The 72089-nt window shown below is 34.1% G+C and overlaps 2 protein-coding genes across 2 annotated transcripts; one reads left to right on the forward strand and one right to left on the reverse strand.

Moving 5' to 3' along the window:
- Positions 1-21815: 21815 nt before the first annotated feature.
- Positions 21816-22784, reverse strand: LOC106693976 (uncharacterized). The gene has a single exon (XM_014443668.2). The coding sequence runs from the start codon at positions 22782-22784 to the stop codon at positions 21816-21818; it is 969 nt and encodes a 322-aa protein (XP_014299154.1).
- Positions 22785-33590: 10806 nt separating this feature from the next.
- LOC106693975 (ABC transporter H family member 2) lies at positions 33591-54054 on the forward strand. The gene is made up of 5 exons (XM_053741700.1): positions 33591-33705; positions 39336-39515; positions 39603-39913; positions 40199-40266; positions 54006-54054. The coding sequence occupies exons 1-5, from the start codon at positions 33591-33593 to the stop codon at positions 54052-54054; spliced, it is 723 nt and encodes a 240-aa protein (XP_053597675.1).
- Positions 54055-72089: the final 18035 nt, after the last annotated feature.

Raw genomic sequence — 72089 nt, forward strand, 5'->3', positions numbered from 1 at the left:
ATTATAATTTTTACCTTGAGGAAAGTTGCAACAGTTGCCTCCAGAACTTTGCTGACGTCTGGCTGTCTCTCCTGGTTACCACAATTGTTCAATCTTGTTCTCTTCCGCGTTAGGTTGTTTTATTGAAATCTGTCAAGGAACAGTACGCATTGATATTTTGTAGTTAATTATTAGTTACAGTAATTATCGGCCTAAAAGCCTAATAACTAATCGAACAGTTAATTACTAATTAATTAATCGCCTCGTTCCACGTGAAGCGTGAACGGACATATATAATTACCTGGTGATGTTTATTTTTCGTCCGGTGTTCTCGCCGTCTGGACAACTCTGACTATTTTTCGTTCCGCAGCTTATTATGTCGTTTCACTTCTCCGGAAACCTATTCCCACTATCTTAGACTAAGGAAATGACGAACGGACGGGCCTTAGTGATCCATGCGACACTCGGTGACTAGTCGCATCACTACTCGTAACTTACGATGTCGTTGGCCGGTTATTGGCGGGAACGAAATTCAAATTCAAATTAATTAATTATTTATGTTCATTAAAATTTACCCTGTTACAAGCAGAATAACAATAATAATCCAGAATTGGTTACTTCTAATGAAAGTAGTCCTGATGAGTAAGTTGTTGAGAGACAATGGATGATTATCTATCAAATAATGAAGAGAAAATAAATAAATTGGACCTTAAAATACAGAAATTACGACAATGGGCAGTACATCATAGAATTGCACAAGTTCATCTTGACTCTCTCTTAAAAATTCTTCGAGGAAGATTGCTTCCGTGGATACGAGCGACACCAAAACGTCGGCCGCTTTGTTCACGAAAGCGTCGACATCTTAATAAAAAACGACGATGGTTTAAAATATAGATAAATTAGCTAAAGATAATGAAGAATGTAGGTGTACTGATTATATAGATTTTTTTTGAGACGAGGAGAGGTATAGAGTTTATATATAAATGGGTTAAGAGTAAATTAAAAAAAAAAGAACGATTAAACGAAATGAGTCGGACGTACATTATACTGAGCGTGTAATATGTAGGATCGCATGACCGCTGACAAAGCCAATAGCGATAATATCGACACATAAGGGTACGACGATAAAGTCAGAGATGGCGCAAGAACTACGGAATTTCAGTGAAGAAAATAAATATTAATTTAACATGATGTGCAGAGCTGTTGATCGATTGCGAGGAAAAAAGCGTCGGCGTTTTATTGTGGGCGTCGAAAATAACGACAAGCATGAAATATACGAATTTTTTTTTCTGTAAAAATTTTGTTTTGTTTTTTTTTTTTACTTTTCCTCGCCAATAAATGTGCAATCTGGTTTCGAAATAATGCTTTCGAAAATTTTATCGCAAGCGAGAAAAAAAACGTCGGCTTGACATTGTACTAATTTTTCATCTGATTAATTTATGTTTTATTACTTTTTTTTTCTCTCGCTAATAAATAGGCGATATGCATTCAAAATACCTGCAATTGTCGGCACTACGGATGTCATTACCTTGCGAAAATTCTAAAATGAAAATTGTGTCGCAAGCTAAAAAAAAAAAACGTCGTCGCTTTATCGTAAGCGTCGGAAAAACGTCGGCTGAAAATTTTACTAATTTTACATCTATTTAATTTTTGATTTGTTACGTTTTTATGCTCGCTAATATACATGCGATCTGCTTCTAAATTCTTGCAATTTTTGGCACAACGAATATTATTATCTTGCCTCAATTGCGAAACCAAATCGTATCGAGAGCGTGAAAAAAACGTCGTCGTTTTATTGTAAGCGGTCAAAAAAACATCGGCTGAAAATTTTACTAGTTTTTCCTTCGTTTAATTTTTGTTTCATTACTGTTTTTTGCCTGCCAATAAATATGCAATCTACCTTCGAAATACCTGCAATTTTTGGCACTATGAATGTTATTATCTTGCCGGAATAGCGAACTCAAATTGTGTCGAGGGCGAGAAAAAAACGTCGTCGTTTTATTGTAAGCGGTCAAACAAACATCGGCTGAAAATTTTACTAGTTTTTCCTTCGTTTAATTTTTGTTTCATTACTGTTTTTTGCCCGCAAATAAGTATGCATTACGCCTTTGAAATTCTTGCAATTTTTGACACTACGAATATTATTATCTTGCCGGAATAGCGAACTCAAATTGTGTCGAGGGCGAGAAAAAAACGTCGCCGTTTTATTGTAAGCGGTCAAAAAAACATCTGCTGAAAATTTTACTAGTTTTTCCTTCGTTTAATTTTTGTTTCATTACTGTTTTTTGCCTGACAATAAATATGCAATCTACCTTCGAAATACCTGCAATTTTTGGCACTATGAATGTTATTATCTTGCCGGAATAGCGAACTCAAATTGTGTCGAGGGCAAGAAAAAAACGTCGGCGTTTTATTGTAAGCGTCGAAAAAAAAGTGAGCTGACAATTTTACTAGTTTTTCCTTCGTTTAATTTTTGTTTCATTACTGTTTTTTTCCCGCAAATAAGTATGCAATACGCCTTTGAAATACTTGCGATTTTCGGTACTACTGATGTTATAATCATTCGGGAATGGCAAAATCAAATTGCATCCAGAGCGAGAAAGTAAACGCCGTCGTTCTATTGTAAGCGTCGAAAAAAACGTTGGCTTGACATTTTACTAATTTTTCATCTGTTTAATTTTTGTTTTTTTATTTTTTTTTATCTCGCTAATAAATATGCGATATGCATTCAAAATACCTGCAATTGTCGGCACTACAGATGTCATTATCTTGCGAAAATTACTACGGCCCGCCAATAAATCTGCAATACTCTTTAAAGTACTTGCAATTTTAGGCAATACAAATGTTATTATTGTGTGGGAATCGAGAAATCAAATTGCATCCAAAGCAAGAGAAGAAACGTCGTTGTTTTATTGTAAGCGCCGGAAGAAACGTCGGCTGAAAATTTTACCAGTTCTTCATCTGTTCAATTTTTGTTGTATTACGTTTTTTTCCTCGCCAATAGATACGCAATCTGCTTTCTAAGTACGCGGAATTTTCGGTATCATGGACTGCCGTATACAATAACAATGTATGGTTAAATGATATAAAGTCATATCGAGGGTTTTCTGACGCAACCTCGTATCTCAAAAACTACTACTTTTCTGGAGAGACAAAAAAACGTTTCATAATGAACTTCTCGCTTTTTTTTATTAATTATTTTTACAAATCTAAAAACTATATATTATATCGTTTTTATATGTGTTTGCAACAAAAAAACAATGCTATAAATTATATTCCAGACTCGTATTTTTCCCTGATTTGCCTGAAGTACTATAAGGACTTTTTTATGTTAATATAACGTTTGCCTTATTAAACCACACGTGACGAGTTTCTGATCAGGACCTCGTCAGGATATATCCTTAATAAAAAAAAAAACTCATTTGCCTTCGGGTCGACCGGACAAGTTTCTTGTTAGGACTTTTTCAGGATGTCCTTATTTTAAATAATCGGTCTGTCAGTTGAACACGCAGGCCAGCCCCAAATCTTCCTACTGTTTTCGAGCTCCTTAAGCTCGAAATTATTGTGAAGACTACATTTTCGAGCTCTTCGAGCTCAAAAATACTTTTGTATGCCTTTGTTTTTGAAAAATAACGTTTTTTACCATTTCTTCTATAACGATATCTCTTGAACGAATGAACCGATTTTGATAGTTGAGGTGACATTCGACGCGGCTTACAAAATTTTGGACGATGTTTAAAGCTGATTAAATTTTCGAATCAATCCATTGAGAGAATTAAAAGTTATTCAGAAAAAACATTTTAAACAAAATTTTATTTTTGAAATATCTTCGAACGTACCCTACCGACTTAGTTCAAATTTTCAGTGTTTATAGTATTTAACAAGTCGCGTCGAATGACACACCGACGATCAAAATCGCTTCATTCGTTCAAGAGTTACCGAATATTTATATACATACGTACATACATACATACTTACACTCAGACTTTATCTTGGACTTAGCCAGAATAGCTTCCTAGAACCTCAAAACGTCGACATCTGTTGGAATTTTGATTCTCGCAAATCGGGACGAAAACAATAACGTCCCGAAATTTTTGAAAATCATCGATCTTCTTAGCGGGCCCCCGAGTCAGAATTAAAACAGTAGTTTGAGCCTCCAAAGCCTCAGTTCTTTTGATGTTAGACTAGCCGCTGAATGTAATGTTATTCAAGTCCTCGATGTCCTAAGAGTAGCGTATGGTGGAGTAAATCACCGTTTTAAAATGGTATTTCAACCCTCTATGGCCCATCATATATTTTAAATGCCATTCAAGTCCTCGATACCCTAAACAAAGCGCATAGAGGACATAATCACCTTTTTGAAAAGATGTTTTAACCCTCCAAGGCTTACCATACTTTTAATCTGTAACTTCGAATGAGCTTAATTCTTTAGCATGACATTATTGTTATAACAATCGCTGTATTCAAGGTAGATAAAGATATTTTCAACTGATCGGGAGCGTCCGAGTAGCAGTGCGGCAGTGGTTATGCTTCATATTCGGTAGGTCTTGGTTTCGAATCCCGACAGCAGCAGATTATTTTTCAGCAGTTTTATTCAATTTTTTTGGCAGTTTTCGTTATTCAATACATTATTCGTATTTATTGTTCATATAAAATAATTATTTAATCATATACTAATAAGTCAAAGGCTCTAATTATTCAATTCAAATTTCGAATGACAGTACTAGTGAATTCGAACACTTACTTGTATAACTTTAGCTACTGTTACGTTCCCGTAATATTTTATTGATTAAATAAAATTAATAATTTTTAATTATTTAATTTTATCCAGGTTTGGCCTCGTTAGAGTGTCTATAGACCCCTGGTGGGCCGTGGTCGTCGATTATTTTATTAATTATTAATTTTATTTGATTTTCGCGATTTTCAAATATGTTCTCGATCTGGTCTCCATATTATTTATGAGGATGCAGGATTTGAGGAATTCTGGACAGCCGGTGGCAGCGTCCAGGACTGGATAAATTATTGGGCAGCCGGTAGCAGCGCCCAAAATAACCATGGAGTCGTAGGGTATTGGGCTGCCTAATGGCAGCCCAAAATAAGGTTGGATTAATTTAAGATTAATTGTAATTTATTAAGGCTAGAGGGCAGAGGTTCGAGCTCCATGAGCTCTCTCGAAGGACTGACTATTTCGTCGTTATAAAAATATAATAAAGCCAACAGAGTTGACAAAATGTTGACGCTGCATCTCAGGTTCCCTGTGAGAGAATCGTCGTGTCCCGGGTCTCATGCATCGTCATCTGTTTCACCTACCCGCGAGCTACGGCGACTCTCTTATCATAACTGATTTCCGTTTCATTGTATAAAATTATTTAATTAAAAATAATTAATTTTATTTAATCAATAAAATATTACGGGAACGAAACACTACTGTTGTTAATATTTTAAATTTTATTATTTTTTAACTCACAACAAAACATTTATTACTGATACATTATTTTTTGAATTTTTAAATTCCAAATTTTTTTCAATCATGGTAGCGATTTATAATTAGTGGCCCCCTTCTGTTTCTTTACCAATTGTACGCGACCCGATGAGAGTCTTTCTCGATCTATAAATTTAGGCTCTGGAGGCTTATTTAACCTTTTTAAAGAGATGATTTGAACCTAAACTTGGTAAAAGCAGAGAAAGTTACCACGTTTAGGTTAAAATCACCTTTTAATGCATGGATCTTCATATTTTAAAACGATGATTTAAACCTCCTTACCCTCATGTAGGATTTTGAGGTTCAAATCACCTTTTTAATTTTTACTCGGGGGAAGTTAAAAAAGTTACTCAATCCCTTCAAATATTTTATTTACAGGCTAAACTTTAAACAAAGTACAATCGAATATTATATAAAAATCACAGCATCCATTGCAGCACGGATTTTTTACTTTTCCATCAGTTATTCTTTACCATCATAATGAACATAATACTTACACTTACAAGATCACATATTTATGTCAGCGCTGTGGGTAGCATCAAGGACTTTGAATCGGAAGGACGCAGATTTGAGCCTAGAACTCATTTGTGATTTTTTCATCAATAAAAAATATGTTTTCTTCATCTAATTAATCCTCTTAATACAATATCGATCGAATTAAAATTCTCTTTTTTTCTTTCGCAATTTAATATGTTTTTTAAATAATTACTAATAAGACAACCCTGATAAGGATTTAATCAGGATATCCTGGTAAGGGCCCGATTACTTATACAGACGCGTATATGATGAATGTTATATTTTTTAATATAAAAAATAATATATTAAAAATTATAGTTAAATTGGCCTATGACAGGGATAATTAAAAATGAATTAATTTTATTTGTAAATTGTAATTAAATTTGAATTTGATTCGACTGCGCTCTCGGCTCACGCATTTACGTTGTCCCCACGCCGTCGACGATCGATAATATGGGACTCTATTAATTCATTGGTACGCTTGGCCGTGCAACGAATGGGTATTCTACGGGGCCCTGAGTCCTGCTGTTTCCAAAAATTCAAATTCGAAAAAGATCTGGATGGTACGAGCCTGACATAAGATTGAGAGTGGGGAGCTGCCGGCTTCGCGGCGCGCCGAGAGGCACAGGAGACTTACTCACTGCCGAGAGCTGCGAATCACCAGTCGTCATAGTAGTCCGCTATTTCTCTCTCTCTACAGAAAACCTATAAAACTAAATTACAATTTATGGTGAGTCGTGAGACCCCGTGAAAAATAAATAAATTGCTGTCACAAGTGAGTTTTCGCATTTTTTTAAAAAGTCATCATACAACGAAGGTTCACGGCGAGTCGAAAAGACCCGGTGATTTGGTACGTCTCCAGTAACCGGTGAGTCTAAGTTTAACCTCAGACGCCATTTTAAAATCCGCGTTGTGGTTTTTGAAAAGTTTCGTTGAGAAATTTTTACTAATTGCGCTGAGTTTGGCTACCGCGTAATTGATTAAAAATATTAACTGATTAACAGCAGGAGAAAACAAGCGGAAGCCGACAGCACCCCGCGTCAGTCTAAAAGAGCGGCGTCCTCCTCCCACCTTATGGCGTCGTCATATTCACCGGCAACTACTTCGGTAAATTTGGAAGCCACTTTGTTTAATTAATTCTTTTAGACTTTTCTTGATTAAATTTAATGAGACAACGTAAATTTGTAATATATATATAAAATTTTATACGATAAAATTTATCGGTTTTCGCTGCGTGGGTTTAAGAGTGTTCGGTCGCCATTTGGTGTAGGGGTCTGGGCTTGTCATTATCAGGTAGCGTAACATTAGAAAATTTTTCAGTTCAGTCTAGCGACCACTGATTAATTAGTTAATAATTAAAAATCGTAATATATAAATTTAATTAAATTCAGCCGGTATTCTTTTGGAGATACTGTGTCCCACTGACCGTTCTCTAGAAGGTGCTAGAACTTTGGTTTTGAAAGTGACCTTGGTACTGAGTCTCACCGACCGCATCACTGGGAACTTTGTGGAAAAAATTAATTAGGATAAAATTTAAATAAAATAAAATCCAGGAAATAAGGACCGTCCAGAACTTCAGGCGTTATTTAGATTTTATAATTGCAGACAGTGTGTATGCGAGCGTGAACTGAAATAATTTTTTTCCTCGCCAGCAAATTGTATATTAAGGAGATAATAATTGTTATAATAATTGAAGAAATTGTACACTAAATTTAAAACTAAGTCAAATTTCAAAATACGTAAATATTGTCGGAAATGAAAACTTTATATTAAACTAGAAAGTATATCCGTTGCCACAGAAATATTATAAATAAACTTTGGATTTTTTATTAAAATTATACTTACTAAAATAATTGATCTCAATCGATTAATGACGCTGAGTCTTATCGACCGCTCATTAAGTGATTGATTTTGTAATAATCAGAACCTAACTCTGCAGCTGTGTGGTCCAGCCACGATAAGGAAATTTTCGAACTCGTCGTTAAGATTTTCATTTCTCTCTGCTTTGTTTTGCCTTGCACACGATACTGAGAGATCGTGCAACATACTCTCAGTGGCGCCCTTAAAACTTTTGAGTTCAAAAGGTGTCCAAATTGTGACCTCGTAAGCCTCGTCGTCAAGACCACGGAAGTCGAGGGGTACCCGGTTATAGGCCATATATATTTTCTGATATTTATCATATATTTGACCATACATGTTATTTTTATACGGGCTCAATTATTTCGGGAAAATTGCTAAATTAAATTGTATTAAGAGCGAGACAAAAAAACGCTGTTGTTTTATTGTAAACGTCGTAATAATTGTCGGCTAAAAATTATACTGGATTATCGTCTGTTCAATTTTTGTTTTTTTACTTTTTCTTCTCTCGCCAATAAATATACAATCTATTTTCGAACTACCCAGAATTTTTGGCACCTCGGACATTATTAATTGGAAAAAACTGCGAAATCAAATTGTGTCGAGAGGGTGACTGAAAAACGTCATCTTCTAGTAGACTAATAAAAAAGAACATGAGAAATTATGCGAATTTTCTATTTGTACAATTCGTATTTTTTCACTTTAGCTTCTCCGTACCTATAAATTTACTCACCAAGCTTCAGAGAAAGCGGTGAAGTTTTGTTGTAATCGTCAAAAAAAAAGCCGAGTAAAAATTATACGAATTTCTATCTGGTAAATTTGGTTTTTCTTTTTTTTTTACTTTTTTATGTCCTCGTTTATTTCTATGCACTCAATCTTACAAATACGAAGAATTTCCTGTATCACGAAAGTAAATGAATTGAAAAATAACTAAACCTTACAAACATAAATTTTCAAAAACATTTCCGAAGAAATGTATGGAGTTTGTTACAAAAAGCGGTGAGGTTTTGTCGTAAGCGACTGAAGAAACGTTGGCTAATATTTATACAAATAGTTTATCTATTAAATTTTCTTATGTCTTCGCACATTTCAACATTTAATAAGATTTAGAAATACGCAAAATTTTGATATTATGGATGTAAACTAATCGAAGGGTTGCAAAATTTCACTGTATTAGGAATAAGATAAAGCAAGGTGACGTTTTAAGTTAAGCGTCGAAAAAAAACTCCGGTAACCATTATACACTGTGAAAAATTCCCAATAATTTTTACTATGGGTGCATAGTAACACCGGACTATAAGTATGCGCATAGTAAATGTATACGCAGACTACACGATTATGGCCTATTTGCATACGTTTACTATGGGGCACTTGTAAATTCCGTATCAGTTTTTTTTATAGTCCGGTGTTACTATACCCATATTAAAATTTCTCGGGAATTTTTCACAGTGAACTAATATTTTATCTATTAATTTTTTTTTTTATTTTTTCCTGTCCTCGTAAATAAACAAAGACCCGAATTCCGAAATGCGTTTAACTTTTAGGTATTACAGAAATTTAGCTATCGAATAATCTAATAAGGTACAGAATAGACATGTATTGAGCGTGCACAGTAAAAAACGAATCGTCAAAGTGTAAAAAAAGCGTGTGTTATAATTCTGAGTGTCGAATTTTTAACACTTTTGGGTGGTTTACTAATGCAATTTACATTTATTGCCATTCTAACTGAGGAAAATAGGGCTTGCTTGCGCATATATCTTATTCTATTTATTGCACTTCTCGGACCTGTTTATACTGATCAATATATTAGATGAATCTATTCATCATTAATTGTTTTTTTTTTTTATCACAAGAAAGTAAAGAAAACACAGCGAATTTATCAAGTCTAGTTGAGATTTATTTAATTAGCTTACAATGTATCCATTAAATATGACAGTTTTTTAATTTAACAAATTTTATTGGTTACGACCGTTTGCATATAAGTTATGCATAATACATTTTTTTTTTTAATTACAATTTTCAGAATTTATTTTACTAACAATATTTTTTATTTTAACAAAATGAAATATTAACCATAGCCGAAAAGAATTTGATCACCTTTCAGTCACTTTCCCAGGCGTTTGGCAATTTTATGATATATTTAGAATCTACATTATTATTTACAACGATGGAAGGACCCACTATTTCATGACTTGGAACAAATTTTAATTCAGACGTAGCTTCGACTTGATGGATATAATTAGTGTGCAAAACAGTTTTAATTGTTTTCCATCTCTTCACCACTATACCATTGATTTTTTTATCATTTAATTGTACCTCAATAATTTTTTCAATTTCGCCATAGCCTATTTTTGGACAGTATACGAAAGTATTATAAAATTTAGTATTTTCGTTTTTACCGGATGTCCGGTATGAAATATTATTAATTTTTGCTTCATCGAAAGAAATAACGGATTCTCCAATGTATTGTTCAGGAATTTCCGAATCAGGACAAACCGTTGATTTCCCCTTGCCGATACATTTTTTTGTTTCATTATTAACATTAAAATTATATGATGGAAATAACTCATGTAGGAATTATTTTGTCTCTTCATTTATCGAATCATCATACAATGAGTTTGAAATAACCTTCATTATGCAAAAACGTGTTGCTGCTTGAATAACTCTATCTCTCGGACTTTGAATACTTTCTACTATTCTGCGATTCCAAGACTCGAATGGAAATGCAGTGTTGACCCATAAAGCTCCCCAGTTTCTTACTGTATCGGGTAAGTGTTTTAACACATGAATATTGTATGTCATTTTCTCTACTCCAAATAATTCTTCGTATTGGTTAACATTATAACGGTGGGCCCTAGCTACTTCGTGTCCAGTAGCCACGAACCACAGTTAAATTATTTTCCGGAATAAATTAATTAATTAGTAATAAATTATTAAATATAAATGTAAATTATAATTATTTTGTTGCTGGTTCTTAACGGGAAATAGTTCTCAGGTTGCAGGTCGACTCGTTCTTACCGGACACGCGGCTGAAGTAACTTATTCTAGAGGACGCTGGTGATAAAAGAAATTTATTTTAGAGACTCAATTACCGTATATATATATTATAAATTTATTTAACCAAGTCCCCAAATATGTACAAAGATTTTCCCTCTTTTATAAATAAATAAATTACATTTAAGATAAGTATGCGTCCGGCGACCATGAATAAATTCACTGGCAGCGCACAGAGATCATTGGACGCGGGAAACAAATTTAATATTAGATTATATCGCGTTGAAGAGAAAGAATATTGTCGTACATGAAATATATATATATATATATATATATATATTCACACACATATATATATATATATATATATATATATATATATATATATATATATATATATATGTGTGAATATAAATTGGCAAAATCTTATCTGGTTTAATTAATACGCCATACTGGTGGAATAAGCCTTCGGTTCATCCTCGTACCCTGGGCTCGATGCTGGATTGCCTCCCGTAGGTTTGTCCAAGTTCCCTGGGCCGCTACTCGAAGAACACTCCTCCCAGAACGCACTTAATTATTTAACTAATGGTTTTTCAAACCAAATTTCAAAAGAACCAGAATATTCACAAAGTAATTTATCACAAAAGAAAGTACTTCAATTCAATTTAACGTATATAATAAGTAGGCAAGATACAGTTAACTAGCTCAGCGCGTGGATATTCGATCGATCGCTTGAACTTAAGTGTCTTCTTTGATCTAGTCGTCTTATGCCCCAACCTCAGTTAACCCCTACCTGATTATGCGCACATGACCGATTTACGGTCACCTGCTGCGTGGAATCATCCCTTATGGTCTAACGAGACCAAAAGCTCAGCCAAACTCGGCAGTCAGGCTGCGATGAGAGAGATAGAGAAAGACCAAATCAAGACAGAGACAGCGAGAGAGCCGCATACTCACGTCGTAAACTAACGCTGCCCGTTTACAACACATTGAATTATTAAAGTTTCCGCTGTATTGATTTCGTCAATTGTTATTGACTCTTGATTCAAATAATATATTGCTTGGGCCAGTAATGCGAAATGTTTCAGATAACTTACATTTATTAATCCATCAAAACAAACAAGAAAATAACATAACAACCAATTACGGAATTCAGATGCTTTAAAGTTTGCAAATTCGTTAATGTTCCGCGGTACTCGTGAAATCCTAGTGGGAGGTCTAATTTGTGTTACCCTACTGTTAATTAAATCATAAAATCGTGGTTCAATTGAATTCTTCAATAATTCGATATGTTGTTTCACAGCTTCTAGATATACACTATGCATGCTCTCTACTACTGGTCCTTTGGCCAGATTAAATTTTGGATAGGCTATCAAGCAAGATACTTCAATAATCCCACGAACTTTTTTTTTTTTGTTACAAATGCCTCCCGCATGTCTGCTCGAATTTCTTTGTCAGTACGATCATGTGCATTTTCCAATGATGAGTAATATCTCACAAGCAGATTGCCAGAATATTGAGTACCACTTGCATAGCAAAAAGTACAACCACATTCTCCGTTAAATTGAGTCATCCGTAGAAGAGCGTACCTTGCTACTGAATCAACGCTGCATGTTAGTAATATAAATTTACCTACTACTTCTATGTTCTGCGAATTTTTCCATTTTATCCCATTAATATATAAATCTTTTAATTCCGTTATAGAAGAACCGACAATTGTATTAAGGATCGGTTTCTCGAAGTCATAGTATATTCCGGCAAGTAACATATGTCTTTTGCGAATATGAGGTGGTAATAGTGGAAAAGTAAATTCATCATTTTGTTTTGTACTAAGAAATAGTTTTACAGCGATGTCGGTTGATTCTTCTTCAACTAACTCAGTTTCATCGATAACGTTACCCTCAGTTATAACATCATCCTTTGGGTTGTCAATATTCACTTGGCTTATTTCAGCAACTTATTGATGCACTTCTTCCTCTTGATCCATAGTAATAACGTCACTGATTCCACTAAAACTACAACTTCTGGAATCAGCGGTGTCGGATATATTTTCATCAATTGGTAGTGATTGATTATAAGCTGATGCATTAGATGAAGATTAGGTTTCTCTCTAAAAAAAGTAAGTAAGAAGTTATGATTTCCATCTAAAAGTTTGACTCATGATATAATTAAAAAGTTTTTTTGCAGGATAATAATCTAGAATCTACAATGATTTCCGGACATTTTTCATTGATAGATCTTTTTACCTAAAATCAATTGTCTACGAATTCCAGATCCATAAAAAAAAATCGGTCTGTCGGTTGACCCTGCGGGACAGCCCCAAAACTTCCCGCTGTTTTCGACCACAAAGAGCTCGAAAACATTAGTGTAGATATATTTTCGAGCTCTTCGAAAATGCTATCACATGCAATTGTTTTTTTATGATCTTTTCAAGCTCTAACAAGTTACTTGTTATGCTGAAGTTTGAAAATTTAAGAATCGAAAATCATCAATGAAGCGGTTTTTAAAATTTAGTTCCTGATTATGTTCAGTAAAATAAGTGTATTGAGGCAGAAATCAATGTCGGGGATCAAAATCAAGATTTAAATAAATTTTGACTCATGTAAGAAACAATAAAATATGAAATATCCGATAAAAATATTAAAAACTACGTTTTATCGATTTTTTTTTGTTGATAATATGATTTAAACTAAAAACCAAGTTCGATGACATTATATGATCAAAAGAAACCATAAAAAAGATGAGTTGGTATGATATCAGGCACATTTTGTTACGTTATATTATGATTTATCCGGAAAAAATAACATAAAATGTTATTTTTTTGACATTTCAACGCCGATATCTTTTGAACTAATCAATCGATTTTGATAGTTGACGTGGCAATCGGCGCGTTTTATTGAATTCTAGAGTTGATTAAAATTTGAAATCGATCGCGTCAGTCGTTTCGAAAATATTTAGAAAAAACCGCTTTTCACCATTTCTTTCTCCCGCGATAACTCTCGAACGAATTATCCGATTTTAATGTTTGAGGTGGCAATCGACGCGTTTTATTGAGTACTAGAGCTGATTAGATTTTGAAGTCGATCGTATGAGTCGTTTTTGAGAAATCAATAAAAAACTAAAAAAAAATTTTTTTTTTTTTGTAATTCGCCAATATTTTCGAGTCTATTCAATCAAATAATCTGAAATTTTCAGGAAAGTTGAAGGCCAACAAGCTCTTTCGATTGCCACCTCAACCATCCAAATCGATTCATTAGTTCAAAAGTTACAAAGAGTTTACATACATACATACATACACATACACACACACACACACACACACACACACACACACACACACACACACACATACATACATACACACACTCGGACATCATTCTGAAAATAGTCGGAATAGCTTCCTAGGACCTCAAAACGTCGACATCTGATGAAAACTCGATTTTCGAAAATCGGGGTGAAAACAATAACTTCCCGAAATTTTTGAAAATCGTCGATTTTCTTAGCGGGAAGTTAAAAATATCGTGCTTATTCAAGTAAATCATTGATCTACATTATTTTTTATTTTTTTTTTTTTTTTTTTTTGGCTATGAAATATTTCGATCAATGTCATTCCATACATATATTGGAAACGATAAAAAAATAATATCGACTCTGGGTAAAAAAAATTACATGAAATTATATGATTACATATGAAAAAAGGCACAACATAATTACACATAATTATATGTAATATACAATTACTTATGTTTACATTTTACACAATTTTCAGAGATTGTAAATAATGTTTGCGTATTTTACAGTGACGTGTGTAAATTTATTGATCGATTTTGTAATAGAAAAATTATTTTCTGTAAAACCAAGAGAATTATATGCAATAAAAATATACATAATTCTTTAGTAATTATGTATGAAAAATCATTATATATATATATATATATATATAAATAATATTTATATATATATATATATATATATATATATATATATATATATTTATATATTATATTATATATATATATTATATTATATATATATATTATATATTATATATATATATATAAATATATATATATATATATATATATATATATATATATATATATATATATATATATATATATATAAATATTTGGGTGGTCGTTAAAAGTTAAATTTTCTTTTAGTTTCTACATTCGTAATTCTTTAAATGCTCAATCGATAAGATCTAAAAAAAGATTTTTTTAAGTATCTTCGTAAATACATATTTTATAATAACAATGAACGTGACCTTTTTTGTGAAGAATCTGATTTCCTACAAAATAGTTTTTACGATTTTTTTCCTTAATCTGCGTATTTCATTAGATATTTAACAAAAACCGCGATTATATCGAAAAATGAACATTAATCGTCCTACGGCACGTGTTTATTTTACTTAAAAAGAAAAAACCAAATTCCTCATGTATCCCTGCTATATAAAAGAGATAAAAAATATGTGAAACCAAACTGTTCGTAACGTGATTGGTTGAAAGCAAAAGAAATATATGCAAACGTCCCGAAAATATACATTAAAATAAATATACGAAAAACGACACGCGCGCACTTGCGCGCGGACGTAAACTAGTCTCTTCACTACAAAAAAAAGCTTTTTTTGGGGCGCCTGAGAAAATATAATTTTTAACGACCACCCTAATATATATATATATATATAAATATATATATATATATATATATATATATATATATATATATATATATATCTATATATATATTCTAACGTAATTCTTTTTAGCTTACCACTTAGATAACTCGATTAAACGTATGGAAAATTTACACGTAACTTATACTCAATAAATTTTCTTCGATATTCAAACTCAAAATACACAAATCGGGCTACGTTACACTTCGCCCACCGATCACTCCTCTCATTTCCTCCAGATCCTGACGGGCGCCAGCCGACTTTTATTTCCCCGGTATCGGCAACCGGTCTAAACGTACACGTAAATTAAAATCTATTATCTAAATCCTTCGGAGATGAGAGAAATGAACGGTGGTAGCGGCAGGTCCTGGTGCGCTCAGTATGCTAGGTTGTGGAGAGAGGGTCGCGGTTCTTTTTACGCGGAAGAAGCCGAGTAATTAAAATTAAATTAAACAAAATAAAGTAAAGAAGACTACATAAAATATCGTAAAGAGGACGCGAGAGCGACGCGAAGGGCCCAATCGGCTCGCGGTCGAGTACTCTCGGTCCCTCAGACAAATAAATACCTGGGTATGACATCGGGAACCTCTCGTGGACGACGAATCACAAAACTCAACACTATTCTAGATAATAATGAAATTAAAATAAATAATGCGGTAACTCAAGACGGCAAAATCACGGCAAACGGCTCCAAAACTCAACAAATAGAGCCACAAGCTCCAACGACATCAGCCAAGGGTGTGGTCGAGGCCTACCTTTGGGGCTCTCCGACTCACAACCACTCGCTACAAGACTCCAAACTCGACTACTGGGTCGACTCATACTCGAGCGTCTCCAAAGTCCAACTCTCGGACACCATGGTCAGTTCTCCACTCCCGTGCTCTCATCCCCTACTCCAATCATGTCTACTCTCTACTACTCCCAGTCACTCTCACATTCACGCTTCTCCATCTATTCTTCCCTCACCACATACAAGCCGTGGACTCGCGGGTCTTCCCGCAGTGTCACTCCCCGTGATATCCGGAGTTAGCGAATCTTTGGCTTCCTCGAGCATCGCAAACGAGGCCTGCCATTCCCAAATAAACGTAAACGTACCCCAGCTAACTCCGGGTACCAACTCGCAGGGGCGGCGACATCTCAGTCGCTCCTCCGCGATCACCACGTCAACCCCGAGAGCTAGGCCTAGGCCTGGTCGTCATCACTGGTCGGGAGGCACGGTATTTTGGCCACTATCCGCAACACGGCTAGACATCCCTCGTTAAATCCACGCTCAACCACACAGACGCTCCAACACCGACAACATAACGTACCCATACTCGTACTCTCCACACACTTACTTCCCCGCACACGTACTCCATACTCTCTACTCACTATTTCCTACACTCAACTCAACACACGTACTAACTCTATCACTTTCTAACACACAGACTCACGCTTACTCCCCTTCTACTCCATCTCCTCGGCAATGTAACGTCACAATATATATATATATATATATATATATATATATATATGTAAAATTTTGACTGGAACGCCACTAAGACTGGAGTGGCATAAACCGTAAAAAATTTTAATTTTCTAAAGTATTATACTATTAGTCGATAAACCAAAACATCGTTAAGCTTTCAAATTTCCCGCAAATTCTCAACCGATGGTATAATTCTCTTTGTATTTTAACAAAATATAAACCGGAAATCGATCTTGATGAATTTAACGATAGTAAATAACTCGTTCAGCGGCCATTTTCTATTTCTTGTTGCGTTTTTTGTGATATTCATTGGTTGATGGCGATATATTAATTAATTATTAATAAAACAGTAAATTAATAATGCCACCCAAAAAAGATAAAACTAAAGAATTTGCATATGCACTAATATGGTTTATTAGTACACATGAACGATATGTATTGGAAACATCTAAACTGCCAAAGACTCAGCGGAAGAAAGACAGCGTGGTCAAAATTTTGTGGAATGACGCAAATACTCAGATCAGTAAACAATATAAAGTAAAAATTATCGAACTAAGTAGTAAGTATGAATATATCAAATTAAAAACTAGTGCAAAATTGAAAATTAATATTCTCATGAGGTTATGTTTAGCTTTATTTTAATTCTTATACGTTTATTTAGAAACATATAATAACGATGAAAGACATATGTTTTAACTTAATTGTAGTTGAGTTTATGCAGTTTTAATTGAAATATTAATCATTTTATCATATTAATCAAGAAGACCATTAATTGAACCCTGTATTAAAAACATTGATAGCCAGCGACCTAGCACTTCCACAAAAAATAATATTCTACAACATCAACCGAGTGTTAATGAGGATAATCATTATCAAACACTTCCATTACAGACCAGCCCTGAGTTAAATGAAGATCAGCAATCAAACACTTATAAGACTAATATGTCACAACAATGTCAAGCCAATATGAATAATATTGAAAGTAATAAAGACCGACAACTTCGATTCATTATTGATTCTAATAATTATAACCAGCCATCCAGTGCTTCTGGACTTGATAAATTTATAAAACATCAAGTGGATATAAAAGAAAATGATAAAAGTAATATTAAAGTTCCAGAAGTACTTATAACCAATAAAACCAATGATGTTGGAGTAATGCACACATTCTTGCCAATAAAAGGTACACAGAGGGAAAAAAAACAGTTACCATTAATGTACGAAACAGTAATCCAGTCGATAAAATAAAATAAATGATTGTAAAATATGATTTCAATATCATCAATCTAGTGCTCAAACACCATCATTAACTGGATTATAATTTACTGCAGTGATGGTTTGTATTCAGATTCTTCGTGTCTTCATGGTTATATAAAATATAAATTTACAAAACCTTCGCGTATTTTAGCGGTAAAAATATTTCAAAATGTTAATCAAAATCTTCGCATTTATCGCGGTAAAATAATCTTTGATTTTTCACGTTTCTCGTGGTATATTTCAATATAAAAATAGTAAAAAAAATGAATGATATTAGATGGGTTAAAATAATATGAAGATAATCAACGCTACCAGTGCTTCCGATTCATATTAGTTCACGACTTACAACGATGAAGGTCCGGTTCGTATGCCCAGCTACCGTTGACCGAATGGTGAAATTAATATCACGTCAATTATTCTTCTGCGACTAGTAGCAAATGATATACCGATCATTCGAGTGCTTACGACGATCGAGGTCCGGTTCGTACGCCCAGCTACCGTTAACCGAATGCTCAATCGAGATATCAATCCTCTAGCCACGAACACCGTCAAGTGTCCGGAGTTCAGTAAGGTTCAGAGTTTGATTCCCAAAAGAACTGATGAGCTAAACTCCATGGTCTTTTTATATGATCCTTACATATGAAAAGTGGTGGTAACCAGTTTCCCATATGAAAGGACGCTGACTCGCCTGAAAGTTCTAGGCCCATGCACACGTGTGATCCCTGGGAAAAAGATTTTGACTATTAAGTAGGCTGGCGCCACTCTGTCGCTGAGCATGCTTGTGTAGGAAACCATAAATTTGGATGTTTCCATTAGCTTTCTCTAATTTCCAAGAATCACATGCAGGTGCGCATGAGTTGGGTGGTCTATAATTTTAAGATGAAAAATCAAAGAAGACTACCGCTCTATGCTTAGATTAGTTAAATGGGAACGGATACATAAATTTTAAAAGTACGTTAAGTAAAAATCATGAAATTTCCAGAAAGAGAAATATGTAATACGCGTGGTCCATTAGTACAATACGACTTAATTGTAAAGCGTTGACAACTCTCAAGTAGGAATATTTGTCCGGTACGACTTCTGGCGTCAGTAAGTCGGCGTCATAAAAAAAAGGTCTATGTGCATAAGGTTTTTTGATCCTCACGTATTGGGTGGAACGTTATGCGATCTACACTACTGATGTTCACTCTGTTAATTATTATATATAAAAAAAAACAGGACTGAAGGTCAATTCGGAACGCATCGTTTTGTATTGCCGCCTGTGTCTCACTGTTTCTGACTATGTCGCCATAGTTCTTGAGAAAAATAGTTTTCCCATGTACTTTTTCTTCTCAAGAGAGAAAAATATATATATATACATAAAAAAAAAATTCTTTTACATTTTTACGACTTGTAAGGATACGAGTAGAACGTATCAGCCGTGACAATTTATATTAAAATAAAATGTAATACTTTATGTAGCTATTTCGTTTATTTTTTTTTCTTATTTGATAATAATTATATTGTTTTATTTATTTTTTTAGTTACTCCGATATTTTTTTTTATTTTGAATAATTGTTTATCTGAATATTAACTGGTTTACTTTCATTTTGTAATTCTAATTTCATATAATTAGCAGTCAGCTGTTTCAACTACTCGACAAAATTGACATCATAATTAAAAGTAATAATTTTAAAAAATAATAGTTCATTTTCATTTTAAAGCTTACACGGTCCTAATCAAAAGTAAATGTTCACATTATGAGTTGTCAACTTTCAATTTCAATTTTTTACACTCGTTTTTGTTATTTTATTAGAATAGGTGTCGTCAAGATCAACTGAAAAAATTCCAAGTCTCGATTACACGCATAAGATTACTAACATTATAAAAAATGAACGGGCCTCGAAATTATCGACCAATAACTCAATAGATACAAGTATTGATACATTTATCAATTTATAAATTTAGATCTTCGATATATATCATATTCTTGAGAAAAATAATTTGATTAATTATTATTTATTCTTCATCAGTTTCCAACCTGGATTTACAGTTTTTTAAAGATATCATTACCGCTGCTGAGAAAGAAAATACATGGCATCAAAACTCTGACTACCGTTTAAGCTTAACGACTTCGGTAAAATGAAATTTTATTTTTTTTTTTCATTAATATTCCTATAATGTATAAGAATTTTTCGATTAACTAATTTTCAATATTTACTTTCAGGCTTCTGATCAAGATTTTTTAGAACCTGGACCAAGCAAAGTGAAAATTTATTTTATATTTTATAATTTTTTATTACCTATCATAGTAGTTGAGCTGGGGGAGTTTAACCCCCCCCCCATAAAACAGATTGTGGGTTCTAGTCCGTGCTAAGTTACCGACGGAGGGTAACCTGTTGGCGGTCGGTTGACATACTGATGGTCGGTAAGGCCTGTTTTATCGGCTGACCTTAGATTGGCAATCGGTAAACTTTGATTTGGCAGTAGGCAATCTTGTATTAGCAGTCGGTAAGCTCTATTTTACCCACTGTGTATCATTCTTGAGCTCTTTGACAGGCACTGTTTGAGCTTTATGGAGGCCATTTTGAGCTCATTATATAGCTCTGCCGGTGAAATTGAGCTCGTTTTCGACTAGATGTCGCTTAAAGTCTGTACTGAGCGGGAAATTTCGAAACAAGAAAGACTTCGTGATGGCGATCAAGGCTGACGATTTCCAGTCTATCAGCTTTGAGCGTCATCACAAAGTACATTTACACACCCATCCAGTTTTATATATTGAAATTGGGGTGTGTAAGGGTACGTGCGAGAAGCTTGCGAAGTGCACGCCATCTATTGGTTCAGTTCCCCCTCCCCCTTCTCCACTCTTCTCTTGAAAATTGTACCATCTACCAGGCCTAGACTCGTTTTTTCTTTGTTTATGACGTCATCCAACAGGCTTGAACTCGTTTTCCTTTGTTTGTGACGTCATTCGACAAGTTTGAACTTGTTTTATGGTTTGGGGTGGGGGATCCTGGTCTGAGCGCTGAGCTCGAGAGCTCGCATCCAGTCAGTCTACGCTGAGAAGAGTTGCAGTGAACAGTTTGCGTGCCAGACCGTGTATTTACGGCTGAATTAACTAAAAGTGAAAATATTTTTTTTCGTAATAATTACCCTTTTGCAGAAAGTTTTAAAGATCTCATTGAAGGGTTTTTTAGCGACGTGCCTCCTCCTGAGTCTATCGGTAAATTTATTGACGATATAATTGCAGTCGCGAAAAACACGGAAATAATTCACAGTGTTCGATTAGAAGCGTCGTGTATAAGCTGCCACGATAGGAGAATTTTGTCCAGAAGATTAATAAAAACTACGGAAAAGTTGGTGAAACTAGAAAAGCGTATGGCAAATAAATAATCACGATGAGTCGTTCGTCAAGGTATGTAGTAATCATTTTTTTTCATAACCTGCTTTATAGCCGTTTAATTATAATAACTAATTAATTAAACTTCTTTTTTAGACCCCATGTGTGTACGGATGTATGTTTCCATGATGCGCAGATCGACTTCGAGGATGTAATGGACGACGACAACGTCAATGATTTTGATTGTCATAACGAAGAACGAGAAAAATTAAAAAAATTGGCTGAACAAAATGTTATCCTTATGTAGTACATAAGGATAACTCTGAGAGTTTAAAAATAATTTTATATCTCTGATGTTGCAATGATCAAATACGCTGGAATTTTTAGTTTCGTCATTTTTTCTTGCTGTTTGAAATCCAAGTATCACAAAACGTGATTTCTCAAGATGCGTAGAAGTTTTTACTGCCCAAATGTGCTTCGAAGTATTTAGCAATAGAGGATACTCGTACAGCTCCCAAGCACGAAAACTGATTGAGATAGCTGGATCACTTGTGATATAATTCAAAGCTTCAATTTTTTGTTTATCAACCATAGTCACATATGGTACAATCCACTCGATTTTTTGCAGCGTAATTTTAACAGCTTCAGTATGAACTCCAGCAGCAGGTGTGGCCACAACGTAGACATTCAAATCAGCATTTGATCTTATTATGATTAATTCATGCTTTTCATTGATGACAACTTTGTGGTAATCTTCAGCAAATCCAAGCAAAAGACTCAGTGGTATAGATACATCAAAGTAGCTATTGTCATTGTGTAATTTGTTTACAGCTTCATCTACAATCCAGCCTGAGTTCTCGAGTGTATTTTGTTGAGCAGGATACAGTGATGTGTATCCTTTCATGAGACTTGTGATACCGACATTTTTATTACGATCAATCTCAACACCATTGAGCTCGTAGCATATTTCTTCAAACATATGACAGACTGACATGTTGACCATGTGAGTAGTTGCACTTACAGCTGTACCATCAGACTTTGTGAATTTTCCGTACATATGTAGTGTACTCTTACGTGGAAGTAGACACAAATCTTGATGTTGAACGGCAATTCTTATTTCATCGCTGTTGTTGAGTGTTGATGAAGCATACGGGAGATGAGCATGCGCTTCATAGTGCGCAATTGACGCATCAAAAATAATTTGTCGTTGAATACTTAAGATTGCCACCGCCGCCATGGTCGTGTACACGTCAATCAACAAAAATAAATTTTTATTTTCTTAATTTTCCACGTAATTTTAGTCCTAGGCTCTGTAGAAACTGAGCGTTCTGATGTGTTAACACCTTGTGAGGTACTCGGCGACTGATGTTGCTCGACCATGTTGCTATCTTTTTATATCCAGCACCACTTTTTGTCTCATACATGATACCCATTATTTTATAGACTTTATATGCAGTCTTATGGTTATCGTCTCACCTCTGAAATTAGCCAGTTTTCCGTCTTGATCGACAATTCTCAGTCTGAGATTTTGTATTGCTTGTACGGCGATTGGACGATAAATGACGTGAGATGGCAATTCAACAATCTTATATCCTGGTGGTACACTTGGAAAAAATTCATGAATTGTGTGAACTCTGTGCTCATTTATGTAAGCACCTGATGTAATGTTGCACTCAACTCTCAGAGCATTGAGTTTTAATATTTTCACTGGTAAATCTGATGAGTGAGTTTTATGTGGTGTCAGCTTTCGGTTTGTAAATCCCAGTAGTGTACCAATAGAATCTTGGGGTGTAAAATTTACAAATTGATCACATTTAATTTCACTTCTCAATTCATTATTATTGGCTTTGTTGCTGCTGCTAAGTCTTTGTAATTTCTTTTGAATGTATTTTTTAATGTGAGTGATTTCGTAACTCCCTGTTGGTATTGTCAAGACTCTTTCTTCAACAGTTTCATATTTTCCAGCTTCTATATTTTCACTCATTGTATTATATTCAGTTACTGAGACATTATTATCAAACTTTGTAATTATTGCTACATTTCTTTTAGCTCTTTTTTTCTTGACTATTTTTTTCTCATCAACATTATTTTTATCATTTGTATCAATTTTTTCGATATCAATATTATCCACAGGATAAGAGACATAGAATTTATTAGCACCATCATCAATATTAGGTATTGAATTAAATGTTAATAACTCTATAAGTCCCAGGACATAATTTTTATTTGGTGATAATTCAATTGGAGGGAAGTAGTTGGCCTCCAACACGGATGTAGATCCCGTTAACGTTAATGTCAATGACTCAGCCATGATTGATGTGCTCTACACAAAGTCACATCAATTTATAGTTGTCCTGTGAGAAATTTCCGACATAAGTGTCCGCATATAATTGTATCAAAATCCTGATATCTTCTGTGATTATATTTCATGCTACCAACATCGAGATACTCCATAAGATCTTGCGGTGGTTGTAAATTACCAAAACTATCAAAATAAATAACTTTATCATTGTTTTTTTTTGTATTCAACCCAATGAGTACCAGGTCCGAATTTATCATCAAGATTAATAATAGCTGATTCGTTTTTTCTCGGACCAGTTTTAGGTAAATCATTACTCATAAAAACACCGCGAAAGTTTGGAATTTTTAGAGCTTTAGCGTATTTCAGTAAGTCAATGTTTGTAAGTAGTCGATGTGGTAGCTCTACTTGTTTTTTGACTTGCATCCTCTACCTACTGGATATGGTCTCAAAAATAAACCCATACCACGTCTGTAAGGTCTTAAGTATAAACCTTTACCCATAGATATTTGCTCCATTTTCAAATTATGACGTTTGCTCTCTCTCAATCGTTTTCTAGCAGCACTTGCATCATTTACAGCTTTCGCTATACCAGCAGCACCCCCATTCAAAGATCCTGTTGCACTCAGGCCGGCAAAAAGTGGTATTAAAAATGGTAGTACACTACCAACTTTGGATGGAACCGGTAGAATTCGTGGCAGCCGAATATTTTTTTTCCCACCAGATTTTTTAACAGCCTGACGAGCTCCTTTCAACGCCGTTTTAATTGGATCACTTCCAGGAGTCATGGAATTTTTGGCAGCTGTGTCAACTTGTCTTAGTGCTACTTGTTTCTTTACACTAGTCTTTTTCTTGCTAGTCTTCCTCTTGCTAGTCTTTCTCTTGCCAGTTTTTTTCTTAGTAGGCTTTCTCTTTACTAGGCTTTTTTTCTTGCCAGCTGATCTCTTCAAACCCATTCCGAATCATTTTTTCATCTTCATGATTTTATTTACACTCCACGCAACAGCTTTTTCACCAATACCAGCGTTCTTTGCTTGATAACGTTGCCACGCATTCTCAGCAAGTATTTGATCAGCCTCGTGACGTGCCGCCAAATTTTCGCGATTATACGAGTATGCGATATCGTGTTCTTTACACGCAACGTCCAGAGGATTAATTCCGGGATTTCCACGAGCTAATCTTTTGGCTAGCTTTGTACCTGGTCCACAGTACTGGTATCAAGGTATGTGTAGTTCGACTGGTAGCTTATAAATTAGACTGTTTATAAAACCTTTACCACTGGTCTTTACACATGTGCTCTCCATAGTAGCAGCATCATGACTGACTTGAAAAAATATAAAACCTGGTACTTATAGCTCGCTGAGTCAGTTGTTGTTGTGATCGCCAACTGGCAACATGGAGTTTAAAAGTCAAGCGGCCAAGTTACCAGTAATAAATTTTGATCAATTGTTCAAGGTACCGAAATGAAAAAAGTTAAGAGACACGACGCTTTATTGCTAAACAGTGTACACGCTATATTTTGTGGTCCATCAAATTGCGGAAAAACAAATGCTCTACTCTCACTCATCATACACCCCAATGGCTTAAGATTTGATAATCTTTATCTCTACTCAAAATCTCTGAACCAACCGAAATATAAATTTTTAGAATCACTACTTAAACCAATTGAAGGTATTGCATTTTTTACATTCAACGAGCACGAAGAAGTTCTAAAACCTGAAGATGCAAAACCAAACTCATTGATGATATTTGATGATGTCGCTTGTGAAGAACAAGATCATAACAGAGCATACTTTTGTATGGGTCGACATAAAGATGTTGACAGTTATTATCTCTGTCAGACTTATACACGTATTCCTAAGCATTTGATACGCGACAATGCATGTTTTATAGTTCTCTTTCGTCAAGATGAAATGAACTTGAAGCATGTGTATGATGATCATGTAAATACTGACATGTCATACAATTTATTTAAAGACTTGTGTTCAGCATGTTGGAATGATGTTGATGGTAAATATGGTTTTGTAGTAATTGACAAAGACAGTGAGCTAAATAGTGGAAGATATAGAAAAGGATTTGACTGTTTTATAAGTATAAATTAAGTTGTACTTGATAAATAGCCATCAGAGATTAAGTGAACTTTAACCCATCAACATGAAGACCTAGGAGCTTTCAAAGCAGAGAGATGTCTTACATCAGATATCTCAGGCTAGTGATGCTATCCGACGAAAGCAAAGAATGTTCAAGTTGGGTAAAGACACAGCTGAGAAGGCAATTGGTGAAATGTTTAAGCCTATTGTTACCCCTCTGCAGAGTCTAGTTGAGTCGTCTAAGCATAAAATCAAACAAGAAATCAAGCAAGAAGTCAAAAAAGAATTTAAAGATGATAATTCAACGGTGAATAATGAAATAGAATTTGATGATGCCAGTAATTATGATAGTATTATCTCTGAAGATAAAAGTGGGACTCTGGAACAAACACAAGTATTTCCTGCTGCATCGAGTACCCCCGCTAAGCCAGTGAGCGGTGAAATAAAATTATATTTAACTAAAGTGTACAGAAGAAGTAAAGATATTGATATGATATGAGATATGGTATTCGTCGACGTTTTAATAATTTTTATATTGGTGATTCTGAAATAACTTTTGACGATAATGAGATCAGAATAAAAAATAAAAAATAAAAATTACTCTGTTACTTCTAGTTTATTGGAACTATTATTTAAAAAATCGCCGGATGATTCAAAAGTCACGCAGAATGATAAAAATAAATATCTCGAAATTATAAAAATGACAAATACTCATAGAAAAAATTATAAACCAGATGGTAGTTTTTATGAAGACTCGACAATCAAGTATAATAATTGTATTGTCGATTTTCTCGATAATAATGCAAACTTATCAAGAGGTAAAGGATTACCAAATTTTATGATTGCGAAAAAGAAAAAATCACGTATGGATTATGTCTACTGGGATGATCCAAATGAAATAGTTGACCGTCTGCGTTTACTTATGGCATCTCAAGCAGCTGGAAATCCAAGTCACACCAATGAAATCATATCAATTAACGAAGAGCTACGAGAAGCGGGGATTATTTATTTGCATCTACTGTGTCAAATCTATGCCACTTATTTGCTGACTGTTGAAGTGAAAAAAACAAAAAATAAGTAACGATATATTTGGACGTTCACTACCAACTGGTGTTGTAATTAGTGGACCGCCAGGTCCACCTGGACAAGGATTTCAAGTAACTGTTGACAGACAGTATGATGTTGAGAGCAAGAGACTGTGTCATGTTAGCAAACCTGCTGAAGATAGCGATACAGCAACTGTAAAATTTACACGTGATCTTGTATATCACGAGCTGTCTTTAATGTATGATAGTATAAGGAATGATCAGTCTGAGAACATTTTACATTTACACTCTCAAGTGGTAACACTCGACTCTGCTGTGAAGCTATTAAAAAAAGAAAATCAAGAACTAAAAGTTAAAATAAAACGTATAAAGTTACAAAAAGACTTAATCAGTAGAAATACACAGCGAATAAAAGAATTGGAAGCTAGAATTTTTGTTAACAATGGAGGACAAGAAATCAGTAATAGCGTATGAGTTCACAGACCAGCACGCAGAAATTATCAACGTCGTCATGTTGACATACGAGCACTTGATGAAACTTGGCAAGCTGACTTAGTTAAAATGATTCCTTATGCAACAGTAAACAAAGGAAACAAATATCTGCTAACTGTTATAGATATTTTTTCAAAGTATGTTTGGGCTGTACCGATTAAGAGTAAAAGTGGCAGCGATGTCACCAGTGCAATGAAATCTATATTTCAACTAGGTCGTGTTCCAAAAAATCTGCACGTTGACCAAGGCAAAGAATTTTATAATAAAGAATTTCAAGAACTCATGCAACGTAAAAACATCAATATGTACTCGACATTCAGCGACTTGAAGGCGTCCATATGTGAACGATTTAATAGGACACTTAAAAATAAAATGTGGCGTGAATTCTCTGCACGTGGTACCTATAAACGGATTGAAATACTAGAAGACTTATTGGATACTTACAATAATACCAAACATTGGACAATTAAAATGAAACCTGCTGATGTTACTGCTGCTAATGAAAAAGAACTGCTGGAAAGAATATACAAACCTCTTCAAGCTCAGCAACAAGCACGAAAAAATAAATTCAAAGTCGGAGACAAAGTCCGAAACAGCAAGTACAAACATGTGTTTGAGAAAGGTTACACACCTAACTGGACAACGGAAATTTTTACAATTAATACAGTGCAGAAAACAAATCCAACAACGTATAAGCTTGTAGACTATCAGGATAAGCCAATTGAAGGTGGATATTATGCAGAAGAACTCAGCAAAGTCAAATATCCAAATGTATATCTAGTGGAGAAAATTATAAAAAACCGTGGAAATAAATTGTACGTAAAGTGGCTCGGCTTCGATAGCTCCCACAACAGCTGGATTGAAAAATCTGATCTGTAAATAAACTTATAAAGTACACTTATATCTATAAAATAAAAAAACGATTTTTTTCATTTGTATATAAATGTTTTATTCATTTTTATTTACACACACACATATCCTTAAAACTAATTTTTACATACTTAAAAAACTAATTTTTTAAAATATTTTTCATTTTTTTCTACAAAAGTTTTCTTTTTTTCATAGATATAACATTTTCATCATCTTTATCATCATCATCATCATCATCATCATCATCATCATCATCATCATCATTATTTGATGTAAATCCCCATGGCAATGTGTCGGTTGAATTGTCCAAAAGTTGTCGTTTGTCATCTGTCCAGCTTAAGGCTATTTTGTGCTGTGCTACTGTCGTCACGTCATGTTTTGAACTTTTAATTAAGTACTGTTTTTTCGTCAAGTTAATATGATCGTGAAGACATCTCTCGAAATCATCAAACGTGATAGTTCGCAACGTCGGACCTTTGATCCTCTTTGCTCGTTTTTTAGTGTTGCTATCATTTATACTTTTGTATGCATATAGTTTGACCCTAAGTCCGGTGAAATGAGTCATAATTTTCCCATTATTCTCATCTTTCATCAGACCTGAGACCTTTTTGTTTGCTATTGGCATATTGTACGAATTTTGAGGGGGGTAGTCCGACGTATCCAATTTTGAAATATCACGTTTCATGATTTCGTAGATGTCGGGTACTGTAAAGTGGTAAATTAAACTGTCAGTGTCCGTGTACATCAACTTAGATTGTTGGTTTGTGAAGTTCTGTTTGACATAGTTATAGTGGAAATCATAGATAAATATTTTTGATAAATCTAAAATCGCAAACCCAGTGTAAATAGGTTTGTCAAAATATACCTGGGTTGTTTTCATTTCCACTATAACCATGTTTTTGTCAAAGATAGTAAGACTATGGAAGTTAGGTTTACAAATAAGGTCTGATGCACCATATCGACCAGACCATCTTGTAACCAATTGAACATCTTTGTGTTTCCTAACATTCTCCATAGTCTTACCGAAGACTGGGTTGGAAGAAATTATTTTCAAACTCATTTTGGGCAGCCTTCCTACAGTCTGTATTCTTGTCGATGTATCTCTTTAGCCATGGAGATTGCTCAAATTTAAGTACGCGATGAATTTTTTTCAACTGCATTCCTAAACCTAAACATTGTTTTAAATTTTCACAATGAATTATATATTTATTTTTATCATATAGTGTTGTACATAATTTAGTAGACTTGCTACCCGGTGGTAAAAAGTGCTCAGGGCACAATGGTAAATCTTTGTGTAGCTCATGTAGCTCCTGAGGATAGTGCAAGTCTACTTCTACAATATATCCTACATTGTCATTGGCATTTACAGAGTTATTTACATTATTTAAATCATGTTCATCTACCCACTCAAATGAGCCTTTGGGTAGTGGCATACTCATTGCCGCGCCATACAAATTATTGACGTCAAAATACATCAAGTATGACTCGGGTTTGTTAACATCAAATTCATTACCTATGTACCGATTGTTGGCCTTCGCATACCTACTAGTACACTAAGACACTCCACCTCGTATACCTTTCTCAATGAAAAGTACCATTTCGGGGTCAGTCAACAGTTCCAGTTCCACATTAGTGTACTTCAGCATTGCATCAAAAGCTAATTCAGGCGCTGTGTAACAGTGCAGCGGGTCTAAGTTATAATTATTTAAACAATTTTGTCTGAAATTTTCGAATACATCGGCCAAGAGTAGTACATCAGTCTTAAGATATAGATCAGATTACTCGCCTAATGTACTGATGTTAAATTTATTCCAGACAAGTTGAGCAAATGCATAATTATCGTCAGTTATACCATTATTAGATAATTTTGAAAAAAATTAGTTTTGATCGGGCAACTGTTTGTCATTAAGCTTATCAATGTCTGTAATGTATTCATACGGGAATACACCCTTGCGAGTAACTAATTGGAATTTTTCTGGATCTGGGTAATGAAGTTTTGTGATTTGTTTATTGTCATCATCAAGATAGGATGCTAATTTTTCTAAACTTGATGCCATGAATCTAAATGAATCTATAAAACGTAAAGACACAGATATATCATCAATAGATTTTGTAAATGAGATATATCGCTCTTTATTAATTGGCAATAATGTGACTTTACCTTCAAAAACAGTTGCTAATGATTTAATTAACAAATGAAAATCATACCCAGATAAATTGTGAAAAACTACCGGTATTACATGAGATTTTGGGTAATTTAAATTGCATGAGATGTGTGCAGGTCCGCGATAGTTACCCGTAAAATGGCAATGATCATAGCACTTCTCTTTATCAGAGACTATTGTTTTTTCGCAAATATGACAAACAGTTGACCGATCATGACTCTTTTGTTGCTGCTTGTCAAGTGGTTTCATAGGTATAGGATTTTTTAAATACTGCTCAACTTCAAATGCGAAATTTTCAAGTTTAATGACAAACCACTTTACGCAATCAGATGAACGAATAATTTCAAATTTTGACAAATTATTGTCATAATTACAGTGACGATAAAATGCAATGCTGTGTGGAACGTGATTTTGAATATCATTATCCCCCTGAGGCTCTAGTGTACACTCTAATTCTGCGTAGACAACAAACGGTACCGAGTCTTTATTACGATAGTTTTTAAATTTTAATATTTTGCTTTCATTAGTGGGAAATTTCATACGGACTTTATTTAATTTGAAACAGTCATCATTGTGGTTATTGATAGATGTTTCTGTTTTAAAGTGACTTAAACATCGATCACAGAAATATAATTTACAATGTGCCTTAGAAATTTGATTTTTTACTAATCGCGATAGATTTTTAATTAAGGCAAAATGATAAACAGGCTTATAATTTTTATAATCATTCTCATTAGACATATTTAAATTTACGTTCGCCTGCACCATTAAAAGATGAATTTTTATTACATCAGACTTACAATTTTTACTTAAATACAATGGTATAATGATACTTTTTTCATCCCCGAAACCGTTAAATTCTGACTCAATCCCGTATACATTGATTGAAAAATTATTTAACGTTTCAAATTTTGGAATATCTTTCGGGGTAATTGGAAAATCAATACCTTCATACTGAAGTACGCTGCTGTAATGAGAGTACGATGTTGTCCTCTTCGGATGTCCAGTGTGAGCTTGGTGTGTTGCTGCCACAACACACAAGAGGAAGCAGTACTCGTCGTGATTCTCGATGTTTAAGACAGCACGTTTCATCTGGATATCTTTGGGCAGTCTAACAAAAGTTGATGCTCCAGCTTGTAGAGAAACATATCTGGACATTGTGATGACCAAGCTGTGGATCTCAAGTAATCTCCACCCCGAGTCCTTTTGATTGAACTCTTCAACCTTTTTTAATAAGTTCTCATTGACATGGTCAGCATACCAATCAGCGAGAGATGTTGTGGGTGTAATTTCCCGACTTGTAGTGTTGAAAGATTTAGTTTCATCAACGACATCATTAATTTTTTCATTTCTAAATTTACATACAAGTTCGACGTTGATTTTCACCCCAGCAACATCACCCAACATTTCTTTGATTTTTTCAAAAACCAAGTCTCGAGAATCATTTAAGAATTCTCTCAAATCTGTGTGAGCAAGATTTGTGACACATCCAGTTTGAATGTTGTTCGAGAAAGCGTTATCGAGATCTTGCCACTTGATGAGTCGATGACGTGTTCTCAAATCACCACCTGTAGCCAGGCCGCTGAGTTGAGCAAATTGATCGCCATACCAGCACAAAAGCACTGTACTTGCTTGAACGCTTCTCTGAATTTGAACACTCGATTGTGGATCTGCCAAAATAGTCTTAAAATAATCAATTGTCTCAACACACACCTGATAGCACCTCTGACAATATTCTTCATTCACTGACTCTAACTGTAAATCATTGGATGATTGTGCAACAGAATTCACCAAACCGTGAAGTGCATCAACTAATCGCGCCATTTTTCAAATAATGTTTTTACCAATTGTTCACAGAAAAAAAATGTGTCTTTTGCACTAAAAACTATTAATGAGTGTCAGTTGCACAAAAATTGAAAACTAATAAGTGTCTGTTGCACAAAAAATTGGAAACTAATAAGTGTCAGTTGCACAAAAAAATTAAAAACTAATAAGTGTCAGTTGCACAAAAATTAAAACTAATAAGTGTCAGTTGCACAAAAATTAAAACTAATAAGTGTCAGTTGCACTAAAAATAATATCTATGCACTTCACTTAAACTAAAAATTGTTTATAATTTTTTGTAAAAAAAATGATTTAAAAAAACCGTAGAGAACTTCACAGAGAACTTCACAAAAACTTTAACACAGTAAACGTCAGAGTATATTTGAGCAGAGATTCGTAGTTCATTCAGAGACTCGTACTTCTTTTTTGTGGAGTATGGTCTCACGCGCCTCTTTTATAAGTGGGAAACGGTTCATCAACTGCGCAGTAGAAAGTTCCAGAACAACCTGTGACGTCATAAATGACGCCGTAAAAAATAGATGTCGCCCCAAAAGTGCCAACATCACCAAACAAAAAGTAGTGAAATCCCCTAGAATAACGTGTCAACATAACCTAAAACGCTAGATGGCGCAACAAATAGTATGACGTCACCTACTACGCAGTTTGAAAATCAAACAAAGAAAACGAGTTTATTCCTGCACAGGCATGAGTCATCAGTCTAAAAATAGATCTTCTCGAACTTTCTACTGCGCAGTTATAAAATCAAACAAAGAAAACAAGTTTTTTCCTTCACATGGATGAGTCATCAATCTAAAAATAGATCTTCTCGAACTTTTTACTGCGCAGTTATGAAATCAATTAAAGAAAACAAGTTTATTCCTGCAGATAAATGAGTCATCAGTCTAAAAATAGATCTTCTGGAAATTTCTACTGCGCAGTTATAAAATTAAACAAAGAAAACAAATTTATTCCTGCAGATAAATGAGTCATCAGTCTAAAAATAGATCTTCTGGAAATTTCTACTGCGCAGTTATAAAATTAAACAAAGAAAACAAGTTTATTCCTGCAGATGAATGAGTCATCAGTCTAAAAATAAATTTTCTGGAACTTTCTACTGCGCAGTTTTAAAATTAAATAATGAAATTAAAATATAATTAATTTAAAAAAAGTGTGGTGGGGGATAATAACAAATAGCTGTGCTGAATTTTTCAATTATTCAGTGATTCATTGTCTGTTGTCGAGATATGAGCTATCAAAATGGAAATGATAATAGATGTGCAAGGATTTAAAGGCTCACACAATCAGTTTATTGTAGAAGAACTTGTGTCAATTACAGTCCAACATAAAATTGATGGTGTTGAAGAAATGTCATGTACGTTATTCAAACCACCTTGTGATTGGACATTATTATCAAATCAGTGTCAACGCTTAAATACCTGGGTAACATATAATCATCATGGAATTACCTGGGATGCTGGAAAAACGCAATATTTAAAGCTAAAAGAAACAATTGAACATGTCACTTATAATTACAAATATATTTATGTGAAAGGTTTTGAGAAAAAATCATGGATCCAAGTTTCAATCGGAAGCGAAAAAATTGTAATTGATTCAGATAATTTTAAAGTTCCCGCGTTGGGAAATATAAAATTATTGAACAATAATTTTTGTGAATATCACTGTAAATTGAAAAACAATCATTACTTGTGTGCTCTGGAAAATGTAATAATTTTAAAAAATTGGATTTTTATGTAATTAATAAAATTAAACTTGATGTACTTCTGCTTTTTCTCTATTTTTTTCCCTTTTCTTTATATTTTGTCATCAACCTAATGCTCCCACCATGTTGAATGTAATAAGTTGATGACAATTTAACAACTTACGGTCAAGTTTCAGTCATTTATGCCAACTTGCTGACTACCAGAGTATATTTTTTACGAATTTTGATTGTACCACAACTAATGATTAGATACATTGATTATTACTTTAGTGTTTTATCTTTTAAAAAACATGTAATTATAATTTATATTTTTAATTTATTTAAATGAATATCGATGTATTTAAATGAATATCTATGAATTTAAAACGGCTGGGATTTTATAGCCGATAATTTGAATACAATCTTGGTTACATTTTTTACTTATAGATAACGTTATTTTATTTGTCTAAACTTACGTGCGCAAATTTTTTTCTAAAATAAAATTTATTCATTTTCAATTAATTTATAAATAAAAAAATAATGGTTACGATCATACACTATGATTTGAAATTGATATTTTAATATTATTTTTGTAAAACATCGTTTAAATCCATTTCTTCAAAAATGTAAACAAACTAGCGTGGGTTTGTTACCCACGTGCTCATAGTGACCAACAATAAAAAATATGCAAATTTCTGTGATTGGTCAAGAAAAAATCAATGTTTTACCGATTGACACTTTAATTTTTTTTTTTTTGTATTCGTTATAAGATTTTAGAAAAGTGGTGGGGTAGTTTCTTGTAAGAACCTGTCACCACAGACAAAGGGGGTGCGAAAAGAAAAAACAAGTGCGCAGATAAAATAACGTGAAAAGTTATTAATCTATTGGGATCGTTAAGCATTTTTAAAAACTGTAAGTAATTAAAAAATTATCTCTCACATTAATAATTAATAATTTTTTTCCAATTATTGAAAAATCTTTCGTTGAATAATTAATTATATCGAGACATTAAAATAATTGGAAGGAAAATTAATTTTTACAAACTTATTTTGTGTTAATAATTAAATACATGATAAATAAGTCTGTTTTTTGTTGTTTCAAATTTTGTTATGTCTACATAATTAAATTTTTATTAACATAATTAATTGTATATCAAAAATTTATTAATAAAGTATTTAATTATTAGCATAAAATATTGTAAGAAATTAGTTTTCCTTATAATAATGTTTAAATTTTTTTTAAATATCAAAAATCCAGCAATTATAAGTGAAAAAGTTTTAAGGAAAGTAATTTCCTTTCGATTATTTTTTAGACATCTAATAAAATTTGCAAGAAAATAATTTTTCAACACGCATTGAAAAACTTATTTTATGAAATAAGTCTTCAAAAGTTAATTTTCTTATCATTTTTTTATTGAAAATAATTAGTTAAAGGAAAATCAATTATTTTCTAAATTTCTGTTAATAACTAAAATTATGAAATATATTTTTTTTTTAATTTGCTATTGAAAAAAAAAAATAATTTCGAAAAATTGTTTTTTATGGTATTAATTCAAAACTTTGTGACTAAAGAAATTAAAATAATTATAAAGAAATGCACATGATAAAAAAACTTTAACAATTTCTTTTTTAATTGCAGGAAAAAAAGAAATAGACCGAGAATTAATTCTCGAATTTAATTTTATTGAGAGATGCCTCCATTATTTGATTGTCGTACCCTTAACAATATACTTGTCATACAATGAAGATACATATCTTTTGGCTGGTGATGTGCTGAGGCAACTGTCGCGGTTATTGGTTGGGGGGGAATAAGTTACTGATGGACACATACTTGTGATGGCCGATACATCGGTGGTATTAATTGTAGATGAATCCTGGCAAGAATGGATACTACAATTTCCAAATTCGAACCGGGAGTTAAGGGTTCTGTTAGATACGGCCGTAGAGTCGATTTTTAGTTGGTTCGGTGATGACATCGTCAATCATCAGCAACAAATCGATGCCAAATTCCAAAACTTACAACAACAACAACAACAACAACAACAACAACAACAACAACAACAACAACAACAACAACAACAACAACAACAACAACAACAACAACAACAACAACAACAACAACAAAATAATTATTACGGTCAGCAAAATGATCGTTATTTTTTTAATAATCATCATCAATATAATTATAATGATGTTGAGTTTAACTTTGTGCATAATAATTTTATTAATATGTATCCCGATGATGACGAGGATAATATGAATAACTTTTTGTAATAATATTTTAATGGATATCACTATAGAGAAAAATATTTTTAAGTTTGAAAAAGTTCTGAAGGTATAATTTTTGTATTTTATAGTAATCGTGAGTTTATTTTTCTTTTTAGTTAAACAAAAAAAAATGCATGTAGAATCAATTTTCAATGGGTAGTGCTATAGTGATATATATCTTAAGCATTTTCAATTCTTTGTCTAGGTATGCTTTTTTATATGTGTTATAGTTATTGTAAGTTTATGTTTTTATAATTATTATAATTATTTTGTATTGCAAAAATGTAAGTATTTCTATGCATTAAGATTAAAAATAAAAAAATTCATACTTTGATTACTATTGTTTTTATTTAATTTTTTATGCATACATTTTCGTAAATTACATTAAGATTTTTTGAATAAATATAATAGTAATATTTATATATGATTGCAACATTGCTATTAGATTTAATTGTTTCAAATCGGCTATAAAAATTACTGTTAACTATTTAATTTATATAATATTTAGAAATAATGATAATACTGCTAATTTACTTATCACGATAAGACATCTCAAAATCGTTGTATTCGCCACCATGGTAAGTAAGGTATAGCTTATAATATGGAATAGGGTTCAGCAAATCTTCGAAGTAAGTAGGATTCTTCATTACTAGTCCTGACGTTTTTTTTTGTAAAAATATATTGAATTCGTCATTGATTGTCGCAACCACTCGCAATCCGAACTTTGTATGCACATTTTTAAAAGCAGTTATTTGATAATTCCCATCTCCTTTCAATCCATTTAGCTTTTTAGTAGGTAAAAATATTGGTAATTAAATAATCTCATTAACTTTGGAAGGATCCATTATTCCCTAAACAATTATTTCAATAATTAGTTTTCTATGTTTTTTAAATGTTGAATATTTTAATAGTATTAAAAAGCCTTACCCGATTAAAATAAATTGCTAGTATGGTGCTCAGAGAATGAATCTCGAAACAACTATCCGGACTATGACAAAACTTAAGTTTCTATAATGGTGATCCACATTTAAAAAGCTCTTTGTGGGGATTCTCACAGAAAAATTGTTTGAGGATATAAAATAAAAAATGATTGGCCCAAAACCGGTTCAATCAATGGTTAAACCCCCTTCTTCTCATAAAATAAACAATATTCTCGGAAAAACTTTCGAATTTTTGTTCATAAACCGCCCCCATACAGCTGTTAAAAGGTCTAGAACGATCCAGAATGAAAAAAATATATCCCCACCAATTTATGGGTAGAAAATTCGAGATAATTCTCGAATGTTCGTTCCCATCCAATCTTACGTGAAACAGTAAAAATTCAAAATTATATATACTAAAAAGTTCTTGAATATCCACTAAGTTCCAAAAATCTGCTTTTATCGATCGGCGAAAAAAGGTCCCAACGAAATCTTCATTACCATTGTCGGGTTCCGATTAAATCTGCGTTACAATGATTAGGCTTCAACCAAGCCTGCAATATCATGAGCAAGTTCCAACAAATCTACATTATCATCAATGAGAAAAAGGCCCAAAATATCGTTAAAATAAATCTGCATTGCCGACAGCACGATAAAAGCAAATCTACATTACCAACGATCGTCACTTATCATGGGTCAGTAAGGTAGGGTGCTGTTTTGATTTCGGGGCCAAAACCCTTTTATTCAACTACTCTCATTCTGTCTTAAATGAAAATAGTATGTGTCAAAACGATTGATTTGTGAAAATACATATATGCTTTTACGTTGTGAATTATTAAAAGTGAGGTGATTGTTTAATTTCATTCTCCGTTTTTTAAATGGTTTAACTTTAAATTTTTTCTCAATTATACGTGAAACTAAGATGATCCTGACGTTAGCTGACACTCACCATTGAAAACAAAGAAATGAAATTCAAATTTTAAAGAATTTTTCGTGTAGATTTTTTAATTTTCTAGACGACTATTTTTTTAAAAAGATCAAATAATAAAAATTTAAGGTATAATTTGCAATTTAATTCTAAGATTATTTATTTTTTATTATAAAATGTTTACAAACCTTATTACATTTTGATTTTTATATACAATTTTTCAAAATCTATACGAGTATCTTTTCAAAATTCAAAGATTTTTTTTCTTAAATAACAAGATGTTTTATTTGAAAATAGTGCGTGACGGTTAATTTTTGGATTAAAAATTCGAAAAGTAAAAAATAAAAAAATTCTCGTGTAGATTTTGAAAAATTGTATGTAGACATCAAAAAGTGATGAGGTTTTTAACATTTTTAAATAAAAAATAAGTAATCTCAAAATTTAATTTCAAGTTATATCTTGAATTTTTATTTTTTGATCTTTAAAAAAAAATAGTAGTCTAGAAAATTGAAAAATCTACACGAGCATTTTTTCATATTTGATATTTTTTTTTTCTAAAGTTATAAAATTTTTTACTTTAAAAATAGCAGATGTCGGCTAACTTTAGAGTCATGATACTTAGAAGTATATGCATATCATCATCGTTGTTAATATATCATTAGTTACTTGTAGTCAACATAACCTCCCATGAATTCATATCGATATTGACTTGATTCCTGTATACAAATAAACATAAGAGTAATGCTAAATGCTATTTGTTAATTTTTATCATGGATGTTTGCAGAAAAAATGACATTTCTTTTTCAAATAGAAATTTTTTCTCACTTACGAATATAATTATCTTATGAGTTGAATTTTTCGTTAACATTCTATAAAACCATCACTTAAGTATTTGTATAAGGCTATAGTTGAATTTTAATTATTGCTCATTTTAATTATATATATAAATAATTAGCTCAAATTTTCACACTAAAATCAAAATATATTTCCTCAAACATTTAAGAAGACTTGCACTTGATGCGGGTGTTGTTTTTGTTCTATCCAATTTGTTTTTCAGTATCAAATTATATGAGAGATTTAGTCGAGCACTGAATATTTTTTGTTAATATGCTTTCGTATTAATTTGAGCTTTTATTATCAATTCTATGCTAATTTAAAAATTAAAACATGGCAATTTATAATGTCGAGCTACTGATAACGATCAACCACTCGTAAAAAAACGCAAATTACGGAGCAAATTTGGTTTTCAAATAAATATAGAAGAGGCTGATCGAATAGCAGGGTCTATTGACTCAAATAGTGAAAGAGTAGTAAGACAATTCAGTCAACTAGCATTGGAAGCTTCTTTTTCTATAATTAATCAATCAGGTAAGTAGCAATGATGTTATTCAATTTCTTTTCTTACTCATAGATGTATCAATGTTTTTTAATAAACTTTGCAATCAAATCTATTAGGTATTGATATAAACAATGAAATAAACACTGAAATAAATATCAGTATTAGAAACGATGCCAATAATTTTGAAGATAATGATAATTGCACAGACGAAAGCAAGTTTGATACAAATCAAAATAATGATAGTGAGACTAGTGATAAAGATAACGAGATCACTGAAAGAGGCAGCCATACCATTGTTTTGAATAATAATGATAGAAATCAGGAGAATACGCAAGAAAGACGAATAATTTTGAATAAAATAAGAAATGTACCGATTTTCAGTGATAAATATTGTATAGTTGATGTAACACAATCAAATGGAAAAAACGTAATTGCAAAATGTAATTTTTGTCATCCTGAAAAGATTATCCGAGGTTCAGTAAGGACAACTTCGAAATTTACATCTCATTTCAAGGTAAAATACAATGACTTTAGTTTTGTTAATACCCGTATAGTATCACGTACATTTTCACTCAATATCTGTGTTAAAGAAGTCTGTTGAAAAAAAATCTAGGAAATATTTATCCCAATAAATTTTTCAACTTAAATCTTTAAGCTAGATTTTTTTGAACTTTTGAAAAATTTGATCTTCATATTTTATTTATTTGTTTAGAGAAAACGCTTTGAGAATTTTCAACAGTACCTAGAGTACGAAAAAGAATACAATCAATTGAAAAAAAGGTACACACTGATAGAACACTCTGGTCATGTGTATTTGATCAGGAATTATTCGAACAAAATATTACTAATTTCATTTTAAAATCTTTGTTACCATTCAGTGCTGTAGAAGATCCGTTTTTTCGAAAAATTTTTCATGATGTGTGAAGTATTAGTAGATATTAAATTATTACGATGCTACTGACAACTTTTTAATTTTTGATAATAAAAATAGCAGACATCAATTATATCAATTCCGTATTCATCATAAAAAATTATTTATTATTTCGATCGCACCATTCAATCTTTAGATCGATTTGCAATGTCCAATTAATTTTTTTTTATTGATTTATTTTTTAAATAAATTTACGAAACTCCTCTTTACAAAAGCACGCGAAAACGCAGCGTCAGTTTTACCATCATTTATGCTTATGAAAGTAGCACGACGATTTTTGCAATAACGATTGACGAATAAATCAAAACTTGTCGTCATTTTCCACCAATAACAACAATTTAATTACTCCCATCCAACATCAATCAAAAGTTTTGAAATAGCCTGAGCACCATGGCTCAGGGCCTTAGTTGTTGATCAAATTTTCAGATCTCGAGTCCTACGATCCGCGTAATACGGGTTCGTGGTTGTTGATCAGATCTTTAAATTTCGAGTCCTATGGTTTGCGTAAACGGCGTCGATAGCCCGTAAACTTATTGCAAAAATCTGTCCTAGAGAAAGCAATAAGTAACCGTCCTTAATAAAAGGTACTAGGCCGATATCATATCGTGTAGCGGTATTATTTTGTTAACAGCGGTTTATCTTACATTTAAATTCAGTTAAGTTGTAAATTGATAAAGGTACTAAGCCGATATTTTCATATCGTGTAACGATATTATTTTGTTATTTACAATTATAATAAAATTCAGTCCGGCTCGATCGAATAGTGACAGAAAAAGCAAGTGTAATAATTTTCCGATCTCGGGTCGAGATAATCTGCGCATAGAAAGCCATAAGGCTAAATAAAGACACATTTATTAAAAATAATTAAAAATAATAATAATCAATTAAATGGTTTTACATCTTTTATAAGTGAAATCCATTGTAACAATTATAGTGTATAAGTGCTGTAATTGAAAAGTTGAATAAAAAGACAAAAGATCACAATCTTAACCTAGTGAGTTCATTTGAAAATAGCACATAACACTTTATCCTACAACCCCATCCGCGTCCATTCAACCAAATCCATCCGGAGGAGGCCGAGTGAGCTGCGAAGTTCTGGAGGGATAAAAGCCTGCCGTGTTAGAAGAAAGAATCAGCTAAAGGTAAGTTAGAGACAATATTAATATCTTTGCTCTCTGTTGATCGAGTAATAAATGCAACGTAACCAAGCTCGAAGGCGTTTGGGTTCACACTTTTCGAAAAACCCACATTGAATAATAAATATAGTAAGTTAAAATCTTCCTCGTATTCTTTATTGTTGTCCGCAACCTCCATATCGCTCGTTAAATTTTTCTATCGCTACCAAAGGTAGAAATCCCGGATAATTAATTTAAATCAAAGCGGCGAACATAACAGCAATAACAAACACACAGACGCGCGTGCATAATATATATATATATTAGGGTGATTCGTTTTGAACAAACATTTTTGTTTTTCGCTCCCACAGCAAAATATCATTGTACACATAAAAAACAAAAATTCCCTGAAAGTTTCAGCCTTTAATCTTACGCCTAAGTACTTTTATTTTGATTTTAAAGTTTTCCCATTGATAATACATAGGAATATTAGGTTTTTTTTTTAATTCCCTATAACTTTGCACTTTAAATGTGCTCACAACAATTTTATTGCAACTCGTATATTTCAGTTTTTATGCGAGATAGAAGTCATATTTTAGAAAAAATACTATATATTTGCACGTAAAGGCTAAACGGTTAGAGTTACGAAAAAAAAGTGAATAAAAATTTTGTAGGAAATTAAATTCTCTACAAAAAAGGTCCCCCAATTCATGAAATCCATAAAATCCATAGGTTAAAAGATATAAAACATTTAAGAATTTTTTTTATTAAATATTAAGAGAATAATAAATATCATGTGGTTTAAACTAAAAAATTATACATTTTTTTTGATTATTTTCTCATTTGATTACCGTATATTTCTGGCTGTAGAATAAAATATGCTTATACATTAATTAGTTAAGAGGTCTGTGACATATAATTTTTTTTTTACATGATGGATATTTTTTGCTGTGGTCTTGGACTACTTGTAAAATTAGTTGCCTTTGTTCTTCGTCTTGTGTGAAACAATGATTGTATTTTTCAATCAATTCCACCTCTCGTTCCGCTATATCATTCACAACTTTTAGCTGCTTAAATATTTCTAGGCATTTTTTATAATCGTCATTAAATTCCCATAACTCAGGATCGATTTAAAAAAAACCAGTGGACAACTTAAACTGTTTAAAAGTGATAAGATATTTCTGACTAACAAAATCACTTATCTCTTTCGTAGCTAATGAATCAAATTTATTTTTGTTTAGAATGAGATGTTTTTCCTTCATAGCATGTGTTTCTTTATTTTTAATCAAATTTACCATTTTTACTTTTTCTTCATATGATACGGCTGGATCAAACAGTGCTAAACAAGCAAGTTGTTCGTTCAGGTACCAAAGATGACGGGATAATTTTGCTAGAGCAGCTTCAGCAATTTTCGAATGCGTGTTCTTGTAAATCAATAAATTCTGAAATAATTTCAAATCACCACCCGGAGCTTTTGTCGCATCCATAGAAGTAAACCAGCTCTCAAGGTAAAATAAAATAAAAAAAACACGTATTTCTCGGAGAGCATCAACATCTGCTTTTTTTTATTGAAAATTGTTTTCTAAACAAATAAATTTTCAAACAATACAATGCTTTGGATGACCACCTCGCGTGGTGCATTGCGCCAGGAGCTCTAAATTTTACGCCATTTTTGGGAACACCTCCCAACAAAATATAAATAAACATCAAAAACTCACGATAATCATCTCTTGGTAAATGATCCTAATGAAAAAAATTGTAAATAATATGGAATACCAATTGATATTAATTCTTTTATAGTATTTATCATTTAATTACTATAAACTGATGAAATTAATTATTAATAACTGTAAACTGACTATTATTAAAATATTTAAAATGGTAACCGGCCACAATATCCGAGATAATAAAATCTTGGCACATTCATCCGTACAAAAATATCCTAAATAAACAACCCTGATCAACCAGGATAAATCCTGAAAATATCTATATTTGTCTCAGATTTTTTCGTTCGGAATATTTTTGTCCTGGATTTTTATGTTGAGGATAATAATCATAGGACATGATGATCGGAAACCATTTAAAATAAATCAAATAATTTTATTTAAACTAGTATTTTATATGTTGCATTATCTAACTGATATTTTAATTTTTATAACTAATACCTTAAGTTGAGTTTCTATAAAACGAAGTTTATCTTCTATTGTTTCACTAAAAATTTTTTTTATTGCTAAGCCATCAATTCCAATATCATATTGAGATGGATCAATATTTTCCCAAAAATCTTGGAATCTCTTGAAAATAGGCACATTTTAGCCTGTTGTAATTGGCCAAGCAACTTTTACTACATTGCGTAAAATTATTTCAAAAATGTGGTGACGACATGCGAGATACAATAAATCTCTTCATTATTTTTGGGCTAATAATGTGCATGTTCCGTTCTGAAGACCTACATTAAGATTAATATAAAAATTAAAAAAAATGTTTTGAAGTGGTATCATATCTTTATGAAACAACATTAATTTACAAATTTACAAACAAGTAATTCTATATCGAAAATAAAAGAATATAAACAATTCATAGAAAAAAGCAAAAAATGATATTTTTCGTCAATAATTAATAAATCCCGAAGATTAATACGTAATAGTTAGAAGCGGAATTTATCATCACTAATTAGTATTTTCATATATTCTATGCAAATTAGTTTATTCATTTTTGTGAATTTAAAATTACTACTATGAATTATCTTAAAAAATAAATAAAAATATTTGATTTTAGATATCAATAGTATATGACATACATCAATCAAATAAGTCATATTTATTAAATTAACTGTAGCAAATCATGAAGTTTGTTTTCTTATATGTTTTAAATTTTAATAAAAAGAAAATTCTGCCATTTATTCAATTATGGCCTTGTTTCAAAATTATTTGTATATAAATATGAATTCAAAGTAAAAAATATGTTGCCAACTGATAAATTTTCGAGCCTTCTTTTGTCCTGTTCATATAATTAAATAATTTACCAGTGTTAACGCTGGGAGTGTCGAAACACATTGCTTTTACTCTATCAACACTATTCCACTTGTTCAACACCTCAAAAATAACTTCAAATTGATTAAATCCTGTTGCATTGTCAAGTTTTGAAACGCCAAGTTGTTGTTCAGTACCAACTCTGGAGACTACAATCGGAAGTCGTTCCACTTTTTTTTTTTTTTTGCTTAAAACAGTGGGAAGTGATTTTCCATCCCAATGGATGACAAGACACTTAGCAATACTATGATCATGTTTTAATGCCTTCACAATATCTATTCTGAATTTATTATGAGCATTAAAAATGGTTGAATAGCTTAGATTAAAATCATCGATATCTAATCCAAAACTGCCGAGTACCGAAGCGATTATGTACATTGCCTGCCTATTGCTGGTTTGTGTACGAGCTAATGTGGAAACAATGTACAGTGTCATGATGTTTATTTTTTTAGTCTTAGCTGGAGGACTCTCGTCCTCATAAGCAAAATGAGCACGCTTAAAATCACTACATTTTGACGATTGACTACTGGCAATATCTGATATCGAAGCCTGTGATAATTTTTGACTCAACTCTATGGATGAATCTTCCGGTAACTTATTTTCAATTGGTGCAGATTTATAACTCCCATTGTTTTTACGACATTCTGTTAGATATTCACGCAAATGATCTGGCAAAATTTCAGTTTCATTGCGTTTAGCAATATCGAATTATTGATCCAATTTTTGATTGAAACTTTTGATTATTTTTTGTTTAGTTGGTGATTTTTTTTTCTTTTGTTGCGATTAACTTTTAATTCTTTATATTAGTTATAAAATTGTTCAAATTTTTTCATGTGATGTTGTATACAACCGATCGCAATACAAAATTTGTTCCATATACCGTGTACATCATTAATTACTTTAGTTGAGCTTTGTCAAATCGTAAAATTCAAATAACGATGTTTGTACATAAAAACATTTATAATATCAAGATAAGTCGGTAATTTATTTTCATGTAGTTTAGTCGACTCGAATCTAATTAAATAATTGTGTACTTTATTAATACTAATGTTTCCGTCATAATTTATGTATTTTTTTAACTGTATGAATGAATTATTTTAAAATATTACGTAAACAAATAATGTTGTTGATTTTTTAATTATTTATCTAGGGAAAATATTTATCTGCACGCACAGCAATTAACAGCAAAAAGTAACCTCAAAAACTGAATAACGTAATTGACGATATAGTCAATATAGTAAGGACCTTCAAGAAGAAATTTAATTTATTGAAAGCTCAAGGGCATAGCGATGAATCAAAAGTGCCTCTATTGTGAATAATTATAAAAAAGTTCAAGGTTAAACAGCAGTGCGCTTACAGTGCTTTCTTTCTGCAAGATTTCGATTTAGAATTTCATATCTTCTTAGACGAAAAAGGAGTTGACTTGCCAATCTCTGCACTAGCTATTATATGCAGAATTTTCATTGCCAAATATATATATACATATATATATATATATATATATATATATATATATATATATATATATATATATATATATATGGGAAGGGGGTAGGGTAGGCAAAAACGGGGTACCCTAAAATTTGGTGAAAAAAAAAATATTTTTCTTTGTCTAATTACTGTATATTCAATATAATTCGCACATTTTGAACCCTCTGCATGACACCTGGGGCAAAATGGACCAGCCGAAAAATCGAAAAAATGATTCGTTCACATTTTTATCGTCAAATTAAAAAAAATTTCATATATTTCCGCATTTTTAGCCCTACCCATAACACTTGGGGCAAAATGGACCAGTTGTAAGTTCTGAAAAGTGAGTCTTTTATATTTTTTTCGTCAAATTAAAAAAAAATTAATATGTTAGTTCATTTTTCGGCTAATTTTATGTTGTTGGGACAAATTTGGCCACTAAAAATATTCGAAAATATTATTTTATTTTTTAATTGATAACAATTCAAAAAAAAAAATTATCATTTTTTGAAAGGGGCCTCTTTGCCCCACAAAAAAATTTTTCTCTGCCTTCGTATCCATCAATAATGTGAAATGTAATTTTTCATTATATATTTTAATTAAAAAAAAAATTTAGTTTAATGAAATTTGATCAACTTTCAGAAATTTTTTCTTTTCAACTTCTTTAAAGGGTATCCCATATTGCCCGCCAGAAATAAAAATTTTACATTTTAACAGCAGCTAAAAATTTTGTCTATTTACTTTGAATACCATTAAAACCGAAAAGATTTGGCGTATTTTAGTCATCGAAAATTTAATATTTCCATATGTACCCCTTTTGCCCCCCCCCCCTCCCTCACCTTCCCTACATATATACCACGATTTTGAGATTTGATTTTCTAAAAACCCAGTAAAGACGATAGAATAAGATGCTTCATATCTATAAATACCATGGTCTTTTAATAAAGAAATTTTCATTGTTCATTTTATTATTTTATAGATTTACGAATCAAGAAAACAAGTTGTTTTCTTAAACATATGACTCGATATTCTTTAGAAAATCGTGTAAATAAAATTTACCATGATACGATTACTAAAATTCGTTCTGAAATACCAATATGAATGAAAGATGCTGGATTTGTCTGTACCACAGCAGATGTGTGGATTGGGGATTCCCGCCGTTTTTTAGGCGTCACTGCTCATTGAGTAATAAGTTTAGTGCTTTGAATGTTCTTTGAACACATTTACTTATTAACACATGTGACTATCAAAGATGAGTCGAATAAGACTATTTTACATAAATATATATTAATATGGAGCATCCTTGACTAGATTTTCTATGAACTGGACTCAACTTTTCATCCATATTATTTTTGTTTAGATCGATAGGACAACATTGGAAATGAAATCGGCAGCACTCGCTTGTGAACGGTTTTCGGCTACGCATTCTTCTGATGTAATTGCTACTTTACTATTAAGTATCCATTTGTCATTTGCATTAACACCCAATATGATTCGTGCGACAGTGACAGACAACGGAAACAATTTCAATAGCTTTTAAAGTATTAGGTGTTCAGAATACAAGTGTATTAGGCTATAACGTATACTATGTTGAAATTTCGCGACGGAGACGCGAAATAGCCCAATATAGCGTATGAGGTCGCCCACGCGTGATAATAATAATGATGATAAATAATAATAAACGATATTAAATGACAATAAATATCGAGATCGAATTAAAATAAAATAATAAAATTTAAAAAAAGTGATTAAATTATAAATAATAAATTTTTGTCGTGCCTGGACCAGCTCCTCAGGCTGGGTTAGTGCACGCAGGCGCCAGACCGTTTATTTAAAACGGACAAAACTTTATTCAGGGGGAAAATTTACGAGGGAAAGATCCGAGCAAGTGATTCGCGACAAATCGGATAAACAACACAAGAACATAGGGTAAATAATAAAAAGAAAACTAGTGACACAACAGAAATGAAATAAATAATAGAAAAATTTTGCAAATAAATAATAAATAATTACGTATAAGTAATAATAAGACCAGGAAAAATGAAGGTAAGCTGTAGGAAAAGATCCAGGGGAAAAAAAATATTAAATTTTCCCCGACAGCTGTTGGTTTCCGAGTTTTAATTCATACAAACAATATAAAATTCAATAATATTTCACAATACTTAGTTTTGTGTAAATTTATAATAATAATAACACTCGGTGATTACCAAAAATACTATTAAAGTCGTTATAGATTTCAACCACTGGTGGTAGTTTTTATCGCACAATTATTACAGTACCAAAACAAATTATATAAACTCAATAAACCCAAAATAAATATAATTTAATTTAATTAATAATATTGATTTTAATATTGAATAAAAGAAACAATTATTTCACTTAAATATTCCCAAAATAATAAATAATAATAATATCTTCATTTCATTTACTCTCTCAGCACTTGTGAGAGGGAGAAAGTTATGGGATTTATCCTCACTCACACTCAAAATAATAAATTTTTCGGTATTAAACCAATTTATAATTTTTAAAACAAAAAGTTAAATTATAATTTTAGACCGCTAGGGCAAGTAAATAAATTAAAATGAAAAAAAAAAATAAAATTGCTCAATTATTTTAAATAATAATGAATATAAATAATAATAAATACCTATAATAATGCTTAATATTTTTTTTTCTTCAAATATTCCGAGTGAGAATTTTTCACTCAAGTGGTGATGTCAGTACTTGAGGAATTTACTCAAGTACTGTATGCGCTATATAGATATATATACTATAAGGATAAATATATGTATACCGGCAACGTTTCACTACGTTGTACTTAAATTATATATACATATATACATAGATAGAAATATCTGAATAATTTTTACCAGTAATAAAGAATAATAATAATTAACGACAGTTATTTATAATAGGAATCATGTATCATCCAGTGTCAATTATTAATAAATTAATTCCCCTCGCCTCGGCGACCAACAACTACCGGGGCAGGTTATCACGTGAAAAATGTATGCCGTGAAAGAAATTGAAAGTACTTACTCAAAATTAACAATCTTCAAGACTCAATAGATGAAATTATTAATGACCAAATTCAACCGGTGAATGCTATGTTATCACAATACTTTTTATTTTTCTTTTCCCAAAATAAACAATGAATATACAGTTGTACGAAATAAAAATAGCGGCTATGCACAATGCTAGTCCGTATCTTTCTAAATTAATTACCCTTTTCTCTACCTGTTGGTCGTCGCGCACGTGGCACCACCGTCGCCCTTAATTACTATTATAATTATTTTTATCAGCCCTGGGCCTAGTTTCAAATTAAAATATAAATTATAAAAACACTTTCTGAACATCTGAATGATACATGAGTAAGTAATTAAATATATGAACTATTTATTTATAACTTATTCCTATTTTTATTTTACCCGGTAACTGAAATAATAATTATTTAAAGTTTATCCAATTGACGTCGGAATTTTAGCTGAGGTATCGATTTACCGTTACCGGCGGTCAATATTTTCAACTAAACTAACATCCTTAGTCGGATGACAAGTTTAAATAAAATAAGACATTAGACAATCGTTGGGGAATAATGTTACGCTGGATTATGCATCCCAACTGTCTCGAAATCATAAACAAAAACTTAAAAGTAATATAAACCAATTCTTTGTAGTTTTAAATTACAAATTAAAATTAATTTGCACACGTGCTCTCTCATACTCAGCGCGCATGCGCTAGCACCGTGCACGGACCGCTGTCTCCATCGGCGAAATGGCGGAATGCCCGCGTAACGACTCAAATTCAAATGTATAATTAAAATAATTAACTTACAACTAACTAAGATTAAATAATTTGAATCGTTACGTGACAAGGCATTCAAGAACCGGATACCATTACTATAGATATATGAATTAAGTAGAATCTGTGGGTCAGAATATTTGTATACATCTGTTCTTGATATCTGTGGAATGAATTTATCAATGGACATCGTCTTTTATTCGTTCAACAGACATCAATAAACAACGTTTCCATAGTCGGATTTGAATATTTTTCTTTTTTCATTTTACTGTTAATTGTTTTCTTTTAATTGTTATATTAATCACTGATTGTGATTCCTGCCTGAAAACATGAATTTTAATGAGCGTAATCACGAACAAAAACTAAGAAATACTTTTATAGGAAATATTTTTCATTTCTCGAATTACCAGAATTTGATATGAAATGTGACTTTTTGTGTACCTACGAGTATGTTTAAATAATTTATGGTCAACCTTGAAAAGCTCGAAAAAATTAATAATAATGTTTTCGAGCTCAAAGAAATCAAACATGTATCGATGATAATGTTTTTAGGATTCTTGTTTTTGTTGAGTTAAGAGTAAATAATATAAGCAAGTGATTACTCAACAAAGGACAAGAGGAATTTGAATCTTATTATTTACTTTCAAAAAAATTACTGATTCTCCAGCTTTTCGAAAGAAATTTAATTGTGATTCACTGAAAAAAATTTTTAACCGATTATAGTATATAAGTACTATAGATTTTGTTTGTAAAAGTAGTTAAATACCGGCTAACACGAAGTTGCATTAATAGTCTTCTGGACTTACGCTTCATTTATTAATTTTACAATATTCCTTTACACTTTACTCTGGTTACACCAAATACTATTTTTCTTTTCTACAGATGAAAACGGAGAAGAAGAATATTGTGATTCCGAAGATGAAATTGCTGAAACGGAAGAAGAATTTTGTTCTGTATGTGGAAAAATTCTACCAGTACACTATAGATGTGCGAGTCATACGTTGAACTTAATTGCCTCTAGTGATATTTTAAAAGTTATTAACAATGATGTTCAACTGGAACGGAAACATGAAAGCGTTATGACAAAATGTACATCATTGTGGAAGTTACTTCGTTCACCAAAACAAAGAGAAGCCTTAAAATCTAAATTAGGTATTTCTATTCAGCGGCCCATTGTAACCCGATGGAATTCGACATTTGATTGCTTCAAGCAACTGCTTACTATCCGGGAAAAGCTAATGGATGATGAGTTAAAATCGTTGACACGACTATTTAACATTTCTGACATCGATTATTTGAAAAACTCTTTTGTTAAATAATGAAATTACCCACTACAAGCCAATATTAAGAGCTATAATAAACGAGATTAATGTTCGTTTCGCAAATTTGTTTGATTTTTCACAAGCAAACATAGATGCAGCTATTGCTGCAATCTCTCATCCAGTTTTTAAAGGTTGCTGGCTGTCATCATTTTCTGCAGAAGATCCAAAAAAAACTTCATACACGATTCACAGAAGCTGTTTCAAAAGAAGCATCGACTGGATCATCAATTATTGTTGTTGAAGAGATAGATGGTTTTAAATTTGAGGACCTGGCTTAAGCAATAGATGAGTTCTGCCCGTCATTATCACAAGGGGAAACTACAGCTGAAGTCACTAGATATTTAAAATGCGCAGAACATAAACTTTCTATGCTAGATAATTTCACTACAATTAAAAGAACCTTCATAAAGTACAATACGCCTTTACCATCTTCGGCTTCAGTAGAAAGACTGTTCAGCAATACCATGATGGTAAATTTACCAAAATATAACAAATTAACTGTCAAACACTTCGAACAGCGAGTATAAGCAAAAGCTAATGCCACAAAACAATTCCATTAGACTTTAAAAGTTAAGAGAATGTAATTTATTCAAAATTAAAAAACTTTAATGTAAGAGTATTTATGATTTTTGTTATTAAACTTAATTTTTCAATGAACTTTGATTTTTACTTTAATTTTGGCAGTCATTTATTTTTTCCCTGTTATAAGTGCTGTCAAATTTTTTATCTTGACTATACTTATCTGAATTACTTATCGTATCTGAATTAAAAAGTAATTTTAAATTTTTAATCCCACGTGTCTAAATTAAAATTAATTTTGGGATTTTCGATTTCACGTATCAAATTAAAAACTGATTTTTCCATTTTAAATCCCACATGTCTGAATTAAAAATTTATTTTTATAATTTTTAATCGCACGTGCTTGAATTAAAATTAATTTGTTAATTTTCAATCCCATGAATTTGAATTAAAATTAATTTTCGAATTTTCAATGTTATGTCCGACTTCGCAGACTTTCTTACAGTCATTCATATTGAACTCTCCATAGGAATACAATTCCATTTTCTCATGAGAGAAACAAGGATGGGTTCAATCGAGTGTGACAAAACCTATTTTACCAGATTTCTTTCTTTCGGTCTCCCATTCTCTTATTCTTCGGTCCCCACTTACTGTCAGCTAAGATTGCTCTAATGCGCACAATTAGCATTGACTTAAATTAAGTTCCGTCAACCGGACATTCCACAAGATGCAACTCACTTAAAATTTCCCCTTCCCCAAACTCGGACCCCCATGGTTGTGGTGTTCAAAATTTTCAAGTTAAAAATCACTCTACCGAGCACCGGTTTGCATTGCGGTTTGTAGCTGAGTTACCCCTCAGCAAAGAGTCAGTCTTTAGGTACAGCGGTATCCTTAAATCTAACATATACAAAAGAAGTAAAACCGACCACGTCGCTTTTATAATTCAATTAAATTCATAAAATAAATCATTAAAAATTGCATCGCGAAAGAAAATCATAACAGAAAAAAATATATCAAGGTATACATTTATACAGTCATATATATATATATAAAAAAAAAAAAAAAAAAATATAATAATAATAATAATAATCACGCATCGCGGAAACAAGTATAACCAAAAATAAATATTAAATAAATGTTTGAAGAAAAAAAAACCAATTCCCTTTAAAGAGCACTGTATCTATTTCCTGCGAAGGAAAATAAAGGAATTGTTCTTTTAGTTCAATATAAAATAAAAATTTCTGTATCGAAAGAAAAAAAAAAAATATATATATATATAAAAAATAATAAATAATAATAAAAGTGTTATTGGTTGTGAGTGATAAGTTAGGTGGTAACTAAAAATTTGTGAACATTCTTTTATTTATAAAACTTCAATTTATATCAAAGATAATAAGCAGTGTAAACTTTGTGTAAAAATTTTGAGTGTAATTAACTAATGATTAAACGAATAAAGATATTCCTATAAAGAGTATCATCTCTATTTTCTATAAAGAAAAATAAAGGAATCTTTATTATCAACTTTAATTTGAATTTAAAAATAAAGAAAAGACATAAGTGACAATAACATTGGACGTATTATTCGTAACATAAGCTAAATAATAAGTAATCACCTCATCCCTTATTCGGAGACTGCAGCCATCGAGAGTTAGCAGCCTATCCACGGATATACATCGCTAGTAATATCTCCAGGAAAGGACAAAACATATACATACATATATTTACTCATCAGTGCAAAGGTAAGACCGTTTCAACTGACCGCCTTTCTTTCTCCAACTTTGATAATTTTCCAATCAGTCTCAAATATTTTAAGAGGAAATAAGCACGCAGTTAATTTCCAATCGTAGGTATTGAGTATTAAAAATTTGTATATCCATCTACCGTCGGTATAACTCTGGTTTAGTTAAAATAGAGAAATAAAAGAAAGTCCGCATCGAAACGTATCCCAAAAATTAAATAAATTAAAGCTTGAACTAGACATTTGAGCCGAAAATTGCATTGGTTAGTCCGAACGCCTAATCCACGCAACCAAAATAATTAATAAATAATAGTCGGACATAACATCAATCGCACGGGTTCGAATTAATATTAATTTTTGAATTTTTAATCCCACGTGTAGAATTAAATATTATTTTTTAAATTTTGAATTCCGTGTTTCTGAATGAAAATTATTTTTTTAATATTTAATCTAAAATTTCTGAATCAAAACTAATTTTTCAATCTTCAATTTAAAATTGTTGAATTGAAAATTAATTTTATAATTTTAATCGATACCATTTCAATTATGGATTAAAAATTAAATTGTTAATTCTGATTATTTTCATTAAAGAATTCGCAACCCTGGTGGCAAGTACAAAGTTCCAGATGAAACGCCGTAGAATATTTACTATGGCCCTTATGTCGCTCACCTATGAAAACGTGCTTCAAAAGGCAATTAAAAGTGGTACAATTGGGTTCTAACAGAGTACAATTGATTGGTAGCGAGTATAAAGTTTTAGTCAAATCGCAATAGAATATCTATAGTCACCCTTGTGTTATTTGCTTCCTAGAACGGGATCCTGTTAGGATTTGCGACTGGTACAATTGAGTACTAACATTGTATAATGGAATGTTGAAAATTTTTAGTGACCTAGATGAAATGCAAGAAATCCCTTCAGCAGCCCTTAAGCTTACTCAATAATTGTACTTCTATGATAAAATTGAGAGCGGTGCAATCGAGTGCACATACTAATTAATGATCCCTTTTAAAAAAAAATGTTTTTTTTTCAGCCCTTTTAAGGGCTCACTGTATCTCAATAGCTATTATGGTACAAACGGAAATATCAGTGGGACGATTCGGTAGCTATGTAGTCCAATCGATCCCAAGAATTTTTGGTCAAAAATTCAAGGGTCAATTGCCAGGTTTACAGAGCTACATACTTTATACGAAAAATGAAATAATAACGATCTGAGTAATAACAACCAATTGAATCATGCAAATATATATTCATAAATCATTTAAGAATACACGTGAAGGACTCCCCATCTGTCCCCTATTAATCTTCAAACATAAATTAAAGACCTTCTGATATCTGTTGCTTTTAGGTAAATTTGCCATACTATTTGTAGGTGTATGTTAATTATATATATATATATACATCCGAATACTACTGGAAATTTAAGTAAGCCTGTGATGCGCATGAAATTTATGATTTCTTTTTTTTATGATTAATTTACAAAATGTCGTCCGTTAAGATTAAAACTGTAGATTTTTTAGTTATTGCTTAGGAAACAGAATTAATTTTTTCTTTTCAATGATTCTAATCAAATGATTACGCATATCTTCACCATTTAATGAATAATTAACGGTTGAAGGATTCTCCTAATGCTAATGACGCAGCGAATGCGGCTACATATACTCCACAAATTGTTGTCATTTCATTGGAGAGTAATTTTTTTAAAAATAATATCTTCAGTAGGTATCCAAGCGTATCGATTGTGTATATATAGACGTTTATCAAACGATAATCCTGTTTTTTTATTTTCTGACAAACGATCGTATATGTACTGTAACTGGGTTTTCACCACTGGGGATTTACCAGAGTGAAGTCCGAATACACTCACTATTCGGTCACCTTGTTCAAAAATTTAAATGTTAGGCGCCAGGTGATTTTATACTCACCAAGAAACAATTGTCGAAATGTCGGCTCAGGATGGTGGGTCGGGGAAAGGTCAGGCACTTAAGAGTACGATAAATGATTGATCAGAATTAAATAAATCAGTCATATATTAAATAAACAAAATAATTGATCGGTTTCACAAAAATAATCGGTTACAACAAAATATAAATTGTCGTGATCGGCTTGACTCAATATAAACAACAACAAAAAAATCAAATTTCTCATAAAAATCGTACTTGTTCAACACACACAGTCAGTACGTTACTCAAAAAAATTATAGTCGTTGACGAAAAGAAAAAAAAGTTATTTTATTATCCGGAGACAGACATACAGCGTAAGTAACAATAAAATACTTGACTTGTGACGTCAAAGAATTCTTACACGGCGAGGCTACAAGACTGCTGCTGCGAATGAGACACAGATAATCCGTGATTCTCAGAATTGCTCGAAGAAAATAAGATAAAATATAAAATAATTTTTATGTTTCGGCAACGCGTTAAATTTTACTATCATATAATTATTAGACGTAATTAATTATTAATTACACAACACGCGTTTCACTTGTTCATTAAATTAAATCAATCGGTCATACACTTGCTCAGTTCTCGTGCCGAGGCTTGGGCTTGTTCACGAAAGGCGATTATTGTTCACTCGGAATCAGTTCACCACCAATTAATTTAACGGGTCGTTGATTGAAACTCGAATCGTCCGTTACGGCGTATATCGAATTGTTTAAAAATCGGAATCGAAATTGTTCTTTTCGTCAAGACGAATTGTTCAAATACAAAAACGTGTCCATTCAGTACGGCGTCTATCCCGAATCTCTCGTTTCAATCCATGCGGTAGATCGGTTGCTAGGTCGAAGTCGAAATTTTTGGTCATAGATGGCTCTCGAAGTAGCTCATTGGATAACGATTCATTATTTTAAATAATTTCAAATCACGAGCCGATGTCGAATTCTTCATCATGTTACAGTATATATTATCCCCACTATAATACAAGCGTCCAGTGACCTGATTTATTTCGACCGATTATTTGTTAATCTTGGTTTGTCTCTGATGGTATTATGAGACTGGGTATAACGGAATATAAGGCAAGAAATGTGTTACAATTAGAGTTGCTCGCTAATATTTGTAGAAAATATTTAATTGATTAATCATTCAGCATCATATTAGGAGTTCCAATGTTACGTTTGACTCCTTCAGTCGATATATTAGCCTTTATAATATCTAAAGCATCTATCTGTTCCTTCTCTAATAAAATAGAAGGATCATGCACTGTAAAAACCCAGTTATTAAATGATTGATTATCATCACTAGTACTTTCAGTTAAAACTGTTGTACTTGTGTCCTTCATAGTCTTACGCCTTCTGTGTTTTGGAGGTGATCGACCGTCAATTGTATTTTCTTCCAGCTTTCCTTTTTCTATCAACTTTTTTTTTCTTCTGCTGCTTCTCAAGCTTGGAAGACATATTCAGGGTCTCTAACTGGCATTTTCCTAGCTAGTCGGCTATCAATAATTTCTGGTAATAGACAGTCAAAAAAGAACGTTGTCAATTTTGGTTCCATATTTTTTTTCCAAAATTCACTGTCTTTCGACTCGTTTATGTATTTCAATCCAAGCAGAGTCCACACAGCAAATAAACAATAATTACGTTGTGTTATGCGTAATTGACCTTAAACTTGATAATAGTATTTATTTGATGTATTCATCATATTTAGATTTTTTTGGAAAATATATTACGATACTTAGAATTTTGTTTTATTGCCTCACTTGGAGTAAGATTTTTAGCTGATGCTATGCATTTTATTTCAACTATACCATTGTCATGAATAAGGCCATCTGGTGATGCACCTAAATATTCTAGGTCTTTAACGATAAAAAGACCATATGGCTCTATTTTTTTATTTATTATTCTTTCTAATTCTTCGATTGCATTTTTTCCATTTTCTTTTCCAAACAAAATACTCTCAATACTTAACTGTGGTAAAAATCGAATTTTTTAACAATACTAGCGCAAGAGGTTGTTTCTCTTTTGTTAAAATTTCACTAAAACTTGATGCAGTAATGATATCAGCTCGATACATATACCAGTCACCACATGTACTTTGACCAATAGTTTCCATTTCAATAGCTTTACGTCTGAGTTGACGTTCTCTTAACTTTTTTAAATGGTCGTCTTTTCGTGTATTGTAAAAAAATAATAAAACATCCACTGTATTAGCGAAAGGTCCATAATCTTTGTCTGTACCATAGTGCCGCCGGCGTTTTCGTCCACCATCTTTAGGATACTTTTTAGTACGTTCATTTTGTTTGCGTCTACATTGTTCCATTTTTGAGAATTCCAGAAACTGGTTTATTGAATTCAGTGATAATTAGCGATAATATAGCAGGATTGTTAAACTGTATCGCTGCACACAGCGCTCTCAACTCAAAAGAATTGCTCATACTGTTGTTAACACGTCGACCACCGTGGACTTTGTTTGCTAACGAATTATATAATTCAGCGGAATTACTAGTTCTATTTTCTAACAAACTGCTTATGTTGATGGCTAATCGACAAACTTGTCTCTTGATTTCTGTAAACATGCCATTTCGTCGAAAAAATGCAACTCTATTTTCAGAGATGTTTTTACAAGCTTCTTTTTAATTCATCATTTTCGCTTTTTTTACAAGTCTTGTGTTCTCCAAAGATATGGTACGGTGAATTGACTATGTCATTTAACGAACGATGTCTTTTTTCGTCAACAGTACAGTTATCGTTTTTACGACGTACCATCGCTTGTTCTATACGCACACGCATTTGGAGAGCACTAGTTTTCACCTCTTCCTGTATGCTTGAAACTGATCCTCTTTTGATTTTGCAAACAAATTTGTTTTTTTTGATACTTCTTCCATATGATTACAAAAGTTTTGAAATAAATGATTTCTACGTTCGATTTTATCAACTCGAACGCTGTATTTTACGTATGGATCATTGTTCACAATAGATTTATATACACTACTATCACCGTCACCAATAACAGATTTGTATATTACTCCATGCATTTCAATACTATTTCTGAAGCCTTCTACAATTATATCAGTTTCCATACTTGTTAAAGTCTGGTCGCGTCCCCAATTTTTGACACAATTATTATGGTCCGAACCACGCTCATATCCAGTACAGCATTACTTCTGGTTCCACACCAAAGTATGAGATTAGTACGCTGACCAATAATTACCGCGGTATCTGATAAACCATGGTGCCTTGTTCCTGTATATGATCATTTCGACCAAGCACCATCTGCAATGACAGTCATAAAAGGTCTATCAGGTTTGCCATTTCTGCCTTTGATAACATCACCAAAGCTAGGCAAGCGCCTAGCTAATTCTAATTCTAACTGACCAGCTTGTTTCATTTCTTCCATTGATAGTTTATAAATTGTTTTAACAATTCTATCCCTACATTCTTGATATGTGACATAAGACATACAAGGATATTCATGGCTGCAAGATGTTCTTCCATCGCTGAAAATCCATTGCCAGTAATCAGAATACCAAGTACAGCAGCATCATTAAGATTCATTTTATCTGAAGATTCCTCAGGATCAGTCCAGATTCTAGCTACTTTTTCACATTTCTTACACTCCCAGGTCATAAGTATTCTTAAACCCTTATCAAAATCTTGGTGTATCCGAAGATCTCTAAAACGACCTTCACAAGATTTATGATGAGAATCAAATGATATGTGTAAGTGTTCAAAAACTCAAAAAAGATCAGTTATGCGTCGATCCTGAAACTTTGATTCTTCGTAATATCGCTTATATATAAACTCGTCGGTGGAATCAATTGGTTCATCAGCATTAAAATCATCAGAATTATTTTCCGAATCTTCGGATTAAACCCCACTATTGAAACCATCAAAAGTAGTTTCTGATACTTCCAATTGGAGCCTGGTACTATGTTCGCTATAAACATCTTCTAATTCTTCGGATCGAACTTCAGCACTAAAACCATCAAAAGTATCTTCTGATACTTCTGATGGAAGCCTATCACTACGTCCATCTGAAATATTTACTGACTCTTCGGATTAAAGTCTAGTACTAGCATTATCGAAAGTGTTTTTGGATACTTCTGACTAAAGCCTACACTACGATCACTTAAATTATCTCTTGATTCTACACACTGAGATTTTATACTTGAATCAAGGCTCAAATTTATAGCTTTGCCCGTAAAAATGTTGCACCCAATAAATTATAATTACCGTCTGATTTCCTAACTTGACGTTCATAATCAAAATCTTCAGACGATACTTCTAGCTGTCCTAATCAAGAATCTGTTTTGATTTGACAAATTTTTGGTTTGGTTCGTAGCTTTTTATACTTTTTTTACATAGTTTACTATATGTTTTGATAGGTATGGTAATACTGTTGTCAATCATACAATTAGATACATTAACACTTGGATACATTTGTTCAGGATAAACATCGTAATTAACTTCATTAACAATATGCACATGTTTATCGTGACACTGGCTTACAGAATTACCATTAATTTGGCTACGTTGATTTATTCTTGGCTGAGCCGTGTCAACTAATACTTATTCCCCACAGATTTTTGCATTATCTTTTGAAAAATCTCGATTTTTATATAGAAATCATTCAAAGATTTATGTTCAGTATGTTTAATGTTATCTATATTATAAAAACTTGTTACGTTCTGAGGTGATCAGCAAAATTTCCATATAAAGTCTTATTGTAACAAATGAATTTAGGCTCTTCTTGTGAGTATTCTATTATCAGTAACCTTGGCGTTTCTTATCTCGTGAGCATTAACAATGAAAGATTATTACATTCGGCTATACGGCTATAACTGCATGAGGCGATCGTCTGTTGTTTCCGGGATGTGAATATCTCAAATTATTACAGCAACTGAATTCCTCAGCTGCGTTCTTTTACCCGCAGTGAGTCATCACCTAACTACCTTATGTTTACCGAGGCTTACTAGCATGCGGTTCTTTATAAAGTTTAAACTCAGTAGGTGTTATTATTTTCTTTTCTCTACAATGCTTTGTTTTAGTTGTAGATAGCAGCTACTCCGTGTTTCGAGGCCGAGATAGATAAATTGTAATATTACCGCGGTACCGATTTCCCGAACTAAGAAAGATGTTACTTAGCAAGAGGCAGCTGTGTAAACTTGAATATAAAACCGAGATTACAATAAGGAATCTCTTATAAATTATGATGTCCAGAGCAGCCATTGTTATATTCAAAATTTTACCAGCTCTGGCAGCGGCGAGTCTTGTCTTATCGATAGCTCCTTATCCCTCTGGCCCAGCTACATATCTTATTTTACACACACTTCCCCTATCCTGCCTCGAATAAAAAATCTCACCTATTACTTCTTCACCTTCTCGTTATCCCATCTTGTAATGTCTTAGCCCGGCTCCTTTAAATTTCTAGCAAGTACAATTTCGGGGCCCACCTACTTTCCTCCTCCTTGTAATTTGCATCTCATTTAAGTTCAAATGAACTATGTACCATCTCCCTTATCAAGAGGCCAAGTTTTTCACCTACTCACAATCAAGTTAAGGCATATTGGTTCCCTTAAAAATGGGACCACCCATGTCCCCGATTTTGACTTAAAAAAACTCTAATGCCCCTGGTTGTCCAAAAATCTTCTCCCAGTAGTGACTTAGTTCGAGGGCATATAAAGACCCATCGATTATCACGCGAAGAGCTGCCGTACTCTAGTTTTTTTAGATTCTTTTTAACTTCTAAATTTTATCAACGATCCGGTAAAGCCCATTTTTCTAAAATAATTTATTATTTTTTTCAGGAATCAAATAATTAATTGAATCATTATAACCAAGTTGTTATAAATTCTGTCATGAACTTTTCTCGGACATTACGTCTTTATTAATTAATTGGAATAAATTCGATTATTGCGAGATTCGATTGCTCGGAGAAACTAGGCCAAGCTCAGTCAATTATACTAAATTCTAACTTTGATATTTCTACTTTATTTTCACCTGAAAATCCGACAATCAATAATCTTTCATTCAAGCGTGATCTCAAGTTAAATAAAAGTGAAGGTGATCAGTGAAATTGCCAAGAGAACTAGTAAGCATCCGCAGCAGCGTAATCCACCTCTAATCTACTCGTCGCTAAGCAGCAGCAGCAGCTGCGAAAATCGGGAAGCGTCCGAGTTTCTTGTCCAGCCACCACTGATCATTGTGATCATCATCGACTTGTATATCTTCAAAATAGTTGTCAAATAAACCAGCAAAAATAGTAAGTCCTGACAATTTTTTATTGCTTAATTCAAGAACATACACACTCCTCCTATCTATATTCATGCTCGGCACCAAATAACGTGGTCCCCGTTTCCCGAATAAAGTACTTCAGTGTCCTGACTCAAAATAAGGGACTGAACTCTATGTTATGTCATTCCGGACTTAGCAAACTACTAGAATCACCATACGTGTTATTGAATTGTAGTTTATTTGGTGAAACCCATTTATCAGATAATTGAATGTCGTCGGTTATCGTAGTAATATGCTGTTTAGATTTGATAGAATTAAAGCATTTAATTTCATGCATATTATTTTTACGATCTATTAGTTCTAATGCATGCAAATTTTGTTCACCAACTCTTGTTAATGGAGCTGAAACAGTTTTATCACACTGTACGACAGATAATAAAATTTGGTTAACAAGTACTTCCTGACTTAATTTTTTCCGTTCACCAAGCTTTTGATTTGTAGTATCTATCGTATCATTATGTGACACTGAGTCGCTTGATTTAGATAAAAGATGACTTTCAGTGGAGCTCTTGATATTAGGATCATAATATTGAAACGAAGTTGAGGTCAAGCTCTCTTATTGGAGGTCAGTCAACCGTTCGTTACCCATTTCCTATTTTCATAAGAAATGGGCCCGTGTCCCTTTTAGGATTGTCGCTAATTATTTGGTAATTAATCCTGTATTGCCCGGTTCGTAAGGACCAGACGACCGTGTGACCTTGAATTTACATATGCGATGTGCATATACAGGATCGGGATTAGTGGGGCCACGTTATGTACGCGATGGACGTAACGATTTGAGATAATGAATAGATTTGCATAATAAACCACTGAATCAGATGTTAAATACTTGAATAGTATACCCAGTTAAATAATAGTCATAATAATAGAATTATTATACTTAGCTGATGTCGATGTTATATCAGGTTGTTGTTCATCCTTTTACCCATGGGTATAATTCACTGCGCGATAGAAAGAGATGGCTGGCTGGTGTGTTGTTGCAATTATGACGCCATAGCCATAAGTTGCAATTATGACTATTGCATCATAATTGCGATGATAGACAATGAAAACAACTGCATCATTATCTATCAAAGACTCTAATACTTAAACGGACGAAAGGATTAGAAAAGAGGATAAGGTAAAACAAAGATACGCGAACCCTGACATTATAACTCACTAATATAATCAATTAATAATGTTGGCTTGAACTAAGCAATTTAAAAATATGAATTAGGAATAACTAACGTGTGATTGGTATATTTTGATAATTGGTAAAGAAAAGCATGATTTATTTGGCGCGCAAGCCTTCTTATAAGTTTGCATAGCGCAACTGTGCATGCGTCACAGGTATTTCCTCCACTTTTTAATTTAGAAGAAGGGAATAAATATAATAATAACAATATACTCAGATATTGCAGGTATACATTTAAATAACATGCGGTAATTTACCCCCTGTGATGACCTAATATCATGAATCGATAACAAGGGTTCCTCAAACTCGTTACACCCCCGAACCAGACTGAAAGTATCAGGTAACATAGTTAGCTTGCATCAATATCCTTAAAAAATAAAAATTAAATTAAACAAAAAAATGTTTTAAGCTACGATTAAACGGTAATGAATACAATAGTTTATAACGTTCTCTACTATTTTGCGCGTCCCACGGCGGAGTGTAGTTGGCGCTCAATAGCCGTTATGGCTCTCCGTTGTTCGAAAACTGAAAATAAAATAAACCCAGAACCAAATGTCCCACCTGGAGATGTCCTGAATCTCCCTGGACTGGCTGCTCTGCTCAGGCTGGGTTAGAAAACCGAGTTGGGCGCCAGTTCGTGTGCCCCACGAACAAAATTAACTCAAAATAACACAACGGAGAAAATGAAAAATGAAAATAAAATAAAATGACAGGATAGCGATTTCAGATTTAGGAAAAAGGATAGCAAGAAAGATAGCAGTAATTAAAATAATAAAATTAAATAAATGCCGGGTTGGTGACCATTTGTTTAATTATCCATTAATTAATTAATTAATTAGCCAATATATATGACGCATACTCACATAAATAATGCTCAAAATAATGATAAATCACTTACAAAAGTAATAAAAATAGTATGCGCATATAACTTAATTCAAATAATAATTTTTGCGCATAAATAATAAATGTAGTGAACAAACATAAATATTAGTGGGTAGTGGTTCACTCGCACAGGAACAACAATAGCAAAATACTTAATAACGCAAATAATAAAATATTTGATTACAACTCAAATCAAAATGAATATAATATTAATTCAAATTAACAATAATTAAAACTCGGATTTATAATAATTGTTACGCAAATTAATAATACTTCTTAACCAATATTCAAGTAAATAATAATTAATAATTCAATTCAACTCAATGATAATTGTATAAATAATACTCAGATACTAACAATTTCCAATTCAACTTATTAGTGGTTGATACGCAAATTACTAATAGTTATTAACTCAAATTAGTAATATCTCATAAATTTTATCAATACTCAGTTATAAATAATACCCAACATACTACAATTTATAACTCAAATATTACAACTCAGCGTTGTGTACTGTATATATATATATATACATATATTAGACTATCGCAGCCCGGTCGCATATGATGGTAATCACGTGACGTAAACTAATAATATCAACAAAAATATTTTTCTCACAACCAATAGTCGCTATTTAAATAATAAAATAACTGTGATTAAATTAAATCATCCACTGGGCGCGATTATTACCAATTTTATTCATATGCTTGCAATCACAACTTAATAATACCACACTAATACACTATCAAATACGTGAAATTCCCACGCTTGCAAATGGCCACCAACGCGGGAATGCAAAGCTGCACGCCAATGAATTTACCAAAGGTACTTACAGTCATCGTCGTAGTACAAGTGGCGAATAGGCTCCATCGTGAGTGTTAATGTGAATAAAAAGCAAATCAGCTCAATTTAACCAACAATATACGTATATATATGCAGCAACAAAACCACTTAAAAATGTTTACGCACGCAACAGCACACCCTGCTCGAACAAAAGATTATCCACGTCTGACCATGGCAGCACGTGATTTTCATGCCGGCACCTCGACCGGCCATATTTCATATGTGCATCTCATTTTAACCCATTGGAGTAGTATCTCTGTCGCCTGTTACTTTCAAATACTACCAACGCTGACGTACCCGATGTCAATTGTGTAGCCTTGCCAATTCCCGACGTCCAATGCCCAATTACTTTATATATTATTAATTAACAATAATTTAAATGGATAAATCATTAGTAGTGCATATGAAATAATTGTAAATTTCAGTGATAATATAATAAATTTGTTGTTGACAACTGTTGCGTCGCCGCGCATGCGCCGACCAACCACAATAATTGCAAGCATATAAATAAAACAAATAATTAAATTCCAGCCCCATAAATTATACCTGTAAACTTACTATAATCAGTAATTTTTGCTGATTTCAGCGCCGGTTTCACCTACTGGATTAATTAAATACAAATAGCGTAATAATAAATGTAAAATCTTATATATAAACAACATAATCATAAAATCAATGAGTATAGAGACGTGAGAGCAGCGTGTGCTGCCATCTGTTGCTCACCAACCTAATGTGAGACTGCCACGATATTTAAATATCGTGACACCTCCCCCCCCCCCCACCAGGCCGGTCTTAGCCCTCTGCAAGACCTCTGGCCGAGACAACAGCAGTCTCTACATCCACTGGCGTGTTGATTAGTGTCGTTCATCACTTACCTTCTTGCTACGTTTAGGTATAGGAAAGGTAGTTGAATGAGTATAATGCAGGGCTATTGGGTGTGTGGCGTTTAATTTTACTGAAAACCGAATACCAAACAAACAATGATTAAAATTGTACTTGGCCGCCTACCGACACGATCAAACAAACAATAAACAAAACACAAAATAGCAAAATAGATAAATACGTAAACCCAGCAAAAGCCAATAACGTAACCACCCCAATGGTTAGTTTAATGAGTATTGCCGGAGCACTTCCGGATCCCAAGTGAATTTTGGAACAGTTGGTAACGCCCACAGTTGTTCAGATCCAGTGCGGTTACACTCCGGACAACGAGCGGTCCGCTGGGGTGTTTGTGGCGTAGTGCGGATCCTTACGTTGCAGCAGATCATGCAACGCCCTCGCACCGCTACTCGGGCGCGTCCATGTGGCCCCTGACAAGTGTCGGTGTCGAAAAATGCGACACATTCGTCGCAAAACGGCTTCCACTCCCTTGGCAAACCTGTGCACTCTCGCGCCACATGGGCCCAATTCCCACATCGTCCACAACCTGGCTGCACCACCCGGGCCGCCCACTGGATTTTCCACGCCTTCACCTTATTGAAGAACATCTCTTCTACGACCGACCTCCATTTGGCCGTCCCTGGTTGGCTCTCGCGCTCTCGCTCGGCCTGCCACTCCTCTCTCATACGCTTACGACCAGCTTCCTTTTGGTCCGCAGTCAATACTGGGGCTGCCACCCCGTAGTGGACCCAGTTCCTGACACACATCAAGTCTGAAAGAAACATTTGATTAAAGTGGCTATTCTAACCCCACTAGAGGTATACCGGCAAGCAAAAGAAGTAAGCAGTAACCATTGGAGAAACCAGAGTATAGCATAGAGTAAGCGGAAGACAGTAACACAAACAGAAGCTAGCTAGACATAAACAAACCACTGGAGCTACATCACGCGGCCGCCACCAAATTTATAAACGCTAGGGCGATTGAACCTTCAATCGCTTGTGCCACATTCTCAGCCCGTTTGAACAGCTTCAGAAATTTTATATGACTACGACCTACTGGGTTACCCTCAAGAGTTTTTAATTCAACAATCACTGGTGTGACCACCTTATCAACCACCAATGGACCGACAAACCTTGGAGCCAACTTCCCAACCACTTGGTCGCTCTTCTTGGACAACACCTTGTTTGGCCGATACACATGATCCCCGACTCTAAAAACCCCCACTCGGCGAGTTTTATTGTAATACTTGGCATATCGTTCCGAAGCCCGACGGATGTTCTGGTTGACCACATCTCTCAAATCCACCATTCGATCCATGCGCTCTATCCAGGCTGATCGATCCACATCAGCATTGAGTTGAACTGCATCATTATGGTGCCCATAACATCTCATCGGACACGGATCTCGTCCAAAGTTGAGGAAAGCTGGACTCACTCCCAAGCTTTCATGATTGGCCGTGTTATAAGCGAATTGAAACTCGTGTATGTGCTTATCCCACTCCCGATGGTCGTCTTCCAAATAGCTCATGATCATGGTCTTAATATTCCGATTGACCCGCTCCACTGGGTTGACTTGGGCATGATACGGTGGCGTAGTCATATGTTGTATCCCACACTCTTCCACGAGGGCTTGCACATCTTTGTTTACGTACTCTCGGCCGTTATCTGTCCAAAACACCTTTGGAGTACCCCATCGATTCAGGACCGCTTGTCTGAGCCCATGGGCCACGGTTTTTCCGTTGGCTGCCCGTACTGGAACACATTCAATCCAGCGTGTATACAAGTCTTCGAAAATTATCAGATAGGCGAATCCCGATTTTGACCGAGTGAATGACATGGTATCTGCAGCCACCACTTCCCATGGTTCCAGTGGCGCGCGAGTTTCCATTAATCCCAGCGGCTTCTGTTGGACCGGCTTAGCCTCAATACATGTTTCACACTCCGATACGTACTGACGAATATCCTTGGCCATACCTGGCCAATAGTACCGTGCTTTGGTCCGATCCAGGGTCTTCCGGATTCCCAAATGGCCTGATTGGGGGTGGTCATGAGCCTGTTGCAATACCCACCATTTATCCGTAGGTGGTACTACCAGTTTCCAACTTCCTTCACCCTCAGCAATCAAACTCTCCATTGGTGCCGACACTTGTTTATACATTCGTCCATTTTCCAATCGATATCCCACTATCGAGTTTGGATCGGCTTCCAACATTTGCCACTTTTCCGCGTACCAATCATCCTCTGCATCACCGTCCAGGGCATCTAACTCGTCTATCGGACTTTCATCTCCTTCGAATCGCCGGGATAAGGCATCTGGGGCCTCATGTTCCGACCCACGGCGATACTCAATGCGCATGTCATATTCAGACAATTCCAGGGCCCATCTGGCCAATTTTCCTGTGGGGTCCCGTGTATTCATCAACCACCGGAGACTGGAATGATCTGTCACCACCGTGAATGTGTAGCCCTCCAGGTATGGACGAAATTTCCTCACTGCCCACACCACAGCCAGGCACTCTTTTTCTGTGGTGCTGTAGTTGGCTTCCGCTGGAGTTAACGATTTGCTGGCACACGCAATCAATCGTTCTTTGTCCTCTTCCCGTTGGACCAGCACTGCACCCAATCCTGATTGACTGGCGTCGGTGTATAACACAAATGGCAAAGAATAGTCAGGCGTACTCAAAACTGGTGCCTCCACCAGGGCCTGTTTCAATGCCTGGAATGAAGCTTCCTCAACTTCAGTCCACCTCCATTGGGTATTCTTGCGGGTTAACCTGAACAGGGGTCCAGCTACGCAGGCAACATTTTTCAGGTGACGATGATACCAGTTGATCATTCCATTAAATCGCCGAACTTGTCTCACGGTCTTTGGTGTCGGATAGTTCACGATTGGCTCGATTTTCTCTGGGTCTGGCCTCAATCCATCCTTATCCAGCAAGAAACCCAAAAATCGAGCTTGAGATTGGCAGAATTTACTCTTCTCAAAATTTAGAGTAAACCCTGCATCTCGTATCCGCCTCAGGACTTCTGCCAATACCTCTAGATGTTTTTTAAACGACGGTGTAATGACTATGATGTCGTCCAGATACGCTGCAGCATATGGTTTTAGATCTGGAGTGATGATACGATCAATTCCCCGCTGGAAAGTGGCAGGCGCATTACATAGCCCCATTGGCATCCTCTTGTACTGATAGAGGCCTCGGCCAGGTACCCAGAACGCTGTATATGGCCGACATTGTTCAGTCAACAGGATCTGATAATACGCAGAATTCATATCGATCGTCGAGATGTAATGGGCTTCACCACAGCCATCCAATACTTCATGTATCGGAGGTGAACGATAGGTGTCACGTTCGGTCACTGCATTGACATCCCGGAAATCCACACACATTCTGTATTTTCCGTTGGGTCGCTTTACCATTACCGGTTGACTTAGCCACTCTGACGACGCCGCTGGTTCAACTATGTCCTCAGTTACCATTTGATCCACAATTTCTTGCATGGCTTCCAACACCACTGGCGATCGCCGATAGACCCGTTGTTTGACCGGTTTATGTGTTTTCAGCCTGATGTCATGCTCCACCAAATGCGTCAAACCCAACCCTGGTGCCATCAAACTCTTCTGATGTTCGATAAACTGTTGCAACCGTTTTGTTTCCTCACCAGTCAGCTCTTGCAGCGCACACAGTGATTTCCGGGCACCAACCGCCGTTTCTCGACTCAACTCATGCCACTCGCCATCACGTATCCGCCATAAGTTACGTTGCAGGTCCAATTGCATCTGGAAGTGGTCAATGAAATTCATACCAATTAGATTTAGCGACCCCAGTCGTGGTATATAGTGGATTGGAAATGTCACCTCTTCGACATTATCCAATTTAAATACCGGTCCAATCACACCTCCACTCTCATCGGTGGTATGATTGGCCATACCAAATCTAGTAGGTGTGTCTTCCATCATATATGGACACCCTGAGTCCATAAGTTCCTTGGCAAATGACCCAAACGCTGTAGTCTTGGCACCCGTGTCAATAATAGCAATGCGAGACATTCCTGCAGCACTTATTGTAACCATTGGCCGAGCCCGCCCTGTCTTGAACCTCCAAAACCCACTGGTGATTCGTGAACTCGCCCGATCCCACGATGACTGTACTGCATGTAACGTATCCGTCAACACGTCCATTGTCGCGTCTAATTCTTGCGCAGAACCTCCATTGGACTGATGACTGCTGGCGTGTACCTCGACCTTGACCCGAATACGTTGTGTTTGTACTGTCGGTTGAGGGATTACCACGCTATGGGAACCGTCACCCTCTATTGGCGGCTCGCATTGGCGTTTTTTGGCTGTACCGACCTCGGTGGACACTGGCAAGTTACTGCAGTCTTGCCCACGGTGCCACATCGAGGACACACATCACGGTGAGGTTCACGGCAGTCGTAACTCAGATGCTGCAGTGAACCACAGTTGAAGCAGAAGCGTGGACGCCGGAATGATGGCACACGCGGGTTCAACCGTCCCATGTTACGTGATGTTGACGTATTAGGGGTATTGTCACTGACTGGTACCACTGGCGCTGCTGGAGGGGGATTCTGTCTCACCACAGGTGCCTTTGATCCAGCTTGGGTGTTGGTACTGGCTGTAATACCCACTGGGGCCAAGTCTTGTCCCAATTTACGTTTTTCCCGTTTCTTGGCCTTTCCAAGTTTGGCCTGTTCCACTGGTGGCTGTTGCTGAGTGCCATTCACAGATTCATGCGCTTCCACGGCATGAAGCAACCCTTTATGTTCACGGGGTTGTTTTGGGCCATATGCATACGAGCATTCTTTAACGAATGCTTCTTCCCGTGGTGGTGGGGCTCGTCTGGTCTTCATAGCCCGCCATTTTTCCTCCAAACGAGTCGCCTCATACAACAACGCCTGGTAAGTGTCAAACTTACCAGCTGGGCAGTGGTCCCAGTACTCTGGACGTAGTCCCTGGCACGCACGACGAACCTGTCGCGACTCCTCTGGTGGATGCCGTAGTCTCGAGTACAGACTTTGCAAACAAATCAAATAATTTCTGGCTGACTCCTTGTCGCCCTGATTCCGAGCTCTGATATCGGCTTTGATTTCCCGCTGGCGTCTTCCTCCAGTGAACCAGGTTCGAAATTCATCCTTGAATTGTTCCCATCGAGTCCACCGTTCGAAATTGGCTGAGCACCAGGTTGCAGCCACGCCAGTGAATACTTCCGGCAAGACTGCCAAACGATTCATCCCCAGTCATTGAGCCATCCCCAGCGAATGACAGCTTCCAATTACGCGCGATGGCCCCGTAATCACGGTCACGGCCTCGTGACCTCGATCTTGACCGTCGTTCTGCCCTCTGACTAGCATATGAATCGTTTGACGACCATGACTGAGTCCCACTGGAGTCTGAATCGTCGTCACGATGCTGTGATCCCCTTTGGCGATGGTGATGGGTCGATCCCTGACCCTGGTTTGCCTCTGGTGGCCAATTAACATGCACATTTGACGTGGATGTAGTGCATGCCGGTGGTACTGTGCTCATCTGAGTTCCACTTGAATTTACTGTGTGCGTGACAGCTCCATGACCTCCCATTGGTCCAGCTGCTGTGTGAATGGTGCTCAAGTGGGAGGGTAATGTAGTCACAGCACAACTCCGGATTGGTGATGATGCTCGGAATGGGTCCAATGGCCGTGTCACAGCCGCCATTGTGTGTCCGACGGTCATATTGGCCACCATCGTCGTGATTTTGTTCTCGAACACCCGTAATACCTCCACAATATCACGATGAGTCGCAAATGCATCCATTGGCCCAGGTTGCGACGACTCTGAGCTTACAGCGACCGCTGGTGCACTTGTCACTGGCACCACTGGAGCCCCAGACGTTGCAGGTACTCCCAATTGGCTTCCCAGCGGTCGAATTCTCTCCAGGATGGCCACCTCGGCCCGTTCAAGGCCCACAGCTGACTCCCGGACCAGTTCATCCACCAAGGGGTCCCATAAGGCTTCTTTGCCATCGTCCCGGTCCATCAGACGCTTCACCCGGTCCCGAATGACTTCATCTGACCCGTGGTGGTTCAACCATCGGCTACGCAGATATTCCCGAAGAGCTGGCACATCCACGTATTCAGGAATTGTATTGGAATCAGATGGAATCTCGTCAACTGCTGGACTCCATCTTACGTTCAGAGCCCCTAACGCCCTCTGGTGGTATCGATTCAATCGATTTCTCAATATTTGTAGCGATCCAAATGTCGATAACCCAAAACTGGCCAACAGCATTTTGAGTTTGGACGGTGGTTGGTCCATCAACCACGTGAGCTCTGATGGGGGAAGTGTATCATCACCATCGTGGTCATCCCCGTCTTCTAAATCAAGTGTCTCATCTTCTGGACGTCTGTCCGCTGATGCCAGTTCCGCAGCCAATGGGATAGGTACAGGTTGCTGGTCCGCGTTTGGTTGCCCGATTGGGGGCTCATCCCCATTACCACCACGCATTCTCTTGCACGCGTCTAAAAATGCGCTGGATTCATCCCAAATTTGACGCCACGAATCCATTTTCTTTTTAAAACAAAGTACCGACTTAAATAACGAATACAAAAAGTCGACCAATTGGTGAAATAACAACCAAAATTTGAACAAAAGATTGAAACAAACAACCCGAAG

This window comes from Microplitis demolitor, chromosome 9 (assembly GCF_026212275.2).
Source record: "Microplitis demolitor isolate Queensland-Clemson2020A chromosome 9, iyMicDemo2.1a, whole genome shotgun sequence".
Lineage (NCBI taxonomy): Eukaryota > Metazoa > Arthropoda > Insecta > Hymenoptera > Braconidae > Microplitis > Microplitis demolitor.

What these genes read in the sequence shown, in the direction of transcription:
- LOC106693975 (XM_053741700.1), top strand. Translation starts at nt 33,591, where the DNA reads ATGGAAATGATAATAGATGTGCAAGGATTTAAAGGCTCACACAATCAG. An exon ending in TTCTATAATTAATCAATCAG is followed by an intron (nt 39,516 to 39,602) that starts GTAAGTAGCAAT and finishes CAAATCTATTAG; the next exon opens with GTATTGATATAAACAATGAA. An exon ending in TACAATCAATTGAAAAAAAG is followed by an intron (nt 40,267 to 54,005) that starts GTACACACTGAT and finishes TTTTCATTAAAG; the next exon opens with AATTCGCAACCCTGGTGGCA.
- LOC106693976 (XM_014443668.2), bottom strand. Translation starts at nt 22,784, where the DNA reads ATGGCGGCGGTGGCAATCTTAAGTATTCAACGACAAATTATTTTTGAT.